At 37.5% G+C, this 55,514-nt stretch overlaps 2 protein-coding genes and 1 pseudogene across 6 annotated transcripts; 2 read left to right on the forward strand and 1 right to left on the reverse strand.

The window, feature by feature from the left end:
- The first annotated feature begins 19,515 nt into the window (after positions 1–19,515).
- On the forward strand, positions 19,516–22,431 carry LOC148690432 (28 kDa ribonucleoprotein, chloroplastic-like; annotated as a pseudogene). Its single transcript, XR_015956116.1, has 6 exons — positions 19,516–19,561; positions 19,774–20,096; positions 20,229–20,299; positions 21,062–21,112; positions 21,220–21,280; positions 21,704–22,431. The product of XR_015956116.1 is annotated as a 28 kDa ribonucleoprotein, chloroplastic-like (transcript).
- A 3,522-nt stretch (positions 22,432–25,953) lies between these two features.
- On the forward strand, positions 25,954–27,143 carry LOC137731486 (blue copper protein-like). Its single transcript, XM_068473677.2, has 2 exons — positions 25,954–26,186; positions 26,561–27,143. The coding sequence occupies exons 1-2, from the start codon at positions 26,027–26,029 to the stop codon at positions 26,944–26,946; spliced, it is 546 nt and encodes a 181-aa protein (XP_068329778.1). The 5' UTR covers positions 25,954–26,026; the 3' UTR covers positions 26,947–27,143.
- A 14,181-nt stretch (positions 27,144–41,324) lies between these two features.
- On the reverse strand, positions 41,325–54,897 carry LOC137707499 (isoamylase 3, chloroplastic). 4 transcript variants are annotated; one of them, XM_068446388.2, is made up of 24 exons: positions 54,437–54,897; positions 54,021–54,075; positions 53,853–53,921; positions 53,437–53,594; positions 52,418–52,511; positions 51,968–52,204; positions 51,542–51,646; positions 50,657–50,761; positions 50,084–50,218; positions 49,863–49,949; positions 49,323–49,380; positions 48,860–48,923; positions 48,016–48,115; positions 47,673–47,773; positions 45,827–45,878; positions 45,218–45,280; positions 44,366–44,455; positions 44,200–44,272; positions 43,497–43,576; positions 43,030–43,134; positions 42,817–42,915; positions 42,654–42,715; positions 42,051–42,159; positions 41,325–41,836 (listed from the first exon to the last, which is right to left on the reverse strand). In XM_068446388.2, exons 1-24 carry the CDS (start codon positions 54,553–54,555, stop codon positions 41,726–41,728), a joined length of 2,331 nt encoding a protein of 776 aa, XP_068302489.2. In that variant the 5' UTR covers positions 54,556–54,897; the 3' UTR covers positions 41,325–41,725. The 4 variants fall into 4 exon arrangements, with proteins under 4 accessions (XP_068302489.2, XP_068302481.2, XP_088543109.1 ...); XM_068446380.2 differs by having other exon boundaries at positions 49,863–50,018; positions 54,437–54,857; XM_088686983.1 differs by having other exon boundaries at positions 52,418–52,505; positions 54,437–54,704.
- Positions 54,898–55,514: the final 617 nt, after the last annotated feature.

Below are 55,514 nucleotides of genomic sequence, written 5' to 3' on the forward strand. Positions count from 1 at the left end.
CTCAGATAATTTAAACATGCTGATTCCTTAGACAAGCTTCTGAAAAGTAGACTTGGGCAATGACTTGGTGAAGAGATCAGCCAGATTGTCCTAGGAACGGATTTGCTTGACGTCCATGTTCTGATACTACTGTTGTTGGTGTGAGTAAAAGAACTTTGGCGCTATGTGCTTAATGTTGTCTCCCTTGATGTATCATTTCTTTAACTACTCAATACATGTTGCATTGTCTTCAACGATTGTCATAGGAAAGTCAACGACAGATGTAAGACCACTAGGGCTTTGAATATGTTCCATGACTTCTCTCAGCCAAAAGCACTCACACGATGCTTCATGCAGAGCGAGAATCTCAGCATGGTTCAACAAAGTCGCAACTAGCGTTTTCTTGGTAGATCTCCAAGATATAACGGTGTCTCTAACAGTAAAGACATAACCCGTTTGAGAACGTGCCCTATGTGGGTCAAACAGATATCTAGCATTTGTGTAACCAATAAGGTGGGAATCATTTCGAGTACCATAAGGGGCAGTAACACTCGAAGATTCGCGGGTATAGAACAATCCCAAATCCGTTGTACATTTGAGGTAGCGGAAAATGTCTTTAACACCATTCCAGTGTCTGTGTGTGGGCGCATTGTTGTATCTAGCCAAAAGATTAACAATGAATGAGATGTCGGGTCTAGTGCATTGAGCCAAGTACAATAAAGCCCCAATTGCACTTAAGTACGAAACTTCGGGTTCCAAAATATCTTCCTCATCCTCTTTTGGACACAAGGGATCTCGTTTAACATTTAGAGTCCGAACGACCATAGGTATACATGAAGGCTTCGCTTTATCCTCATTAAAAAGTCGCAACACCTCTTGGGTGTAATTTGATTGATGTATTAGGATCCCATCCGAACAATGCTCAATCTCCAAGCCTAGGCAATATAGAGTTTTCCCAAGATCTTTCATTTTAAATCCAATTTCAAGTGCGTAGCAATTTCTTCAAGCTATGCGGGAATTCTGATGAAGTTCATGTCATCGACATAAACTGCAACGATTGCAAATCCGAAATGTGACTTCTTTATGAACACGCATGGGCATAATTCGTTGTTCACATAACCCTGACTTGTCAAATAAATATTCACTCAGACGGTTATACCACATTCACCTAGATTGTGTCAATCCGTAGAGTGACCTCCTCAACCTAATTAAGATACATTCTCATATCTTCTAGGATTTACACAATCATATTCCTATTCTAAATATGACTGCAACACTCCCCCTTGAGTGTGTAAATACTCAACAAACCATCGCATCAAATCTTCAGCAGAGAAGGTAGAATAGTTGATGAAGTCATCGGCACAACGGGTAAACGCGAGTCTCAAATTTAAGAAAGTATGCATTTGTAGTAAAACTCACAAAACCTTGCTATGGTAAAACCAAAAGTATGAGAAAAACCCATAGACTAAGGAGAAAAGTGAGAAGCATGCATAATGCCTAAAACAAACGTCAAATAGAACGAAAGTAGTGAACTCAACGGAGTATGATCATCCCAGGATGGGTGCCTCATTAAAACCTCGTTAGGTAGCAAAAACCCAGTGGGAAAAATACTCCTAATCGTAGGAAAAAAAAAGTACATTAAGATCAAGTGAGTATGCTTCTAAATACTCCCCCTAAGTTAGACATAACTTCTAAATAAAAGAACTACAATCGATTCAACTCAGATAATTTAAGCATACCAATTCCTTGGACGAGCTTCTGAAAAATAGACTTGGGCAATGACTTGGTGAAGAGATCGGCTAGGTTGTCCTGGGAACAGATTTACTTGACTTCAATGTTTTGATGCTGTTGTTGTTGGTGTGAGTAAAAGAACTTTGGCACTATGTGCTTGGTGCAATCTCCCTTGATGTACCCCTTCTTTAACTGCTTGATACATGTTACATTGTCTTCAAAGATTGTCGTACGAAAGTCAACGTCAGCTGTAAGACCACTAGTGCTTCGAATATGTTTCATGACTTCTCTCAACCAAAAGAACTTACACGATGCTTCATACAGGGCTAGAATCTCAGTATGGTTCGACGAAGTCGCAACTAGCGTTTGCTTGATAGATCTCCAAGATATAGCAGTGTCTTCAACAGTAAGGACATAACCTGTTTAAGAACGTGCCCTATGTGGGTCAGACAGATATCTAGCATTTGCATAACCAATAAGGTGGGAATCATTTCGAGTACCATAGGGGGCGATAATACTCGAAGATTCGCGAGTATAGAACAATCCCCAATCCCAAATCCGTTGTACCTTTGAGGCAGCGGAAAATGTCTTTAACACCATTCCAGTGTCTGCATGTGGGCGCATTGCTGTATCTAGCCAAAAGATTAACAGCGAATGAGATGTCAGGTCTATTGCATTGAGCCAAGTACAATAAAGCCCTAATTGCACTTAGATAAGGAACTTCAGGTTCCAAAATCTTTTCCTCATCTTCCTTTGGACAGAAGGGATCTCGTTTAGCATTTAGAGTCCGAACGACCATACGTGTACTCGAAGGCTTCGTTTTACCCTCATTAAAACATTGCAACACCTCCTGGGTGTAATTTGATGGACGGACTAGGATCCCATTTTAACAATGCTCGATCTCCAGGCCGAGGCAATATTGAGTTTTCCCAAGATCTTTCATTTCAAATCTGATTTCAAGTGCGTAACAATTTCTTCAAGCTCTGCGGGAGTTCCGATGAGGTTCATGTCATCGACATAAACTACAACAATTGCAAATCCAGAATGTGACTTCTTTATGAACATGCATGGGCATAATTCATTGTTCACATAACCCTGACTTGTCAAATATTCACTCAGACGGTTATACCACATCCGCCCAGATTGTTTCAATCCGTAGAATGACCTCCTCAACCTAATTGAGAAAGTTTTCCGTGATCTAGAACTATTTGAACCATTCACTAGAAGTCTTTCTGGAACTTTTATATATATCGCCGTATCTAGATCCTCTTAAAGATAAACGGTTACCACGTCCATAAGCTGCATATTCAGTTTTTCAGAAACTACCAAACTGATAAGGTAGCGGAACGTTATAACGTCCATTACGGGATAATATGTTTCCTCATAATCAATCTCAGGGCGTTGAGAGAAGCCTTACACTATCAGGCGTGTTTTGTATTGCACTATTTCATTCTTCTCATCACGCTTCCTCACGAAAACCCACTTGTAGCCAACAAGATTTACATGTGGATGAGTATGAACTATGGGCCCAAACACCTTACGTTTCGCAAGCGAATCGAGTTCGACCTGGATTGCCTGTTTCCAGTTTGACTAATCGATTTTAAGTCGACATTCATCGACGAAATGTGGTTCAATGTCATCGCTAAGCATTATATCAGTAGCTACTAAGTAATCAAATGCATCTTCGACGATCATCTCATTTCGATTCCAAACCTCATCCAATACCATGTAGTGGACTGAAATCCAACGATTCTTAAGAAGCCGTCATGTTTCGTCTGAAGCATCACCGTAATCTAAAATAACTTCATGCGTTGGAACAGATGAATGAGCGATGGTCGGATTCAAACTAGGGTCACTAGTTAGTGTTGTTTTCCTCTTTCGGGGTTGTGAATCCTTTGAACCAAGGGTTTTGCCACACTTCAGGGTCGAAGCAAATGATTGGCTAGTTGCCAATGTACCTTGCCGTGTTGAAGGTGCAGCTTTCCCACCTTCGGGGACAGTCCAGCCTTCCCAGGCGGGTTGTTGATGTAAGTGAGGTACATATATCCTTGCAGGTGCGTTTGCAGCGGGTATATGTGATCTTGTCACCTTTGCTAGATCATTAAAAGCATCATACATGTTTTAAGCAATGCTCTGAAGATCTATAATTCGTAGCAACCTCAGTTTCAGATTGGGCAGTACGGGGATCTAAATGTGACATAATGGGAGCATACCATGATAATTCGCGACGTTCTACTGGAACGTTAGCATACTTATCTCGCCCTAACGATGGGAAGACCGTCTCATCAAAGTGACAATCCGCAAAACGTGCAGTAAAAAGATCTCCTATCAAGGGTTTTAAATAGCGAACAATTGATGGCGTACCATAACCAATATAGATTCCCATTTTTCTCTGAAAACTCATTTTGGTACGTAATGGCGTTATTGGCACATAAATGGCACACCCAAACACCCATAAATACGAGATGTCAGGCTCATATCCAGTGACCAACTGTAACGGTGAATGTGGTTGAGTAGCAGTGGGCCTTAGGAGAACCAGCATGGCTACGTGCAATATTGCATAGCCCCAGACATATATCGGCAGTTTAGTTCGCATAACCAAAGTTCGAGCTATCAATTGATGGCGCTTTATGAAAGCTTCTGCCAGGGCGTTTTAGGTGTGAACATGGGGTACATAATGTTCCACATCAATCCCTACTGACATGCAATAATCGTCAAAAGACTATGATGTCAACTCTCCAGCGTTGTTGAGTTGAATCAACTTAATCGAATAATCAGGGTGATGAGCCCTTAGCTTAATAACTTGTTCTAAAAGTTTAGCAAACGCAGCATTGCGTGTGGACAACAGGCAAACATGTGACCATCATGTCGATGCATCAACCAACACCATAAAGTATCTAAATGGTCCGCAGTTTGATTGGATAGGTCCACAAATGTCCCCTTGAATCCTCTGAAGAAACTTAGGGGGTTCGTGAATAATCTTTGTATGTAAGGGTTAGGTATTTAACTTCCCTATAGAACACGTTTTGTATGGTGGGAATCCAACGTAACGAGGTAACTGATGCCTATGTGATGATTTAAGGATACGGCGTATCGTATCATGTCATGTCCAAGATGTCCCAAACGATCATGCCAAAGTAGTAGAGTGCTCTGGAACTCAGTTATAGGGCCAGCCGTACTGTGGGCTTCTATGCCACAAATGGTTGCGATGTACAACCCATTCGACAAACATTCAAACTTCTCATGAATACGCTTCTGGGCATATTCGTAAAAAGTGATACAAAGAAATTCAGAACCATTATCTTCAAGGGTTTCAATATGATATTGATTATCTCGAATATCTCTAAAACTCAGCAACGTTCTTCTGGAACGTGGAGAATAGAGTGCCTCCTTAATGGTTAAGATAGTACCATTGGACAACATGATACGGGCCTTTCCATATCCTTCAATCAGGTTGGATGGGCCTGAGAGAGTTGTCAAATGAGCTTTCCTGGGTATTAAGTTGGTAAAATAGTGTCGTTCATGCAGATGGTGTGCATGGTTGCACTATCTGCCAGACAACTAACTTCCTGACTAGACATACCTATAAATAAATTGATTAAATTGATCACATGCATAAATATAATTCCATTCATTCAATTAAGCAATTTGAGAAAATAATATCCATCACATAACAATCCATAATTCAAAACAAACCAAATCCAAACAAATTATTCCAAAGACTTAGAAAAATTGTTCAAAATTAAACCATAAACCTATAAAAATAGGGGAGAGGGGCCGATCACTCCTAGTGGGTTCGACCACTAGGGGTAAACACCCTAAAAACAAGTCTAATTTATTCATCCGTAGGAGCTGACGCCTCCTGAAAATCCGTTATCTCCATTGATGTAGTCGCATCTTCCGGATGTTCCACATGTGCAAAGTTAGACTCACGATAGAAATGATACTTTGCAATAGCCTCGGGGAAAGCTTCGCATACGCATGACCAATGATCCTTTGATCCGCAGCAATAGCACATATCCATTTCAGTGGAAGCTGACTGAACGGGAGATTTTCCTTTGTTCTTGAAGTTTGGGGCCTTATGGGCAAGTGGTGGACGCTGCCAGGTCAGATTTCCTCCCTTAGGTGTGGCACTCTATTGACCTTGGGCCCGTGGTTGGGCTTGGCACCCATTGCCACAACCATGACGATTCTTTCGTTGTTTATAGTTGCTAGAATTGGTCGCATACGCTTCAGGCGCAACGTTCGAGCCAGTCGGTCAAGCTTGATGATTCTTCATCAAAAGCTAGTTATGTTTCTTAGCTAGAAGTAAAATAGAGATTAAATCTAAAAACTTGATGAATTTCTACGCCCTATATTGTTGTTGCATGACAATATTGGTGGCATGGAAAGTCGAATAGGTCTTTCTCCATGAGATCTGATTCGATTAGTTCCACTTTGCAGAATTTCAATAGTGAACGGATTCTACAAACTTCAGAGTTATACTCATTCACGGACTAAAAGTCCTAGAAGCGAAGATGTTGTTAGTCTTGTCTTGCTTCAGGCAAGTATATGTTTTTTTGGTGATCAAAACGGTCAGCCAGAGCAAGCTAGAAGGTGTATGGGTCCTCCTCAATGAGGTACCCGGTCTGCAGTGTATCATGGATGTGTCTTCGAATGAAGATCGTTGCAGTAGCTTTTTGAGCTTCATTAACGGGTTTAACGTCATTTGGTTCCTCGATGGTGGCTTTAATTCCCTTTGTAGTGAGATGGAGCTTCATGTCTTAAACCTACTTCATATAGTTTCTTCTGGAGACTTCTAAAGCAGTGAAATCGAGTTTGTTCAAGTTCAAGATGTCCCTAAAACAGAGGTAAAAAACGTGATTAGTCATATGGTAAGCCATAAACATATATTGTAGAACATATAGGTTCTATATATATGTATTGGTTTAATTTATGCATAAAAACTACAGGTTTCATATGGTATTTTTTTAATGAAAACTTCAGGTTTCAAAGGCAATAAATTTGAAACTACATGTTCAAATTAGTTTTTATGAACAATTAGTTCATAATGAGAGGTTCCTATAAGAAACATAGAATGCAATGGACTAATTTAAATGTAGTGGGTTTGAGTTTCTTCGGGAACTCAAGTGTGAAAGCTTTGTTACTACGAAAGTATGTCAACGGTTCAAAGTATAAAAATAAATTATTGAATCATTAATGTCTAAAAGTGATATTCAGGTCAATAATTTTGAATTCATTATCAGATTAATAGACTGCATGTCACTTTTAATTAATTCAATAGATTGAGACCAAACGAGGTTGATCGTAGAAGCAAAAATAATAATAATATTCGGGTTAAAATTATTTAAAATGCTAAAATAATAGCATTAGGTCAAAAAATATATAGCCCAAGAAAAATTGGGTTGGGTGTCATGAGTAAAGAGCATGGCCCTAAAATTATTTGGGCCTCGGGAGTGGGTTGCAAGCCATAGGCCGGGGTGTGAAATAAAAACCAGCAGCCCAAGCTGTTGGTTTGGGCCTCAAGGGGCGCAGGGGACTTGGGCCCATCACGGGCTGGCCTGGTTGTGGTGTGGGAAGCCCAGCCACATGGGTTGGCTGAAGGGCTGCGGGCCGAGGCAATAATAAGGCCCAGCAGGCATAAATGCTTGCTGGCAGTCTGGCCAAGACAGCTTGGTGAGCTCGGGGCTTCAGGCCCTGTCGCGATTGATCCCAAGGCGAGGCTTGGTTGCTGCAGCGGTTAGCTGGGCTTCAGACCAGCGATTGTGCCGACTGTGGTGCCGCACCATGTTCAAGTTTCCTTTTTTTATTTTCGAAATTTCTTAGGGTTTTACAAACCCTAGATTTGCTTCTAATTTATGAATATACTTTGACTCACAAATCCACATAACAATTTAATTGCGTAATGCATGAAAAAAAAAAGTATATATATATTGTGACAAATATATAAACATATACAATATATATATATATATATATATATATATATATATATATATATATATATCGTAAGGAAAATATAAACATATAGGGGTTCATGCATCATGGGGAATATTTTCATGCTTCGTGGACGTTTCAAATATCTTACTTTATTTTAAGCGTACCTGATTAGCAGAAAACAATTATAAGCCTTTGAAATTTATAGAAGATAGCCTCCTTCTATGATCCATCAATTCCTCAACTTATGGCAAGAGCGTGTTGATAACATGTTGTAGGCCTATTTGATCGAACTAATCTAGAGGATCAAAGAAAGAGAGGGCTAGCGGCAATTAGAGAGAGGAGATAGTGATTTAATTGTGAGGTATGTTTGTATCACCCTATTGTGCCTTTATTTATAGTAGTAGGATAGGTAAAAACCTTTCCCTTTATGATTACAACTCTTAATAGGTAATCAACTCCTAATAAGAATATAAGATACATTCTCATATCTTCTAGGATTTACACAATCACATTCCTATTCTAAATATGATTGCAACAGATATTCATTAAACAACTTAGAATACATACAAACCGAGAATAGTGTGCATACTGGGCCTCGATAAAAACCTTGCTGGGGATTGTAACCTGAAATAAGAAAAAGAGTGTCCCGCATAACGATAGACCTATCCTCAAATGACCAATATAAACGGAAATTACAATCCCTCCTCAAATAAAATATCCTGAATCAAATCCAAAGGCTCCTCGAACCACAAAAACTCTTGAGAACTACTAAGACCCATTCGAGCAAGTTGATGCGCTCTTGAGTTACCTTACCTTTGGACATGGCCGAACTCCGAATGCGGCAAACCCATGAGAAAGAATCTCAAATCATTTATAATAGAACCCCATAAAGAGTAGCCATCCTCTTTACCCTTAATAGTAACCATCACCACACCAGAATCTCCTTCAAAATTAATCTTCACATTTTCAAGATAGTATCTCTTAATCATCAATACCACACAGTGAGGTGTAAGCAGCTCCGCTTGGAGAGCAAATGTTGGTCTCTCAATGGGACCTGCAATGGCTACCAGAAACTCTTCCCGATGATCTCGAAGAACTACTCCATAACCCCCCTCCCAGGAAAACCATTTTGAATCCATACCCTATCAAAATTACATTTGATCTACCCTCTTCAGGTTTACTCCATTTCTGAACCTCTTTGGTAGCCTTCATTGCCACAGACTTATGCTATATGTGAAACTTGTGCATCCATCCCTCGGTTCTCAAAACAATCTCTTGTGGTGCCAACCGAGAACCATTCCATAACACATTGTTCCTATGCTTCCATATTGCCCATACCAACATTAGACATAACTCAAACCCCACCTTAGGAAGTTGCAGCACACTATTAGATATCTATTGCACAAGAGGTAATCGGTCCCCAGTATCCACCCTCAGTCCTAAACTTCGAAACCACACCGCCCTCACCAAACTACAATCTCTAAGCACATGCTCTGTTGATTCAACTTGCACACCACATACCACGCACACCTTTTCACCTATTACTCGCCTTTTGCTAAGATTCACACGTGTGCGCAAAGAATCCAGACACGCTAACCAAGCAAAGATATTTACCTTCCCCGAGACACTTGCATTCCATAGTTTCTTCCAAAATTTATCCCCAACACCGTTAGAAAAAGGGAAAAAGCTAGCTACACCATTCCTGTTACTTTCAATTATACCCCAAGCCACTTGGTAAACACTCTAGACTGTGAACTTGCTGCTTTATTCATAATGCCATATTCGTTGGTCTTCGACATCCCGTACGCTAAGCGGAATACTTTGAATTAACTCCATTTCCTCAGAGGGAAATAGATCAATCAACAACTGAACATTCCAATGCTTCATCTCATTCTAGAAGAGACCCTCCACCATGGCCTCTAAGTCCCAATGCATTGGTGGTGGGATCAAAATCTCAAAATAAGACTGTTTCGACACCCAATTGTCTTGCCATATACGAATCTTCTTCCCATTACCCAATTGCCAACGATGCCCTTTGTGAAGCACCTACCATGAACTATTGGTAGTCAACCATGCTTCCATGAACTCAGTCATAGGAAAATATCAAGCTTTGAAAACATAAAAATGGAGAGACTCAGGTTGCTGAAGAAAGCGCTATGCTTGTTTTGCCAACAAAGCTAGATTAAACACATAAAGATCTCTAAATTTGAGGACCCCCTCATTCTTTGGCTTACACAAACATCTCAAATTAAGCCAATGTATTTTCCTTTTACTCGGATCACCACTCCACTAGAATTTTGCTATCATCATGTTCAACTACTCACACAAACATTTAGGGAGGAGGAAGCATTGCATTGAGTACATAGGTAGGGCTTGGGCCATCGTTTTCACTAATAATTCACATCCCACACTGCTCAGTAGGCCTTCCCGCCAACTTTGTAATTTTTTCCACAGTCTATCTTTCACATATGCAATGCCAAAAGGGACCCACCCATTCATATGGCAGTACGAGCCTGTCCCCTGGCTCTGATACCATGTAGAATTTTTCAGGTGGATGGGTTGAGGGGCCACTCCAACAACACCGATACTATCCCCACTTTACCACCTGCTCAATCCTCAGGTGTGAGGTTTTATCACAAAAGGCATCGGTGTTAGTTGGAGTGGAGTAATTCTATTTAAACTCATATTCTCTTCTCCCTCTGTCTGATGTGGGACAAATGGAATTCTAACAATTTTCGAAGTTCAAATCTTGAGCTTGAAATGTGGAGAAGATCGTAGCAAAAGTCAAACTCATATTAATTCCAAATCAAGGCTGATGGATGCAATCAAGGCAAAGAAGATTGTAACGAGTTTGAATGAAATTAGAATAGATAAATAAGACCATCTCGATCATTTGTTAGATCATCTCCAATGGAGAGGGTTAGAGGTCCAAGACCAAAGGAATTGCTTGATTTACTCAAAAACTCATCTTCAATCGAAGGTTGGGTTATAATTCTTTGGAGTACACTAGGCCATTATTTTGTTAAAAAGGCATCAGGGTGGTCAAATGTAGCTCATTCTTAGCCCTTTTCAGAGCCTTGCATTTCAGTTAGAATAATTGATTCAAATTTAACGGGTATATTTGAAAACAACCAAACGTAATTTAATTAAATTAACCATTAAATTTAAAGTATAAACTAAAAACTAATAAATTGTAGAGGATTGGAGATGACATATAAGTATGACTTGACTCTGCTCATTTAAAAATAATTTTTTTGCAAAGCTATAGTTTTGGACGGGGATATATTATTCCCTTCATTTATTTAATTATTAATATTTTATTTTAAGCTCAAGATCAATTGGCCATGTGAGTTCTACTTATTTGAACCAAGAGCTGCTGTTGACGTGGGCTTTGTTATTAATTTACGGATGAGGGAAGTTACTTTACAAATTCTATTTCTAGTTTGTGTGGTTTTGAGTACAACAAGGTGAATTAGGCATTCTTGACTTTTGATCAGACTGGAAATAGTTATGAGTACTCTAGTTTTATAATTGTTCAATCCATGGATTTCAGATTGATGATTAATTTTCATTCACCAGTTGAATTTCAATTTTGATATTTGGTTCTTTGTGTTGGACCCTAGCCTAGGATTTTGATATTGAAATTACTTGCACATGTATTTATTTCTGACCATGAATTGGATTCTATAGATGCTTTAAGAATGAGAATCATGAACTTATATTTTAATCCGACCATAGACGAATATTGGTTTGTGTGGCTTCCTTGTAAATTAGCTATTTGTTTGACGTGACTAAGTTGATGAGTAGTTAATTTGTTTCTCACTGTGCTTAATTGGATTTCTGCTTGTTGTGTATACCAACCTATGGATATATAGACGGTAGAAATAGCTGGGTTTAAGCCTAACCATGGTAAAACCCACATCTCTTTGGGAAATTATTAACATGTGTACCTAACCACGTACATATGTACATAAGTTATTTTTGTTAATATCTGATAATTCATGAATTGACAATTGGATATTAGGGTACGACAATTAGTGGTGGAATCAAAGCCTTAATGCTTTCTTACATTTGTTTTCAACCATATTTCTACTTAATCATTGTGTAGGTTTAATTTTTCTTCGATACAAATCCAATCTTTATTTTAGTTTGTTAAGTAATAGTTAAAGACTCAATTGGTAATTCAACCCCGGTGGATTCAATGTAGTAATTACAAATTTATACCATAACTGATTCGTGCACTTATGATTAAATTTAGTTTGAATTAATCCTTTTACTAGGTTGGTTTAAATGCACATCACCAACCATATTTTTGCATTATATCACTCGCTTTCCATTCTACACTAGGTAAAATTTATCTTTTTAATTATTTTTTGTTATTCGCTTTAATTTCATGTTTGCCCTGCACTTCAATTCACTCATTTAAAGTCTATATCAATATTTTAATTTTGTAATTTCGATTTATTTTCCACCTCGCACTTCAAACTTTAATTTAGATTATTATAGTTTACATTTGAGTTCATTTAAAATCAATCCCCACAACCAGTTTGCTTGGATTGATATGATTCATCGTACACACTCAGGTTACCTACCACACCCCGATAACCAAATCCACTACACATTCATCATATCTATCACATGCGAGTATCTCAACCCTACCGATTTCTCGCCCATCACAAAAACATACAAATTCACACATCATGTAACAAGACCCATCAAAGTCCTTGCACTTAAGGCATATAGATCCATGACCGAGACGCATTCCTTCCTCAGTATGCACAATGGTTTTGAAAGAAGTCAAACAAAGTGCCAATTACATTTTACTTGATTGGCCTCCAAGCTGCGAGTTAGCATGCCCTCAACACAAACTTGAAGGACCAAGAGATTTCGAAAATCCTCAGCTTTGCAGTCAAGATCAATTTTGAGACTAACATCTATTGGCATGCCCCTTCAGACCGGACACACTATTGTTATATGTCGAAAGACATAAAATTTGGCTTTCATGAATGCTTAAGGAATTTAATGTTAAAGTTAAGGTGGGTTCGGTTCATTCGGTTTGGTTGTTTGGCAAAACCGAAAACCAAATGGAAATTAATTTTCGGTTCATTTCTATTTTGTTTTTTTTTTTTTTTGGATTTATTTACAATTTCGTTTGGTTCAGATATTTGTTAGCAAATTTGAAAATTGGTTTTAAAAAATAAAATATGAGAAATCATAGCAAGGAGGATGAGAGAAGTATATGCTGTAAACTTCGCAGTGGTTCTCCAAGTTCGTTAAAATACCGTCGCACAAGAGTTTTATGATCAAGTAGCTATCCAAGCAAATGAGGCAGGACAAGCGCATCCCTCACTTGATCTGTGCGAAAGCTGACAACACAATCAAGTACAATGCAAAACGTAAGCACTAATGTTGCGCCAAACTCGGACTCTGAGGTGCTTTGGTATTTAGATGTGAGCCTTTATGAAATTAAATAAAAAGGTTTATTGCCATAGATCAAAAGGTTTAATAATTTTGGGTTTAAGCACAGAGCCTTATAAGAAAACTTGTAAAATGACGTTGTTCTAGATAATTTGGTTCAGCTTTTAAATCACTAAAATTGAAACTGAAGTACTTTAGTTCGGTTCAGTTCAATTTTCTAATTCAGTTCTGCTTTTTTTTTTAATTCTTTTTTATTCAACTTTAATTCAATTTATTTCAATTTTTTATTTTTTGACCTAGTTCAAGTAAAAAAAAAGTAATAATTACATTTTATTTAAATTACGAAAAATAATCCAAACTTCTAAATCACGCTGCTATAGCCAATTTTATTCCAAATCTCCTTCATTGCTAGTTTCCCACTTAACACCTAGTGATGTTAGGGAGACCAAATTTGACACTCCTACCCCGATATTCCCAAATACCAAGATAGGCACGTGCTGGCCTACACCCGAGGGTGACGAAGCCATTTTAATATGTATGTAAGTGATAACATTAAACGAAAGTAAGTAAAATATGCATACAACTAATCAAGAATAACGTGAAAGAACTATTATAAAAATGACACACCCCGATCCGGAATGCCCATTTGGACTCCGAATCGAGCTGTTTGGCCGACACCTGGAAGGTGACGAAGCCATAAAGTGTAGTGTAGTGGAAAATGTGAATAAATTTAAATCTAAAAGTGCCTAAAATATAAGAGTGTGATGTGAGCGGGAATGAACCCATTTCACCTTTGTTTTTCACCCCTCCAGGTTTTAATAGCTGAGTTTTCTTATCAATAAGGATTTGTGGCAAATTTTGGTATTGGAGATGACCTTTGATGGTATGATTCTTAATCCACTTTATTGAACTTTACTTACGCACGACAATGTCTAAGTTGCCTATTGCAACCTGTACGACAGTGTCGGAGTTTCCTAAGAGTCGTACTGGTTGCATAGGCAACTCTGACTCGTGTGTTATCATAGATTGATGAGCATCAGTTCAGTCGTATAGGTCGCATTAGGCAATTCCGACTTGTGTGCTAGTATAGATTGTTTAAGCACCTGATTTTACTTATATTACTGTTGAGATTTTGTGCTTTTGGGATGTGATGCCTTATTTACGTTTTGCAGGCTACGGTAAGTATTTTCATACTATATGTAATATGTATATTTTGGAAACAATACATGTTTTATGACGAGGGGTTATAACGTTTTCAAAGGTTTTTATTAAAACTTTATTTTCAGGCCCACTTTCCCTTGTTTTTCGCCCCTTCAGGTTTTAGCTGCTGAACTTTTGTATAGACGAGAATTCTTAGTAAATCTCAGTATAAGTGCCTACCTTTGAGGGTATAATCCTTATCCTATCTTATTGTATTTTACTTATTCTCTACCATCACGTGTGAAATGGGTTCATTCTCGCTGACCAGTGCACTATTGTATTTAGGCACTTTAGGTTTAAATTTATTCACATTTTCCACATCACTACACTTTATGGCTTCATCACCTTTTAGGTGTCGGCTTACATAGCTCGATTCGGAGTCTAAGTGGACATTCTGGGTCAGGGTGTGTCAAAAAAGGTATGAATAAAGGAATGGGTCCTACATTAAGAAGACTCGAATATACTTATGTGTGGAGTGCCCTGACGCCAAAATCGTACATCTTGTTCTAAATCCTGAAGGGGACGCAAAATAAAGCATGAATGGACGGGATTGCCACTAATAAATGCACCTTAGGCACATTAAATAACCAATTAATGAAACTCTACTAAGATGATTAAGTTTGGGAAAACATACGTCGGATTTGGATTTGGGGCGTCGAAAAACCTACGGATGGACCTCGAGTTCCCTCACGCGCCGCCCCGGCCTGGGAGGCCATAAGCCAACGCAATTGCCTAGTTGAGTCGTTGAAAAAATCACCTTCGTGGAAGGCGACGAAGCACAGTACCTCCAGTAGAAACACGTGTACTCCATCCACCGGGCACTGCAACACCACTTGCAACCCCACAAATATGCCATTTTCTCGCATTCTCCACGAAACCTGCATATGTTGTAGGTGGAAGGCCAACTTCCAAAGCTCATTCTGAGCTCGATACAACACCAAATTGAGTAATTCAAGGTCCTATGTAAAGCTAGAAATATAGAAGAGATATATACCATTTCAAGGCTCGATCGAGGCCGAAAATGGCCAGAAAAGTGACTGGAAAGTGGCCAAATGGCCACAGTTTTGGATTTCCAGAAAATGCACAGTGCTTCCCATCGGGTTTTCCCTGTGTCCACATGTGGTCAGCACCTAAAACTAGCCTAATCCAACACTAAAACATTATCTAAAAGGTTATATGGGGTTTACCTTCACCGTAGATGGTAGAATTCACCAGAAAACACAAGCACAGTGGTAGTGCCACAGTACAGGGAGAGAAGGAGATGGATGTCTGCCGTTGCTGCAATATAGTGGTGGTCAGTTCTGGCTCAACGGGAAGGGTGGTGAATCCACCTTTTGTGATGTCTGCAGATTACAGAGAACAAGAGAGATATGAGGGAAAAGATGGATGAGAGCTAAGGGAGAGTGATAGATAGGGTTCATGGGAAAGAGAGAAAAAGAGGGAAAAAGAAAGAGAGGGCCAGGAGACCAAAAAGCAAGGGTGGCCCCCACTGGCTCACCAAACAAGGCAAGAAAAGATGAAATGGGAAAATATCTCGCGGAACGTAAAATTATCGAAATGCCTTTATAGTTCCGAATTTTGTAAAATTTTCATTCTAGCTCCAAACTCAATTCCACCCACATGTTGTAGTGACGAATACTACAAGGATACACTAAGGAAAAGAGTCTTACACAACACAACAAGACAGTCAACAAAATTCAACATTTTTCACCTCAAAGGGCATTTTCGTAAATTCATGTTTTAAAATTATAAAAATCATAATATTTGGGGACAGGTTGTTACAAAATTTTTAAACCAAATTATGTAAATCAAATAATGTGGTTGTTAATGATTGAATTATTAATGAAGTGTCAATTAACGTTTCTATTACACATTATTTAATTTTTAAATTTAATTTAAAAATTTAGGTCCTGTTTGGTATTTTATTTGAAAATTTTTATCATTTTTCAAAACATTTTTTAAGAACATTACTTGAAAACAATTTTCTTTAAGACTAAAAAACTTGATTGGTTTTCGATTTAAAATTTTTAAATCTTACGACTTAAACTAGACAAAAAGATCTAAAGAGAGAGGGTCGCATGAGAGGGAGAAAAAGGAGAAAAGAGAAAAGAAAGTAAGAGATGATTGAAGGAAAGAGAAAGAAGATAGAGGATCAGACGAGATAGAGAGGAAAATGAGTAAGAGAAAGAACTGAGAGAATGAAGATAGAGGATTGGAGAGAGATGAAAAAAAAAATTAAAAAAAAAAAGAGGAGAGAGAAAGAAGAAAAGGAAGATAGATTTGGAGTGAGAGGGGGAGGAGGAAGAGAAAAGAAATGAGTGAGTTTAAATTTAAAAACTCACTTTTTATGTTTTTAGAGAATATATTATATTTTTGAGTTAGTTTTAAATTCAGTTTTTTAAAATAATCATACTAAACAAAATTTTAAAGCTTAAAACTAGAAAATTATTTTTGAACTTAAAAAGTTGAATTCAAGTAGCCAGGCTATCTCCAAATGAGATGTCAAAAATACTACATAGACATACAACGGTAACAATTGACGTGCCGTTTACTCCAACTGAGATGTCAAAGATGACATAGAGAAGAAGGCTATGCTAACATAGACAAAAAGATGTCAAATTTGAAGCTGCCTTCAAATTTGATTTTTATTATTTCCAAAAGCATTGCACTTGCCTTACCTTATATGTTAGCATATTTAAGTATTATTTTATTATTTTAAACAAACAACAACCCAACTTTTATTATTTTTATTTAAAAAAAAACATAAGTAAAGCAATAAATTTTGGCATACGATAGAAGGAAAATATTAACAGCATATCAAATTACCAACTCAGCCATCAAATTTAAACTTGGTGTTTAGAATCTGACGTTTCATTTGGAGAGGCTGACACCCTACTTGAAACTTCATACTCCCGCCCCCTACTTGAAACCTCAGACTTCACAGACAACAAAGCTTAACAGCAATGGCTTTACTTCGTCATCTCTCTTTCTCCTTAGTATTATAAGGACGCAAGTAGGGATAACAGGCACAACCAAAAACTTTGAAAAACAGATAATGAGGAGGTTTGTGAAATATTTTTTCATAAGGAGACATATGGTGTAAAAGACGAGTGGGCAAACGGTTAATGATATAATTAGCAGTATGAAAAGCTTCGGCCCAATACGAAGTAGGTAAACCAGATTGGGCTAAAAGAGTAAGCCCAGTCTCGACTAAATGACGATGTTTACGCTCGGCTAATCCGTTTTGTTCAGGGTGATGGGGACATGTAAGACGATGTAAAATACCATGGTCATGTAAAAACGTACTAAGGGCCTTATTAACAAATTCCCCACCACCATTGGTTTGAAAAGCTTTAATCTTAAGAGTGAACATATTTTCAACCAAATTTTTAAAAGTAACAAATGTAGGAAAAACGTCAGATTTTGCACGTAATGGATAAAGCCAAGTATAACGAGAAAAATCATCCACAAACACCACATAATATTTAAAGCCAGAAACAGATAAAGAGGGTGAAGTCCAAACATCGGAATGAATTAACTCTAAAGGAGAAGAAGACACAGATGTAGACAAAGAAAAGGGTAATTTATGACTTTTTCCGAGGGGACAAAATTGACAAAATTTATTTTGAAACGAGCCTTGAATGGGCAATTTATTTGCAGAAATTAAATGTTTTAAAATTGAAAACGAAGGATGACCTAATCTACTATGCCATAAGGCATCAGTTACACGATCACCTAAGAAAGCAAAAACACCATGGGTTTGATGAGAGGGGCGATTAGAACACGGGTAGAGTCCATTGTTACTCCGGCCTTGTAAAAGGATCCTCCCCGTCCGTGAATCCTGCACACGATAAAAATGGGGATGTAAAGTAAAGAAGCAGTTATTATCATCCGAAAAACGGTTCAAAGAAATCACATTAGTTGAGGCTTGGGGACAATAGAGGGTGTTAGGCAAACGAAAAGAAGCATATTTAGTTTGAAGATACGAGTCACCAATTTTTGAGATGTTCAAACCTGGACCACCATTCACACCACGAATTTGATCGGTGCCATGATACTCACGAGGATTTTGGACGTGGTTGACATCATTGGTTATGTGAGAATTTGCGCCGGAGTCAAAAAGCCATTGCTGGACAGAGGGTGCAGCGGCGGAAACACGGGAAGATGGTGCAGCTGTGTAGGCTTGAAGACGAGAGGAGGGAACCCGACCTTCGTAGGACATATTGAGACGATTGAAGCAATCAATAGCCGAGTGCCCAAAGCGTTGACAAATCTGACATTGAATACGCCCAGAGGAGGAAAAAACAGGCAAGGATCCATGAGAGGTGCTGGAGCCAGGTGCTGGACCAAGAAGTCCATTGTAGGAAGAAGATGACCCGCGGGAAGGGGCTGCAGAGGTGGTAGAACCGGAGTCATGAGCAGCCAAATTTGGGCGTGAGAAATTACCAGCACCACCACGGGAGAAGCTTCCACCACGTCCACCACGAAAAGAATTACCACGGCCACGGAAGCCACTGCGACCGCCACGGACAGCAGCAAAAGCAGAGGTGCCGCTATCAGAGGGAAGAGAAAAGGCGTTGTAACGTTGCTCGGCACTCAGTAATAAGGCTTCCAATGAATTGTAGGTGATGGGAGTGTCACGAGCCTGTGCGGAAGCAACAGTGGTCTCATATTGTGGACCTACTTTACTCATAATAATGGCAACTAAGTCAGATTCAGAGACGGGGGCGCCAGAAAGAGCAAGGTTGTCGGCGATGGCGTTGACGTTGTCGAGATAGTCAGCAATAGAAAGATTACCACGAGCAGTATTCATCAATTCTGTACGCATTTGGATAATACGATTTTGAGATGTAGAAGCATACCGTTCTTGAAGAGACGACCAGGCAGAAGCCGAATCAATTTTGTTGACGATTGTAGCAAGAACCTTGGGAGTAAGGGAACTCGTAATCCAAGAAAGGATCATCTGATCAGTCTGTATCCATTCAGCATATAATGGATTGACCTTGTCAGTGAGTTTACCATGGTCATCCAGAAGAAACGCAGATGGGCAGTGATTTTCACCAGTAACATAAGATAGTAAGTTGCGGCTGCGCAGCAAGGGAAGGAACTGAGCACGCCAGAGAGGGTAGTTGTTGCGGTCGAGCTTGATGGTGAGAAAATTCATGACAGAGGGAGCAGCAGTAGCAGACGAAGAAGACGCCATAACTGTAGAAGACGCAGAGAAAAAAAAAAAAAAAAATTTATAGTATGAACCTTTGTCGTGAGACGCTGGCTCTTGATACCATGAAAGATAGTAATTCTGTGTTCTCAACTCAAATTATAGAGTGAGCATTCGTGCATTCATATTTATAGGATTACAAGTCATACATATGTAGAACTAGGATTACAAGTAGTTGAATCAGGATAAAACATGGTCTGCAGCAAGTGGTGAGGATTCCGTGTTGGATTGGGAGTTCGTGTTAGACTGGGAGTCTATTTGTGCAACAGATATAGACTGAGTTGGAGTCGGTTTATCATCCAAAACCCACAACGCCTCTCCAAGCACACTCCGACCACTCCTTCTCTCTCCACCTCTCTTTCCTCCCTCTCTCTCTCTCTCCCAAAACCACTCTCGTTCCTCCCCCTTCAGGGCCAAAAAGCTCGGGAATTTCGTCCTTCAATTCTCCGCCCCCGCTCAAGACCAAGCTCTCGAAGAAACCCCAGTCCTCGAGCCGGAGCCCCTAGATTTCTCGGACACAAGACTGCTTGCCTAGAATGTTCCTTGGCATTGCACCCCGGAAGACATCCGTACTGTGTTCGAGAAGTACGGCACCGTTGTCGACGTTGAGGTTGTAATTTTTCTCCATTTTTCTCTGGTTTGAAGGAGAATTATTTTTGTTGGGTATTAATAATTTTTTATTTTATTTGATGGGTTTATTGTTTTTGTCTTTTTATTTTGTTTTTTTTTGTGGTGGTGTAAGCTTGCCATGTATGACAAGACCAGGAACATGGGTTTGGCGGTCGTACGGCTCTGGATAATCTCGAATCGTCTGTAAGCATATCGGGTTCTGTTATCTTATGTGAATGCTTGTGTTGTTGTACGTTTAATTTTATGCTTGGTCTGGTCAGTGAGAAAGACTGGGAAAGACTACTAGTTGGGAAAGTGAAATAAAATTTGGGAATTTTATGGTTTTTCGCTGTATGAGAGGTAGCGTTCTACTTTTCTACTTGAATACTGTTTTGTGTTTGTTTTGTTCGTATTGGAAATTCGTTGCTGTCTAAAAATATAAGAAGAGAATTTTAGTTCTTTGTTTCATGTATATTTGTGTGCACTTTTCCTGTTCCTGTGCTTTGGAGCTGAATTTATTGCTGAAATTCACTAGTATCCCTTCGACTTTAAGTTTAACCTATGTTCCGTATTAGGCCCCTTATCTGGGAATGCAATTATTCATCTGATTGGAGGTGGCACATGAGTACTAGTTTAAGGGCCTAATTTGTTACCTTATTCCTAGAAGGGAGGTCTACTGTTTCATCTCTTCATTTGTAGATGATAAAAGTCATGCATTCAGTCACCGAGAGAGCATAAATGACAATCTCTTAGAGGCGTCCGACACCTCTAGAAACCAGTTAACTCCATCATCATCGTCATCAGTTCATGCCAAGACATCTATACGCCCTCATCCTTTCTCATGGTGTCATTATTTAGCATCATACCCTATCACACACTTACTTCTTTACCTTCTTCCACCTCTTCCATTGGTTTGTGATCTCTTACCTTTGTTGAACATACCTTCAATTTGTGTTCAACCTGCAGAGCCACTCCAACATCAAATAACAAGGGATTGAGCTGGAACTATGGTATACTGTACTTCTACTGTGCCCATTTTAGTTTTTACTAGTTGTGGAGGTTGTGAAGGTTTCCTCATCCACTGGGTTTGTTCCTCTTCTTGTACCGAAACTTTTTGGTTGTAGGAGAGTCACAAAGTGGCAAATTTTGAAAACAGGAGAAGGCAAGAGAGGATTTAACATGAAGGTTTAAGGAGATGAGAAGAGATATATGTTTGAATGGAGTGATAGGGTGGTGAAGACTAGAAGATGTTTTAGGGAAAGGGAGAGGGAAGAAGTCAATGGAGGTAGCGCTGCCACCGTTTTCTCAATATTTGAGAATGAGATCATAATTTCTATTCCCTTGAATAAGTTTTCCATATGCCACTGAGTGAGTACTCCCTTCAGTAATGTTAAAAGGACCAAACATACAGAGTATAGTTTAAAGGGTTAAGTGTCTCATTTTGAAGTTCAAGAATCAATGTAACAATTGGGTTAACTAGTAATTTTTTCCAAGTTGGTACGTTGGCTTTTTCCTGTGTATTTTGAGCCACTAAATGTATGATGCTTATGCGGCTTCCTTCCCATATTGTCTGGTAAATGATTTCGCTTATTTTGGAATGCCTTAAAGGAAATGGAGGGTCGTGTCATAAAGATGGCTTATGCCAGGCCGAAAAAGACGAAGATTCCTCCCCCTTGTTCGCAACCCAAGCCAATAACTTTCAATTTGTATGTGGAAAATTTGCCGTATGAAGCAAGGTCTAAAGATCTCAAGGAGCTCTTCGATTCAGAGGATTATAATGTTGTTAGAGCGGAAATTGTATTCCAAAATAACCCGCGAAGGTCCACGGGATATGGATTTGTGGGCTTCAAAACCAAGACCGAGGCTGAGGCAGCTCTTTCTGCTTCCCACGGGAAGGTAATTTTCCCCTTGGAAACTTCTTTTCCTGCAGCTGCTTATGGGAAGACGAATTTGTGTGGCACGCGGTAAACAATTTGTTAAAGTACCAAAAACAGAAAGTTCAGAGTTGGGTGATAAATGTACTGAATTGAATTCTAGTGTCGAGGAAGCAAACACAGTTGTCAAATGTCAACGATACAAACTGAATTTGGCTGGCACGGTGAAATTTCTGAATTTGGCTCGCTGAGATTTTCACCGTCTTTGGGTGGATTCCGTCGCTCTAGTACTTGTCCAATGTTGCTGGAAGGCTAGAGGCTGCTTATGTACGCAAGCTACAAGTTTGGATAGATTGAGCTATCTTTACTATAAAACGTTTTAGTGTCTTGATATGTATCTTGTCACCTAATAGTCCAAAACTTTAGGTTAAACATTCATTTTTGAGATCTTTATTTCTTATACATGTGACATATAGTCTTCATTTTAAAGAAATAAATGGTAACCTAATCAAGTTTCTATTGTTTTCGTTTTTCAAATTTATGACACAAGAAACTACAAACTTGACACTGTCGACATTGGAAAAGAAGTATCACTCGACTCATGCCGATGAACGCCCAAAAGAACCACTAACCTATAAAAAGAAACTTTGTAATCTTTCCCTACATTATTAGAGTGAATAATGTGTCTTCAATTGAAAAGAAAAACACAACCAGAAAAGGGACTGAATGCTTTTGACGTTGAGATTTTACCAAAGGATTAGGCACATGCATTATGGCATTGGAGATTTTTCTGGATTTGTTTTGGAACTTGTCCACTTCTAGTCTATTTCTTACAGCATGCTGAAAGTGTAAATAGATATTCTCATGGAGTGGATACATCTCTATCTATTGTGAATAATGTAATTTTATTTATGATATAAATTTGATAATGAAAACCGTTCAATTTCTTAATTTTTATTTGAAGATTACTCCTACAAAAAAATCACTTGAAATGAAGATCGTTTGGTTATTCAATGTATGAAATAAATTCATAGTGTAGGCACCAAGTAAGATTTTTATGATAAACCATTTATTTATTGGACATATTTGGATGATCAAGCGATCTACAATTGAATGTGTTTTTAAAAAAATGATGATTAAGAAACTAAACAATTCTGATTATGAATTATTACCGTGTAAATACATTATTCATAAAAGAGTTGATATGTGCAACTATCCCTAGGGGACTGCATATACTATCTTTTTCTAATTAACTAGTTGCGGTTTAAAGTACGACTCTAGAAACAATAAAAAGGCTTCGCCAATATTACAAGTGCACCAATTCTCAATAACTCCGAAGAAAATTTAAAGTTTTTGCACTGCAAGTTTGAGATAAATCCCAAGACTCAATCTTTCATCGACATCGAGTATAAGATTTAAAAGTAAAACTACGAATACGTAGAACCACTAATCACCAAAACTCGTACGTAGGTAAGCTCAAATGTCTTTTGTGGCTTGGAACAATGTATTCATAAATTTTTTTCCTTCCAATTACATTATGTTGACAGAATCGAATAGTTGATCTATCTTAATCCTAATTCTTTGCGTTTTTCTCTCTCAAAACTTGATTAGTATCATAATTCTGTTCCCTAAGCAATTGAGCGTACTAGCCAGATTTCCTTTCAATGTAGTTGGTGGAACCAAATGACCTCAAACAACCATTACCAAAACCAAAAGGGGTGTGTTATTCACACACCTCATTTTACTTCTTACACACCCCTTGATAATTTCAGTCTGTTGATTTTCTTCAATTCATCCGATCCGACGGCCGAAAATTTAAAAAATATGTAAGAAGTAAAATAAGGTGTGTAGATATCACATCTCAACCAAGATAACCAAACCCCAAATTTTTCCATCTGAAAAAGTTTGGTACGTGGTGAGATGGACCCAGATGTTTTATTTGGGTCATGACTCATCTCATGCATGAAGAGAAAATATATATGCCCATGATGGATGATGGCTTCTAGTAACTTGTTAGGTGAACCGTTTTGCTCAGAGAATGTGACTTCCCATCTCCGACAGATCAAACCCACTTTGACCTATGTTTGTAGTTGGACAAGAATAATAATATTAACCAGAACTAAATTTAATATTATTAAGGTTTACTTTCTATTCATGCTAATTAACAATTAACCCACTTTGACAAAAAAATTTCTTTATATTTGAACTAGGGTTAATTGCAAATTTGATCCCTGAACTTCATGGGATTTTCTAGCTTCGATTCTAAACTTATTTCCATCTTACTTTTGTCCTTGAAGGTTTGTAATTTTGTCCATTGAAGACAATCTGTAAGAACTTTGATTCATCTCAATGAAATTTGTCTTATTGCACTAAGTTAATTATACAATCTCAAATCTCTCGAAGTCGAGAATTTTGTATGTGTCCTTGCCAATCAAAGGTTCGGCTCTCCCTTGCCTTTTAGCGTTCTAGGTCATGAAAGTGAAATCATCTCCACCTTGTTTCATTTTAGTGTTATGTCAATGCTCAACGAATAAAGCTCACATTTCTATTAGGAAAATGTTATTGGCTCTTAAAACGTCATTATGCACTCATTTTTAATGTTATGTTTCTCCTATATTTCTTTGTTGAATGCAAGCTGACTAATTTGGAGTAACAACAAGTTTCCATATATGTATGTAATACAACCTCACGTTCAGTTAACCTTTATTATGCTTTGGAAAAATGAAATAACCCTTATTATGCTTAGTGTGTAATACAATTTTTTTTGGAAAAATTAGTATCCGGTCCCTAGTTATTAATGTTCATTGACTAAAACCTTATTAGTTTTTCAGATTTTGATCAAAGTCCCTAACATTAATGTAATAATGAATTTATATGTCAGTTACATAATTTTTTTAAATAAAAATTAATAATTGATTTAGAATTTTAATACTCACACCTTTATTAAACTCCTAACTAATTTTCAATTCAAAACATTTCCAAAATAAATAAATAAAATAGAATAAGTTTGTACCCATTAGCTTTTTTAAAAAATGTTTTCTAATTTTTTCAAATTTTTAATCTTAAAATGTACTCATTCTTAAATATACCAATTTGTTATATGTAAAATGTACCCTTTTTTTTTTTTTTTGTATAAAATCTATTCAATTTTTTTCTAATCCATTTTTCAACTTATATGGGTACATTCTTTCTTCTTTGATTTGAGAATGTATCCATGTCAAGTTTAATCAAAGAAATTTACTAATGTTATTAAGCCTAATATCTTTTATTTATTTATTTATATGGGTACATAGAAATAAATTATCACATTAATTTCAGGGACTTTGATCAAAAATTGAAAACCAACAAGGTTTCAATAAAAAAAATATTCATAACTAGAGACCGCATCCAAAGTCTCCCCTTTGTTTTTTTCTCCAATAAGACTACAAAATTTCAAATGTGGATAATCTTTCAAATATTTTGTGTCTAAATATGCTTATCTTTGGAGATTGGATTCTATTTGGCATTAATCATAACTCTTATGACCTTAACATGTTAATCCTTTCTTAATTCGCAATCCATCATCAAAGAGATGATGAAAGGTCTACCAACAAAGCCATATAATAAATTAAAAGTATACCACCCCTTCGATCACATTTCTTTTAATTTAATTAGTCCACTTTGGTGCTTAGAATTGGGTTTGAAAAAAAAAAAAAAAAAAAAAAAAGAAAGATAGAAGTTAGAACATTATTTATCATAACAAACCTAGATGATGATAGCCTTATTACTCATCACATTTATTTCTTTTTTTTTTTTTCTTTCTGAAAGTTAGGAGATTAACAATACAAAAAGAAATAAAAAGAAAAACATTAGGTATGAAGTCTAACTAAAGTCATCCTGCAATGAGTTCCTAGACAGAACATGCTGCATTTCAATTAAGTGGACCAAACCCTACTTACTCCAGCCCCCTTCATGCCATTATATAAGTGAGTTCCACTCTATAGAATTATCATCACAAAGGGCCTCTCTCTCTCTCTCTCCCTCTCTCTCTGGTCGTAGCTGGGCTAGCTCATAAAAAATGGCCAGAATTGGGGGTTTAGCCCTAGTTGTTGCCATGGTCATGCTGCCAAGCTGCTTAGCCACTGTCTACACCGTTGGAGACTCCTCTGGGTGGGCTAGTGGTGTGGATTATACCACTTGGACTAGTGGCAAGACCTTTAAAGTTGGTGACAGCCTAGGTAAAAATCTTATTCCCCTTTAATTATACTATCATGCACATGCTTCAAAATAAATGTTTATGTTATCAGATTGTAAGATAAATTCTTGTTTTGATGTGTCATTTGAAAGTTATATATAGATTATCCATCTAGACCATTTATTAGAGGAGCTCTTGTTTAATGAGTACAGTTTGAGAATTACGTAGAAGATTTCAATCTAGATTGTTGATCAGAATTTTTTTTTTTTTTTGTTAAAGTGTGGTTTGAGAATTATGTAGGTGTGAAAATTATGGTCTAATAACACATCAGGTATCTAGTGAAAACAAAAGCACCCCCACTTTGGTTATGTTTTAGCTAATTGTGTATATTTTTCCTAAATTTTTGTTACCTGGTAGTTTTCAACTATGGAAGTGGGCACACAGTGGATGAAGTGACTGCTAGTGACTACAAAACATGCACTTTGGGAAATTCAATTACGAGTGATAGCAGCGGAGCCACCACCATCACCCTCAAGACTGCCGGGACTCATAACTACATTTGCGCTACGATTGGGCATTGTGGTATGGGGATGAAGCTTTCTGTGACTGTAGGGTCAGGATCAACCGCAGCACCATCCAGTAATTCAGCATCCGGTGGTTCCGGCGGTAACTCTACAGTTACAACCCCTGCAAGTACCACATCCTCAACAACTGGTGTTGGGATTAGCCACTCTAGCTCTCTTGTTGTGGCTTTGTGGAGTGTCATTAGTTTGGTTGGTTTTTGTATGTTCCTTCTTTCTTAAGTTTGGCAGGTTGGTGAGATGATATCACTCTAAGTGCCAGGATAGAGGCAGTGCTATTTTATTTCTTCTTGTTTAATTTTAAGTACTCTGAGTTTCTTATGTTATGATTTAGTCCAATTTTATAACTTTTTAGGGTCCATGATACATTTATGTAGTATAATTGAGGGTTCATATATATTATGCACTTTGCTTTTGAAGGGCCATGATTCCCTAACCCATCTCACTCAACAACCGTTTTAATGTATAATGCAAGTAAACATTCCAAACGTAAGCGATAATGAATCTTATTCCGATTTTATTTTGGTAGTTAATTGAAATTCGCTATTAAAAATATTAAAAATATGAAAATTTAAAAAAGAAAAATAACCTTGGAGTAATTCAACAAACTTCATTTACCGAAAGAAAATTATTAATAATTACATGAGTGAATAAAAAGTTCCAATTGAAAACTTTTGAATTCTTTGAAATATGATGTTGTAAAGAGAAAATGAAAGAAAAATGACGGAGGCAATGAGCTGGACCACCATTGGAAACAAGGCCGAATTGGTCGGAGCCCAATTGTGACACACAAGCTGAACTGAAGCCCAATGGATGCACAAACTAATAAACCAAATTATGAAATGAAAGTAGACTAATAAAATTCAAGTCAAAGTAAGAAATGAAAGTATGTACAAAGGAATTTTATATTTTTGGAAAATTAGAAGGGATAAGTTATATGTGTTAATATCCTACATTTTCTATTAGAATTGTAACATGCAAACCACAATCTCAGACATCTCATCACTTAACTAATTAAAATTACCAAATGAATGTTTATATGCATGTTTCGAATTGTAATTTATCTGTAAAGAAGAACGTCTTCCTATTGATAAGCAGTTGTCTGTCCTCCACTTGATATTAAAACAAGTTCATTAAATACATTTAAGGCTGCAAATTGGAACACCACAAGCTTGGGCTTATTCCACAAGCTCATTTCCATATGAATAATACTTTCCTCCTCCGCTAAGAACGAAAGTCTTTCTTCCCGGCCTAACGTGACATTGTTTTATCGTACAAACGTCATAGTCAAAATCAATCATTTTTTTTATCATCACCTAAATATATATGACATTTGAAAATAATTATTTAATTCAAAAACAGTTTATTCATCGGTGTATGTCAAACAAATTGACAGTACGGTTGTAATAATAAGTAGCATCCTTACAATTGAATTGTTAATTAATTTATTAATTTAGATGGATGATTAAACAATCCTCATCAAATTGAATGAATTATCCAGAGATGGTTTTTTTGTTTCAAACAATGACATATTTTTATGGGAGAGAATAAATTAGTATAAACATTCATAAGACTTGAACCTAAAATCTCTTACTTACAAATGTAGAGTATTACCTCCAAACCAAAATACTAACTGAGTTCAAGAGGTGATATTTAAATTATAATAACGAGATAATAATTTCAATTATGACGTTTATATAGTAAAATAACAATATTAACAGTTTTGGACTTGTTCCACATGTCTTATTATCTCACTCAATGTCATTTTTCACCCATAAAATATAACATAATGTAAAATGCTATCAAAATACAAATTTCATGCACTTGTTTAACTTTCGTACCGAGTAAGACCAACGCTACATTGTGAGAGGAACGTACACTACTAAGGTTTTTCTCCTAAACTAGGGGAATATAATTGCACATTTTTAAGCAACATGAACCGTTATCAAATCACATTACAGAGTTTCGTGTTTATGGTCACAATTATTTATATTATAAATCACTTTGTAAAGATCATTTTTGCAAAAAATAAACTAAAAGTTAGATCATTTACTCAATCTATTGTAGCAATTTCATTGATTTGTTTTTATAGAATGATTTGTGATATGAACACACAGATTCGATCATAAACAAAAAATTCTTTGAATCAGCTACAAATAATTTTAAGTAAAAACTCTTATTCATCTTTTGAGTAACCTGTTCAAATTTATAAAGGGGAGTTTTAACGAAAAGTCTACGGTATTGTTTACTTTAACGAAAAATCATATTTTTACACTAAAAAACCAATCCTAGTACTATTCACTTTACCTTTTATTTTGTCCTTATCATTAAAACTCAAAATTTTCAAACATTTTTCATTAGTTTTTTTTTATAAAATCCAAAGGCCTAACAAATTTAATAATACTAAACCAGCATAACCTAGCTACTCTATTCTCAAAGCTAATGGGTTGCTTTCTGCATGTCAGTTTGTCGCAAACCACGTGGCTTTCGAGACCGTTGCTCTACTTTTTCTTCACCAAACGACAAAAACCAAAACAATTCAAGAAAATTAAGAAGGGGAATCCTTTCCATCTAATCCACTTAATATGAAATTTGGACTATTAAAATTTGATCTAACGGTTACAGTTATTATCACTTTTAAAATGACATTCTGTTTGTAGCAGTTGAATCAAATTTTAACAATCCATATCCCAAATTAGATGGAAAGAGATCTAAAGATGATTTTTTCGTTTAATAAGTAAATGATAAACGAACGCTTTTAAAATCTTTACCCACATTGTTTAATTATTCAAACGAAGCAATCTATTATACTTCTCAGAGTAATATTCGGAAGACAAACTTTGTAAATAAAATTTACAAATTAAATAATATATCACCAATTGAAAATGAGCATATTTACAATGCTTAAGTAATAATCTAATCATAACCCTCCATATCATTTAGTTATAAAATTTTATCTTCAAATATTGTCTTCTTAGCATTACTCAATTCTCATCCTCTAGAGTTATCCAATGAGTTAAAGAGTCCAATTTTCTCTTTTATACCAAAAAAAAAAAAAAAAAAAAAGACCCTTTAAAAAATGAGATTGTTCATAAATTATTTGTCAACTTATATTTTTAGCATATTATTTTATAATATAAGCATAATAATTAATGTAAATACTGTATAAAAGTCTCTTGGCATTTTTCATGCTTAAATCAAAGATATTAAACTCAACGAATTAGATATAATTAATGATATATATCATTAGATCATAACAAAAGAATTTCCATAGTCATCATCATCAGCAGCGGGAATGATCAAGTAATAATAATAATTATAATTAATAATTAAGGCCGATGGATTAAACCATCAGCCGCAGAACCCCCGTCCGATCAAATCAACACCGTCCAAATAATATCTCCATCACCAATAATAACCCACTCTATAACAACTATAAAACCAAAAATAGTAGTTAAACTCTACCCGCTAATATACGAAACTCAAGATCCGCCCGCCGAATCTCTCTTTCGGTGACCCAACAGCGGAAAAAGGCCTCGTCCGCAAAGCACATCTAGGCCAAGATCGACGCCGCAATGACGACGGCGGCCACGGATCCGGCAGCGAAGCCTCTGTTCACGGCGGCTCCAGATGGGGCGGGAGCCTCAGCAGAAGTAGTCGACTCGGAGGGAGCAACCGAGGTGTCGGAGGTGGATGGGCTGGAGGCGGGTGGGGAGGGTGGAGAGTCGGATGATGTAGAGCTGGATGGGGAGGAGGATGGGGAGGAGGACTCGGATGATGTAGAGCTGGATGGGGAGGAGGATGGGGAGGAGGAGGACGAGGAGGACGAGGAGGTGGACGTGGTGGGGGCGGAGGATGGAGAGGAGGATGCATCCGACGACTTGGGAGCCTTAGAGGAGGCGGACGGGGTAGCTGCTTGGGTGGCGGATGGGGTCGCTGCTGGGGTGGCGGATGGTGTTTTGGCAGAGGCTGCTGGGGTTGATGATGGTGGTTGAGTGGAGGATGGGGGAGGAGTGGAGGATGGTGATTGGGAGGGAGAGGATGAGGGGGATTGAGCCTTATCCTCGGCGAAGGCGGAGGTGGCAAGGAGAGCCACTGTCACCATCAACAACGCGAATGAAGAGCTTGCCATTGTGAGTTCTATATGGGAGAGAGAAAACACAGGCAGGTAGAGAGAGAGTGGGAGAGAGAGAGGGAGCAGGAGGGTTTGTAATTTGGACAAGGATAGGGTTGAGAGGGAAAGACAGAAGGGAGGAGTATATATAGTGGCGTTTGCGTTTAGTTGGTTGACGGTGAATGCGCCACCGTAAACGTGCATGGAAAGACCAGGCTTTTGCAAAAATTATGGGTCAGGTGAAATCCCAGCCGTCCACATTGGTAGTCCTACAAACGCGTTTGTTTTTTTCTGGTAAAATTCTTAATTCGAATTTCTTTTATTAGCCGAAAATTTATGTGCAATAATGATCGACGTGTTCTTATATTTTGCTTCAATTTTCTAGTTTTTTTGTTTTATCAAAAATAGAATTTCATTTTTTTAACCTCTGAATTAATTTCGTAATTGTGTTCTGTAGGAGCATTATCCGTGCTATTTATGGTAAATATTTCCCACTTTCAAGAGGGTATATGAAAAACACGAATCTTGTTCTATATTTAGGATACTGTTATTTACATGTTTAATTTTACTTCTTACACATTTTTGTTAATTTTTTTTATTATTTATCTTCTTTAATTCATTTGATCCGACGATCGAAAACTAAGAGGGATGTGTGAGAAATAAAAATGAATGTGTGAATTGACACACCCCGACCGAGATCAGGGCATGCTAGCCGTCACGTGGAAGTGACGTAACCATGTGCACAGTGCGGAAGCTAATAAAATAAATAATAAAAGTACGAATAAATAAAAACCAGCTATACACAAAGTAAGAACATACATGTGCAAGCGTAAGTGTGAAAACAAAGTTCAGAGCACGAAGACCTAATGCAGTTCGGGAGAAACAATACTACATAACCACACACAAAGGTGGTCCTACACTGATGATAATCTGTCAGATATGTCGGGGAAATCCTCTGGGGAGCCACCAAAAGTGCTAGCCAACTAGAACCTGGAGGAGCGCAAAACAGAAAGCGTGAGTGGGCAAAAACAAAGCTTTTCAAAAACCATTTCATAAACAAGGTTCTAACCCCTCGCCGTAAAACCTGTATACTTCTCAGAAAATATAATATACATATATGTAAATCATGCTCGGAAATATGCCATGTCAAATGCCTCTAAATAAAATGCAAGTGCTCAGGAAATGTCAAATCAATGCCATGTAATATGTCAGCCGGAGTCACCTAACGTGACATGTACGGCTGAATCTAGAGCTCAAATCTCCAACTCACTAACTATACCTGCACACGAGTCGGAACCACCTAGAGTGGTCTGTACGACAGGACTGGGTGTATAATAAGTACGCTCAAGTGCTACGATCACGTGAAGGCTGGGCGAATAATCGCAGGTCACCTACGAGTCGAAACCACCTAAAGTGGTATGTACGACAGGACTGTGCACCTAACTTAGATCCAAGATGAGCGTGTGGTGCGGGAGGTGAACATCACGTGAAGGACTGTGCCCAACTCTGGACGGGAGCACCAACACCGGGGGTGCAGGTTATGAGCTCTCTATGCATCTCAAATCACTACTGAACATAAGCAATAATATACTCACCTGGCACTTACCTGTGCGCCCGCAGCACCAACATACAAACATATATATGCTACTAATAATACATAAACAAACGGCAAACATAATGCATGGCATATAAATGTATAAACATTTCCATTCACTTTCTGGGAAAAACGTAAGTATATAGGTATATACGGAAAACCAAAAGTCCGCTCACTGACATGTAGAAGGGTCGTAACCCCCTTGCCTCGAGTGACCGCGCTCGTCCTCGGGATAGGTCTCACCTATATGCGAAACAACTATAAAAACGTTAATTTTAAAACACATAACCAACATCACGAAATAACTTCTCATACAATGCTCAAATGGGGTGTATGAATACACCAACGTGATCTACTCAACCTCAGGAACATCCCCATATTTTTAGAAAAATTTTCCGACGCCGCACGCGCCGGCCAAGGCACGGCCACACGCGCAGGCACATGCCTGGCACACTGACGGCGTCAATTAACGCCGTTAGATCTAACCAAATTTCACAAAATTGGTACCAAAATGAAGCTTACAACAAGAGGAACAAATCCATACCACTTTCAAGCACTAAAACCCACGGAATCTCGCCAGGAAAACACCACCAACTCCGGCCAAGCTTGTAACTCACGATCCCGACGTCCAAAACCTTCAAACGAACCACCCCGAGCCACCTAAGGACCTCACCAAGCTTCCTACAAGCTTGAAATTCTCAAAAATACAAGAATTAACGTGTGCATGAACAGTGACCAAATCGGGGTATCCCGAGTTCGACGTGAAAACGAAGGTATCCTTACCTGAAATGGGTATGGTTGAACTCCCAAAGGCCTCACGAGCACGAATATGTAATTTGCTTCCACGATCTGTGAAGGTTTCAAAGGTTTTGGTTGTCGTCCGTACAAAAAGAATAGGAATGGGGGAGAGAGAGAGCTCGAGACAGGGCAGGGAGAGAGGGTGAGTGAGTGTGGTGTGTGTGTGGTCCAAAACCAGCCAAGCAACACCCAAAAACAACCACACAACGAAACAACCATGATAGGGGCAAAATCGTCATTTCACCCCTACGGTTCAAAAATCCGGAACAGGCTATCACAGAATAGTACTACCCTATATTTATACCGTATAGTATTTTTTCATAGTGAACAAAAGGAAAATAAAGATTTTAAAATATGAATAAACTAGGGTTAATCACTCACAATCCACGGTGGATAGAATTTGCTCTGTAGGTCTAAGTTTAGGCTCAACCTCTTCATACAATCAATTACTTTACTTAATTATAAGTTCGTGCTAAATTGTCGTATGAAATTAAATGTTAGAACTTTGAATTTAAGGTCAAAATTAGAGGTCGGGGCCCAAGGTCTAAGTCCGACATCTAGGGTAGAGGTCAGATTACTTGGCAAACTTACGATATGTTGAAAAACTTAATCATCATATGACTCTCTTAAAGAATCGATTGGATTGAAATCATTAACCCTACTTTATTCGCATTTTAAATCTTTTTTTCCTTTAAAAACATATTACACTCATTGGCATTGCAAAATTGTCTTTGGTTGAGCTTACTCCATTTTTATCCAATACAACAATGAGTTAGTCATAATAATTAGGTTATGAACCTCAAGTTATGTGATTCAAACTTAAGATCTTTTACTTATAAATACATATATATGTTGACCCTAAAAATTACAAAGCCTCCATGGCGCGTAGGCTGAGTAACTAATAAGCTAACTACGTCCTTCGGTTAAATGCGGGGCATGCCAACTCGTCGGCCGAGCTCGGCCGAGGAGTAAAATTTGTTGATGTTGCATTGAGCGCGTTGCTAACTTCTTTATCTTGCGACTGCGGCCAAGGAAGGAACAAATCTTAGCCTTTGGATTCTCGAGCCTGAAGACAAGGCTGGTAGTTCTGCGAAGTTCACAAATCGTCGGCCCCAGATTCGGTCACAGTGATTATCTTCGTGAGAGTATAAGCACGTCGAATCGACACCAGACTATACGGACACAAGTATTCAAAGGTAATGTATGTCTTAATGGTGAATGTGGTTCGGCCGTCAGAATGCCGAACTCTGAAACTCACTTGTGAGTATCCAATCATAAAATCACTCAGCGTTCAATGCGTCGAATGTCGTAACTCGTAACACCTTACCTCGCCGAGAAGGCTAATAAGATGACCTCTGCCAATAAGGATTCGGAAACCCTTCTCGACCGAGACTTAGATAGGTAACCAGTCGGCCTCGATGCAGTGCTGTTTATCCAAACTGAAGATGCTCCTCGGTCGACTAATTCTACGGCAACAGTGTTAGTTTATCCAAACTAAAGGTGTTCGCCAGTTGCCTTCACAGTGCTGTTTATCCAAACTGAAGATGTGTCAGCGGAAAAAAGAAAATAAAAAAATCTCAAGATGTTTGAGAAGTTTTGCGCAGGGCAATTGTGTGTTGAATTGGAGGTCCTTCAATTGTTGCATGATGTCTTGTATTTATAACACCAAATCCTCCTTGAGATCAAGTCAAAATTATATTTGGATTGGGACTTCTTGTTCTATTCCGACTCTACTTCGACCAATCCTACCCCTATTAGGACTTTGAACTCACCCTTTTTTTGAGGCTATATTCATTGTTGGTCTAGAATCCAAACTGCACTAGGACTCCTTCGACCCTTTTTGTTTATCAGCATTACTCCTTCTTACGATAGAACTTGACCATCCTTGTTGAACGGTTTGGGATCACCAAGCAACCCATAGTATATTTGAAATAGCTTTGGGCCGAGCATAAATCTACACTCGGCCCAACAATATTACTTTGGGCCCAAACAATATGTTATTAGACTGTAATATGCTAGTGGCAATCGATATCATTTTAGATTCTTCATAACAGAGAACATGAGAGAAAGAAAAATCATTATGCATGACACATGGCTAATATGAAAATCACTAAGGCCAACTGAATGATAATTAAGATACTTATATCTAGCATCTTGTATCAAATAATTGTATTCCTCAGTTGTACTTTCTTCCTTATCGATCCCTCAACCAGTGGCGAAGTCAGGGATTGTCGGCGGAGCGAGGGGGGTTTAAAAGAGTGCGAGGTTACAAAAAATAGAGACAACTAAATTATTTTTAGATGGTAGACAATATTAATGTCATTCATAATTTATCAATACAAACAAGTTACAATTGTTGCCTCGATGCTTCATGTCGCATAACAAACTCATTATCAGTAAAAGTAAACACATCTCTCTCAAATTAAACAACCAACAATCAATAATCATATATATTAAACAAAAATTCAGCTAGCTAATCAAACAACAATTTAACTAATCAATAATCAATCCAATTTTTTAGATTGTCAATTAGGGATTTAAATTTGAAATATTAGAGTTTTACCTCAAAAATTACGGTGGCCAGATGTGAGCCTTGGCTGATAACTAGTGGTTAGGGCAAAGGTGGGTTGCAATGAAGTGTGCTGGTAGACTGGCAGTGGCTGTGGTTTGTGGACCTAGTTGGCTGCTGTTTCCAAGTTTCAAATGGCTACTTGCTTTTGTCGAGTACCAATTTTCTATTCACGTGGGTGTGTATTGCCACCATCATCATGTTTTGGAGCAGTGGGCAAAGTTCGAGCAACTTCGATGAGATTGACCATACTTGTTCCGCAAGATACAAGAACCTGATAGAACATGGAATCAACCAAGTTTCATATATTCTTGGAGTTCTTTCAATTTAGGAATTGGTGTGCGGCACAAATAATCACACTCCGAAGAGGATGCAATAAATACCCCTAGATATCATGTGGGATTCTCTTGACTTAATAAATGATTCTATCCTAAAAAGGTCTCCCTCTCAACTGGTATAAATACATCATTCTAGGGCTCATCTCTGGTAACGCAATCATCGCATTCTAATTTTCTTGCCCACTGCTTGAGTCTTATACTTGCTTACTAACTTGACCATCGGAAAGCCTTTGGTCGACACACCCTTGGTCTTAGGCTTGCTCACAGTTGTTTGATATTTCACAGGTTATTCGGATTTATGCATCTCCATCACCTCGCCAGTGCGCGAATTTAGTTCCAATAGTAACATTTCAGGCTTCGTGCACACATGATATGATGGCCCATCATGATTATTATCTTAATGGTATGACCTACACTATCGCACACTTGAATCCAAACGTCTCCACTACTTCACATTGGTAACAGAACTGGATTGACGCATGTAAAAGAATTCCGAACAGTAAGATATTCTGATTTACTTCGAAAGTCATGGTCCTTGGGTAACTATCCATCGTCAAGTGGAATGCCCTTTCAAAAGCATAGTTAGTGGCATTTGTGGACCTTGAACTTTACTGTGCTGAGTAAGGTAAATTGGAATACCAGTACCTCAGAAGTCCAATCATGGATGCAACGACTCCAATCGGACTAAGCTGCCTAAGGACCAACAATGCCACCACACCTTATTGGCTCTGGAATGGTTGGCGAGGCCGGTAGATTTGTAGCAAGCAATGTTTTAAAAAAACTCGCCTCAGGACGCGCCTAGGCGGCATTGGAGGCTGGGCGGCTAGGTTTTAGCCTCTGTTTTGTGGGGTTGGGCATAGGGCGGCGTTAGGGTGAGCCTAGGGCTTTTTTTCCCTTCAAAATCCATGTTTGTTTCTAAAATGCAGGAGACTTCTAGTTTCAAAGAAGAAGAAAAAGAGAGTTTCTCTCTCCAAATCCTACGTGATAAAGTCTAACTCTAATTCTTTTCTATTTTTTTTTTTTAAAAATTGTTGTCCATTCAGATTCCACCACCTAGCATTTTTGATTTGCAAAGTTTTATTTCTCTTCCAATTCTCTATAACTACTCCACTCAGCCTTTATTTTCCCTTAACTTGTAACATCCCACATCGCTCAGGGGAGTGATCCTTAAATGTATATTCCTATCCTTACCTAGCACGAGGCCTTTTAGGAGCTCACTTGCTTCGGGTTCCGTAGGAACTCCGAAGTTAAGCGAGAGTGGGGCTAGAGCAATCCCATGATAGGTGACCCACTGGGAAGTTGCTCGTGAGTTCCCAAAAACAAAACCGTGAGGGAATGGTAAGCCCAAAGCGGACAATATCGTGCTACGGTGGTGGAGCGGGCCCGGGAAGTGATCCGCCCCGGGTCGGGATGTGACAAACTGACACACCCCGACCTAGATCAGGGTATGCTGGCCGTCACGTGGAAGTGACGTAACCATGTGCACAGTGCGGAAGCTAATAAAATAATAATGGAAAATAGTACGAATAAATAAAAAACTAGTTTTACATAAAGTAATAACAACAAGTGCAAGCGTAGTGCGACACTAAGTTCAGAGCATAAGGCCTAAAGCAGTCCAAGAGAAAATGACGCAACAAAAGTACACCCGAAGGTGGTCCTACGCTGGTGATCGTCTGTCAAATGTGCCGGGAAAATCCTCAAGGAAACCACCAAACGTGCTAGCCAACTAGAACCTGGAGGGGCGCAAAACAAAAGCGTGAGTGGGCAAAAAAAAGCTTTTCGAAAAACCATTTAATAGATAAGTTCTAACCCCTCGCCGTAAAACCTATATACTTCCCAGAAAATAGATATGTAGATATATATACCAATGCTCAAGAATATGCCATGCCAAAACCTCAAAATGAAATGCAAGTGCTCAGATAATATCGCATCAATATCATATAAACTGTCAGCCGGAGTCACCTAACGTGACCTGTACGGCTGAATCTAGAGCTCAAATCTCAATCTCACTAACTAGACCTGCACACGAGTCGGAACCACCTAAAGTGGTCTGTACGACAGACCTGGGTGTAATATATATACGCTCAAGTGCTACGATCACGTGAAGGCTGTGCGAATAGTCGCGGGTCACCTACGAGTCGGAACCACCTAAAGTGGTCTGTACGACAGGACTGTGCACCTAACTTGGATCCAAGCTAAGCATGTGGTGCGGGAGGTGAACATCACGTGAAGGACTGTGCCCAACTCTGGGCGGGAGCACTAACACCGGGGGTGCAGGTTATGAGCTCTCTATGCATCTCAAACACTACTGAATGTAAACATGAATTACACTTACCTAGCACTTACCTGTGCATCCGCAGCACCAATACATACACATATATAAATGCAACTAACCATGCATAACAAACGGCAATATAATATATGGCATAAAACTAATAAACGTTTAAATCAATTTCTGGGAAAATATAAGTATATAGGTATATACGGAAACCAAAAGCCCACTCACTGGTATGTGGAAGGGTCGTAACCCCCCCTGCCTCGAATGACCACGCTCGTCCTCGGGATAGGATTCACCTATATGCAAAACAACTACAAAAACGTTAATTTTAAAGCACATAACCAAACTCAAGAAATAACTTCTCATACAAAGCTCAAATGGGGTGTATGAATACACCAACGTGATCTACTCAACCTCAGAAACATCCCCATATTTTTAAAATAATTTTTCACCGTCGCACGCGCCCCCACGCGCCGGTCACGCGCAGGCACGTGCCTGGCACGCTGACGGCGTCAGTTGACGTCGTCAGGAATATTCCGTTATCCCTAACGGTAACCGTCAATGGCGTTAGGAATATTCCGTCGTATTCTCCGGCGAGTCTTCAGCGCCGGAAAATCAGGAAAACTTTAAATCACGATATCTTCTTCGTTTGTCAACCAAATTTCAAAAAATTGGTACCAAAATGAAGCTTACAACGAGAGGAACAAAATCATACTACTTTCAAGTGCTAAAATCCACAAAATCTCACCTGGAAAATCACCCCAACTCCGGCCAACCTCGAAACTCGTGATCCAGACGTCCAAAACTTTCAAACGAACCACCCCGAGCCTCCTAAGGACCTCACCAAGCTTCCTACAAGCTTGAAATTCCCAAAAACATGAGAAATTAGTGTGCATGAACAGTACCCAAAATCGGGTATCCCGAGTTCGACGTGAAAACGAAGGTATCCTTACCTGAAATGGGTATGGTTGGACTCCTACAAGCCTCACGAGCATGGATATGTACTTGGTTTCTTCGATCTGTGATGATTTGGTGTGTTTGTGTGTGTGTCCGTACAAAATGGGTGGAAGTGAGAGGGAAAGGGAGCTCGAGACAGGTGCAGGGATAGGGAGAAAGGGTGAGGGGAATGTGTGGTCCACCATCAGCCAACAACCAACCAAAAATAATCACAAAACGTAAAGAAATCGCACTAGGGGCAAAATCGTCTTTTCACGCGTACGTTTTTAAAATTTTCGGAACGGGCTGTTACATAACTTCCCTATAATAATTGCTCCACTATTTCCTTTTAAATTCCCTATAATTGCTCCACTCAGTCTTTATTTCATTTTAAATTCCCTTATAATTGTGACATTCATCCTTTATTTTCCTTGAAATTCCCTATAATTGTGGTAACTCACTCTTATTTCTCTTGAAGTTCTCTATAATTACTTACAATAAAATAAATAATTCATAACATTTTAAGACATTTTGACATGGTTTCTAAGTACAACTAGACTTAGTAATAAAGAAGATGATATAATCTTTGATTTAGTTATAATTATATCTGTTTACAAAGTATTTTATATATATATGTGTGTGTGTGTGTGTGTGTGTGTGTGTGTGTGTGTGTTAAAATTTTAGATACCGTGAGGCGAGGTGGGGCTATCCGTGAGATGCCTCGCCTACGCCTTCGCCTTTTAATACATTGGTAGCAAGACACATAAACCTAATACGTTTGGGGATTAGATTGGTTTTCTATATTCTTGGAGATTCCTACGATTTAGGGATTAACATGTGCCACAAGTAATCACATTCTTAAAAGGAAGTAAGATCGTATGCTAGATATCCTCTAGGATTCTCTTGGTTGAATGCGGATTTTATATTCTAAAAACACTCTCTCCCAACTAGTATAAATACCCAACTTAGGACTCGTCAATAACATTTTCATCACATACTTTGCTCTCTAGCCACTGTTTAAGTTCGAATACTTTATACTAACTTGGCCATAGGAGACCCTGTGGCCGATACGATACTGGTACCTTAGGTTAACTACAATTGTTTGTTCTTGTATGTAGGTGAGCATTCACAAACAATTTCTTCATTCACGATGGTGCATAAATTTGATTCCAATAGTACTTCAGAAGGAGTCATTATTCCTTACAAACAAATCACAATCTGACATGTACATAAAATAAAAACTTTAATAGTTACTGTATATGTTATTCAGACATAAATTTACGGTTAGAGAGGGACGACTCCATCTAGATGTAGGTTGCAAACATTAAGGACTTGGGTAGAACGTACTGACTGCCACTATAGCATCCCAAACCGTTAAAAGGTCCAAAATAACTTTGTATTAGCGATTGATTCAAAAAGCCACAATGACGATAAGTCTGTTTCATAAAAGTTTGTCTCGCAAACAGTTGGTAATACTAAACACAGTTGGAAATTCGTTGGTCGCTTGTATAATTGTAAAAGTGGATGTAGACTGCAGAGAGTTGGAAATTCCCAAAACATGTCCACTTTTATATTTCATAAATGTTTATACCAACAATCTCTTCACTGTTCTTGATAAAGATGGATTGTCTAAATGTCTGCTACTGACCATGCTTTTATTCCAATCATGTGGCAAGACACATGCAACATGTTCACGAAATGCGTACAGTGACTGTTACGTCTACATTTACCATTTCAACTTCACCAAAGAACATGTCAATAGTGCAAAGTTATGCTTGCATATCTCCTCAAGAGACTATCTTTGTTGAGCTGCCGCGTCAGACGTCTTCCACGAGGGTGGAAACCCGGATTCAATGGGACAGCTTCTGTACGCAGCAGCTTGATTTTCTCCTTTTTCCTCAGGCATTGTCGTTCATAAGATGAAATAACAGTAACAATAGAACCTGAATTGTATCATTGGATGACCGTACAACTTAACAAAAAGGTCGAACAATAAATCGATCTTTCAATTCAATTACTTTGATAACATACACGAATTCAATCCGAAAAGTTTTGGATATCGATTAAGTTACAAGTGTTTCATTTCTCCGTATGTAAGTTCACTATAAACCTCGTTTATTTCTAGTAATTACATGCCCTCATAGCTCCCAGCATATACATGGTTGAGGCTGCTTGTACCACTTATTGGTGATCTGAACTACTCTGTACTTACTTTATTGGCCCCCGTCACATGAACATGCATCTCTAGGGCTCAAGGACTTTAAATATGAAAATAGAAATTCTAAATCGCAAGAACCCGAATGCTTCACCCAGCTTCCAGATAATCCAGCTTATTTGGAAAACTCACCCGCAGGCAGCTTCTGATGTTATCTCATCACTTTGCTTGAAGAAGAATAGAGGAGAAGGGGGCCATGTTATAATTGCCTTCAATGCCCGGGACGCCATCAGGCACAATGTCATTGGGAGACTCCAGATTCGTGTCAACCTGCAATCCAACAGGACTTCTATTCAGTTGAGTTTAGAAATTGGATGATTGGATGATAATGGCACATGAGGGATGATAATCAAAAGCAAAACTAACGGAAGTGGCAATCTATGACTAAGATTTTCTAAGGTCTATATATAGTAAAAATGCAGGTTTTTTTTATGAACACCGTCTAGAAAACAAAGGATTATGCAGAAGTGGGAATAAAACCAACCACACGAAACCATCTCCTCTTTTCTGGTGGTGCCGGTATTGGAACTGTAATAAAACAGTCATGAGCATTGAATGCCAAATAGATGTCGCCTTCACTACTGTCATGAAACCTGCAAAACAAAAGTTTCAGTATACATGTTTCTGATGCATTTAACAGTCTTGAACTTTGACCCTGAAGGTTAAAGTTTCTATAAAGAGAAATAAAAATTGAACAAGAAAAAACAGAAAACGGAAAATGCTATACAGCAAGCCATAGAAACAAGTCCAAGATCGTGCTGTTAGCAGAGAGGAAAAAATAAGGGAAAAATCAGATGCTTTTCTAGGTGGTAAGTATCCAACTTAACAGCACATGCTCAAAAGTACAAAACCGCATTAAGGACCAACAGCCATCAAATGTAAGGACACCTTGAAGCAAGACACGATCACTTAAGAAAATTACTCATCCACTTTGTTTTCTAACTCAATAAGCAAGATCGTGATTCCAAGGCCGAATCGCACAATGAAAATACCATGCCACTCCCCTCATGCAATATCTTGAAAGAAAAATCAAACTTACGGTACCAACTATCTGTACTTTACAAAGAAGATAGGCATAAGTCCTTACGTAAATGCAAGGAATTTGCTCTCATAGTTGTCCCAGTTGTCTTCATGCCATGTCACATCATGCTACACAAATAATTGTTCAATGAGTCTTCAAGGAAGTAATCGTTAAGTTAAAATTAAAGCATGAATGCATAAGAAATAAAACAAAAAGAAAAGGAGAGTACCTTCTCAAGAAAAGTTTCACGACCAAATACACGATGTGCTCGTCTAAACTTTATTGCCTCCTTGAAAAACCTGAAGTGATTGTTGTTCCGTGCCTCCAACTGCCATGCCACAAAGATTATTTCATGCCAGTCATAGATTAAAGTTGAACAAAAGCCAAACAAAACAATTTACTAGTTTCCAAAAGAAAAAAAAAAAAAAACAAAGCAATTTACCTGTCCCCACTGGAAATGGTTAAGAGCAGTATCATGTCCATAACTGTTGTTATTTCCATGTCGAGTATGCCCATATTCATCTCCCATCAGCATCATTGGGGTTCCCTGGTCAGGTGCATTCAGAAGCTTACATCAGCACTAAATGCGCTCAAGTTAAAATATTGCAAATTAAGTATTTTAAAGATATAAATGCTGCTAGACCCGAAAACAAATTGTCTAGCAAGAGTACATGATCATACCAGAGGTTTAAGTCTATTTACTGCCAATCAACAGGCAGAAAAAAGGCTCCTGGTAGGACCCCATTACAAGGGGCATAATAATTTTCAATGCTTCTGGATTCGGAAAATAAAAAGTAAAATCTGAATTTTGAGACCATGTATCTGAACTTAACAAGTTTAAAATAGTTCAAATGGACAAGATAGCGCATGCATAAATGACACGTGAAGTTAGATTTTGAATAAATTTACCTGGGATATCATTAATGCCAAATGAAAATTTTTCATTTGGCGGGAGCGTATAGCTTTAATAGCAGAATCATCAGTTTCTCCTGTCAAATAAATGGAAAAATTGAAATTTCAACACATGCAAATAGAAACACAAACACAGGTATACACAAACTAAAGCCGCAGGGACAAATTATAATATAATTTTTCAATTAAGCAGTACCCATTTATACACAACAATTGCACTAGAGGACTACCATGTCCCATTTGCACGAGTAAGTTTGTCTCCTCTTACAGAATATATGTGCAATACTCGAAATTGCACCTATACCATACTTATTTACTTTGTCGTTTTACATAACATGGAAATGGAAAGTTCACTACTTAATACTATCATTGTAATTACAATGACGAAAACTTAAACTACCTAGGCATTTAGGAAGTTAGTGAAGATGACAAATAATACCAAATCTGATGCCTCGATAGACCAAAGACAAAAGAGATAGGACATGAACTTTTATTTTTCAGATGTAGTATTGGTACTAATAACCACCCCCTCCCAGGCCTTCCCGATACACTGACTAATACAATGCTAGCTTGAAATTGAAAATGATGGATCCATTTTGATACCCTGTGGCCTTGACTACAAATGTTCTGTCCTGCCAATACTCTAAAGCTGGAATAATAACAAAATATATCAAGGAGCAAGCGCCAAAGTTAGCCCTACCTTCATGACCACAATTCCAGCTCAAATTATCATTACTTCCATCATTTCCTCCTTCTCCATTAGCATCGTTGTGCTACAAAATCAACAATGAAGGGACATAGTGGATGATGTAGCCTCAAATGAACAAAAATAAATAAATAAAATGATGTATTAAATGTTGAAGTACCTTGAAATTGTATGAAACAAGATCATATAGAGTGAACCCATCATGGGCAATAATAAAATTAACACTGTGATAGGGTTTGCGCTTATTCACCTGTGGAATAAGTGAAAATAATGAGAAAATGTAACGAGAACTTGCATTAAATCCAAACAAATTCACAGATTTTGAACAAGAGCGAGTAAAATAATACAAATCCAGATTAAGATGTTGCTAAGTTGACCATACAACAACAACAACAACAAACCCTTATCCTAAAACAAAAGAAATAATAATTGTAGTTTAAGGTTGTGAAATCAGATACTCTACATCTTTCTATTATTCCAGATGATAGAATAAAAACCATAAACTTAAAAATGAGTTATGGGGTATTGTAGAAACGAGAAAGGAAAAAAAAAACACATTCAATCATTTTAAGCATGAGCATGAGGGTACTTTGGTTGCATCACAATAAAAAGTTTCAGTAAGCAGGGTAATGAGACCAGTTGCAATCAAGATAGTTTGTGGAGAAAAAGATCATTTCCAGAACAGAAAGATGTGTGGCTGCCTTGATATGAAATATAAGGCATTCCGTTCTTTTGATTGTAATGGGGTATCTCGGTGTCCCAACATCACCCGAGACAATAAATCTTGGGGATAAGTTTTCGATCCCAATAATGAACCCATCTCCATGTTCAATTTCATTGAATTTTAAGCTGGGGGCAAATCATCCCCGTTGAAATTCAAAACACAGAATAGACAGCTTAACAAGTTTGCATGGCAAACATCAAGAATACCAAATTGATGGTTACGAAGAAAAGGAAATGATAGTAAACGGCAAACAGTAGTTAATCCAATAGTATTGATGAAAATACTTACTTTGTAAAGGTCAGCAGACCCAGAAACACGAGTTGCAAAACTTCCCTTCATACCAGAGTCGCCCTGTATAAAGGAAATTCAATGAAAAAAATCTAAAAATATAAATAAATATGTACATGTTTTGCGTATGTGTGTGTGGCTCTATGTAATTTACAATCCAAATGTTGCTTTAGCTTCCCTAAACATCACAATAAAATACAAGAAAGTGGTGCTAAGATGCTACAAATAATGACAACGATAAAAAGTTAAAATAATGCCAAGAAAAAGAGGGAGAGAAACATAAATGCAATACTAAAGAGAAAGGATCATGGAAGTCAAAAGAAATAATGACTAACAGCATTGTATACTAAAAATTTATTCCATTGCATCAGTTTATGGAAAAGCTTCAGAAAGCATCCACCGATATAAATAGAGGAACCCGTTCAATCTTATTCAAACCACTCCTTATCAAATTCAGCCTCTTTTGGATTCAATTGAGAGGAAATCCCTTTGATTTATAATCCATACACATACTTCAATATCTTATATCAGTTCTTGTACTTTGCACTAAAGTTAACAACGCGGATAAGTTATAGACTATCTAAGGCAAGTGTCATTTCATGGGAATACCTTTATAAATCTCCTTAGGTCATCACGATATTTCCCATTCCATTCAGCCCACCTGCATTAAAGGGATCTCATAAGTAACAGAGGAGAGCCATCCAAACTTTCACAGGCATAGAAAGATCTTTACAAACAAATTGGTGCATAACTAAAGTTGATAATATCAGGTGCCTTATACTACTAGATACTTCATGGAACAGGCTTGCCATTTACCAGGATTTATAACATTGATGATGGGAAAAAATAAGCTATAACTTCTTCAAAGGAAAAGGTATAAGGCCGAGTGCGCTTCAAAAGGGCAGAGGTAACATCAGAATCTCACAAATTAACATACTTTGTGACTCTCATTGATAAAGCTATAATTTTCAATCATCCATTTTTAGTATATCCCCGCAAAGAAACTTTGTCTGCAAAGCACTGATATTGGTCCATAGGTCTGGAATGTTAAAATTAATCTCTTGTATTGATTATGTCATTGTAACTAGGAATAGGATAAATGAAAGCTCCAACAAATTAATCCCTTCATAATGAGATGTATTGGATGGTTGCAAAGTCCTTCGTCCTAGACTCCTAGTGGATGCTTGCTTTAGCTACAAAAAAGTGTGTGTAACATGTATTGGTGGAAAAGTGTTAAAGAAAACATCAAACACCAAAAGGGAGTGCACTGAAAATGTAACCAAGTTGGGACTCACTCTAGTGAGAGCATAACCTCTGAAAAACCGTGAGGGCTAAAAGAGAAAAAGAGTGCCCACCATGTGAAAGAAACAAATTAGGACTTCCCAAGAAGAAGCCAACCTCAGAGTTCTTATATTGTGAGGGAGAGAACAATACGCCTCTACCAATATTGAAATACAAAAAAAAAAAAAAAAAAAAAAAAAAGGAAAGGAGAAGCCAAGTGCCCCCTTGCCAAAAATAATTTTTTTTCTTCTTCTCTTCCTTGTCAAGGTTCCAACTAGAAAGCCACATTTAAAATCATCTTTTTGCTTTTCATTGTTTCTTTCATGTGGCTGCAATACCACACTAGTTAATAATAATCTAAAATGCATACAGCCGATCCCTGACATATCAGGTTTATGATAATGTTCGACATCTCTTGGATACAGTAGATAGTAGATACAACTTGGCTAACAAAGAACAACCCCTTCAAAGTCCAAGATTAAACCTTTTGGTGCAAGTCTATGTACGAGGGCTTGTTTATCCAGAGAGGAAACTTTGTGATAGTCTAGGAGTTGGTCGATAAAAGAAACAAATAAGCAAGTTAAACAACCAATCTGGTAGTACGCGTATCCAGTTTTTCTAAGAGTCTTAAGCTCTTTGATGTCTGTTACTAAAAGTACAGGTTTCAGACACGTACTCCTCTGCCAGCATTACAATGAATCTGTAATTTCCTATCAACCAGCCAGTAAAACCACATGTTTAATTGATGCATCAGTAATTGGTTATTTCCTAAACTTCAATTCAAAATTATCATGTTTTTAAGTTTAACTTTTATGCATATTTCTGATATTTCCACCAACATCAAATTTGCATCCTTAACCAAACAATAGAAACACCTCATGCACAACTCCTAACAATACAGACCAAGAAGCGGTCCTTAAATACAATGTGAAGCACGACAAGGAAAAAAAACATAATCCAAAAACAAAAGACTCAGCTATTGATGGAGACAATGAATTGTTACATTTTCCCAGCAAGTCAGCTTTATTCACAAAGAAATAGAAATAAAATTAGAGGGTGTAACACAGTCTCCTCTTTTTTCTTTGAGAATAAAGTACTTTTATTTGTAGAAATCTCAGGTTAACAGCATCTCCAACATAACTATGATGAGGTGTACATTTGTAACATGAATTACCTGTCCCAATTTGGAAATCTTCCAACAAGATAAAGGCCTCCACAATCCCAAGGTTCGGAAATGATTTTACATCTTGATAGGATAGCATCTTTTGCAATAGCCTGCTCCAACAAACAAGGGTAAGTCAATCCTCATACAACTAAGTTTCTAGAACTTCACTCAATAACTAGAAGGCAAATCTACATAGAAAAGCACATATAATTATGCCCATAGCAATGGCCACAAACTTGTAACTATAAAAGTAACAACACATATTTTTAGGAATTCGTAATAACAAAGATATTGATTTAAAACTGGATATATGAAGAGAACTTCCATACGGGTGTATTTGCAGATAACTTACCCTAATAACTGGTGGTGCGTCAAGAGGAGTTCCATCTGTTCCCCGACAAAGAACACTGGCAAGGTCAAATCTAAACCCATCTACATGATATTCAACAACCCTGAAAATGTTTAAAAACGATAAAGTATGAAGCTTGATATGAGCTACCTATTCAGTATATAAATCAATGAATAAAGACCATTTATGAAACAATGGATATTATATTAGTCAATTATGTAGACAATTTCAAACTCTTATATTGGAAATTCTAAGTTAGGGCTGCATGCTCTAATACTAACATGACATCAGAACGGGCGAGTTATATTGTCCGGCCCAATTTGGTCACACATACCCAACATCACCCAATTTAATACATCTACACGTTTGGTTGAGTCTAGCCACGCAGGCCGGGGCTTAATGAGAATATAAAATCCCAAATCAGGAATTCTAAGTCTTGCACCACAATATACAAACTCTTGGGCTTATTGCCAATTGGTTTTGGATTGGCTGACTTAAGTTCAACAATATTAAATTAAATTATGGGTCATTTTCGGCTAAATATTAATTCTTTTCCTGAATCATGGGAGAAGGTATAATTCCATGAAACTACTAAGGAAAGGTATTAGGGAGTTGGAAGGGACTAAAGCCATAGACTTTTATGTCATATATGACATTTGAATAAGTTTATAAGTGTTACATGATAAAAGACATCACAAATACAATTAGGACATTTTTAATCAGATGAATAGAAATGACAGCAGATTGAAGGTGGCTACACAATAGGTTAAAGAACATATACGTTGCAATCCTTTGTTCTTAAAAAACAAAAGAAGATAAATTAGTACTCTATGAATTCTGACCTTACCAATGTCTTAAGCTGTCAAGAATGAGCTCCATGACAACAGGATGGTTACAGTTTAACGTGTTCCCTGAAAACCAACAGAATACAAAATCTTAGAACTTCACATGTTAACAATAATAGTTTTAACCTTTATTCAAGCACAAAGTCAAATCCTGTTTTGCATCCAAAATCCAGCAGTACAGTCCACAAATTTCGTCACTTTCAAAGTTTGCTTCGGTTTAGTGAAATACATATACTTGCCCTTCGTTGACATATCCATTCCATATATATATAAGATATCACATCCATACTATAAAACATTCCATACATTTTGACTTGATAAAAAGGCACCGTCAGAATATCCATCAATTGCTGATGAGACAGATAATTAATAAAAGAGAGTAGAAAGTTCATTTAATATAAATCTCTACAGCAGCAAGAGACAATTTACGGGTAAGGAGACAGTTAGAAAAGACACTTGAATTACCACAGCCAGAGTAGTTCAGTAATTCGCCATTGTTGTTCACGTCCAGCATGTAGTAAACCTGTAGGCGTAGGATGCATCATTTATAAAGAATATCTGATATAATGAATACAATAACTTATTTTAAAATAGATGTCCAGTTTTTTAAAGTTGTACATCCTGCCACAGCCAGAAATTTATTCGACAAGAGAACCATGTAGGTTAACTCCGAATTCGAAAATGTAGGTACACTCCAAAATTCAGAACCCTAAACAGTTGTAGCCTATCCTTATTAGCAAAATTCTAGCTTAGATTAGATGCACGATATTTATAAAGGCTAAAAAGAATCAGTTCACTCTTATATAGTTGACTAAATTCCAGTCTTTTAGACCTAGGAGGTGCAAGGAAATTTTTTCTCTATTTGATGGCAGTAAAATATAGTTGATCTCAGCCATAATTCCAACTGTTTGGGGATTAAAATTTAAAACATATGGTTTGGGGATTAAAACATATGGTCAGTTCATGAAATAATGTAACTTAAATAGTGTAACAGAAGTGTGACACCTTATTATCTATGCCACGAAATGAAGTTGTATAGGGGTTTGCATCATCAGCTTCATTAGTATGATTGTAGACAACATCCAAAATGACCTGTCCAAAAGGATAAAGTTTTGCATTGTCAGCTTCATTACTAAGATTGTAGACAACATCCAAAATGACCTGTCCAAAAGGATAAAGTTTCACTACTGCAATAACAGGAAAATTGCAGAAAAGACATAATTTACCTCTATCCCAGCACCATGCAAGGCTTTAACCATTTGTTTAAATTCCTGAGAAGCTTTAATGGGTCCTCCACCATCACTTGCATAGCGGCTCATAGGAGCAAAGAAATTTATTGTCGAGTAGCCCCAGGTATTTATCTTCAAAGCACAAGAAGCCATATACACACATTGGTAAACAAATTAGATCGCTTGCCACGCTGACAGTTAATGCTTACAGGCTTTAAAATTCAGAAAAAGAAAAATACAGGACAATTATTCAATGTTCAATTTATTGGAGTTCCTTATGTACAAACAACAACCAAACATTATCCCACTAAGTGCAGTCGGCTGATTGGAGTTCATCATGTAAATCACAAAAAATAATCAAAATATCATCTTGTTGAAACATCTTGGATATCAAGCTATAAGTTCAGAACCACCCAGGGTATCCTACTTATCAGTCACTAGCATCTATTTGTGACAATGATAACATCCAGATTTTCATCTCCAACTATGAAGAGAAGTTAAAAGGAAAGCTACAACAATGTATATATTATAAACTTCAGTAAACAAATGAAGAGAAGTAGATTTAAATACCATGTGATCTCTAGGATTTCGTCGCCTCTGAAACTCAAACTCATCAAATTCGAAGACAGGCAGCAATTCCACTGCATTGATACCAAGCTCTTGAAGGTGTGGAATCTAAATATAAAATGGAGAGGAAATATCAGAGAAGTCCATCAACAGTTGAAATTGAAATATGAACCATCCATAGCATCTTCCAGAAAACAATGAAAGAGCTATCATTCTACTTAATGAATGATAAAAGGATAAGTCTAAGCACTTAAGGCAGTATATGTTGTCATTATTCATGATCTGTCTTTAACTTGCCACACTTTACTGCATGTAAGAAAGCACTAGATGTATTCACATTGCAAATCAATTCTTTAAGAAAATTAGAACTGAGGGCCCCTTGGACAATTTCTTCTGAGGGCATAAAGGTTCACTAGTCTTGTCTCCTGGAAATCGTGCCCGGCAAGAACAACTTGGCAAAAAATTTAACTTTTATTAGACATACTTATGGCCAATTGGGCATCACTTCAAACAAATATAGAGCTCAAACAAAAAATCAAAGTTATTTTATTAAAAGTGAGGCAGCAGATAAAAACCTGAGATACCGTCTTTTCAAAAGAAAACAGAAAAAAAAAAAAAAAAAAAAAAATTCCAAGATTTAAGATATCATTATACATGTCTCCATAGGTATCTCCTTACCATAACTTAGTTATAGTTTTCTGGTCAACGTTATCTACGGAAGCATGGCTTGGAAATAAAAGGAAATAATCGAAATTTCAAAAAACAAAGCAAAATGTTATTGAATCAAGGTAAAGAAGGATATAGGGTGCATTCAGATATTGTACTTTGTATAAAGAGATGTTATTATATGGATAGATTGTCATTCGTCTTGTTATAACCAATTAATACCTTCTCGATCATACCAAGGTAGCTACCACGAATATCTGGATCCAAACCACTGGATTCATCAGCTGTATATGCACGAACATTCATCTCATATATAACAAGATCCTTCTGAAAAAACAGCAGAATACATACAGGTTATGATGTGATGCGATGTATTTAAGTCTACATTTAACTCAGAAACAAGATGGAGCATCAAATGATTAATTGCGTAAAAAAAGAAAATAATTCAAAATTTGAAAATTAAATCATATCAACTATGAGCATATAAATAATACAGATATCAATAAAAATGTATTCAGTTATGATTTTCTCATAAACCATAAGATGTGATGTTGAGGGGAGAAAGAGAGAGGAACTATCAAACTTCCATCTGATTGAACAAATGTATCAAGACAACAATTTATCATGTTCTCTGCATAACTTATTTACCTCAGGTATATTTGGGAGCTTGTAGTTTTCTCCCCAGTCAAAAGGCAAGCTATCAAAATCATAAGTTCCGAGAAATTTAGATAACTTTTTCGTGGTGTCTCCAAACATCCGACGGCCTTCAACTAGCTTTGCATAAGGATCTACAAGCACAATGCTGCTATCAAATCGATGTCCCTGATGCCAACCTCGTGGCCCATCCATACGATAACCATAAAGAACATTGCTCCGGGGCAAATCCTGGGAAGAAATGATTTCATTATCATGAGTCGTAGTTCATGAAAACTACACAAAGAGATATATTCTCATAGGAGAGTGACAGAGACAGAGATAGAGACAGAGGAAGACAGAGAAAGAGAGTAGTGAGTGTTCAAGCAAAGAACTAATGCCATCATTAAATCAAGGACAGCTCAAAGACAGGTAGTGCTGTGAGTAACCTATATCAAATATTACCTTGATGCACATGTGCCAAATGTCACCAGTCTTGTTAACATTAGGATCCAAAGGCAGCTCCATCATTCCACCATCCAGCCCTCCAAGCCTTTCCCTGACAAAAATTATATTTATCAAAAGTTGGTCTACAGAAGATGTCCATCTAGTAACAGCAATTAATAAATTGAATTTTAAACCAACAGGCATAAATCAAAGAAACTCTTTAGAAAGACAGACATTTTTATAGGAAACATAACTTTTACTAAAAGAGAAAGAATATATATCTCCAAAAAGGCTGCAGACAACTTCCATGATCCATCTATATCAACACTACAGTCTGTCCTTAAAAAAAAATTAACTTCCATTCAGATCAAAGTCCCTCTAATCAAAGTTACATTCAGAAGATGTTTAAAATCTACTTTTTTCAGTTTCCTACACACAAAAAAATGATCTAATCAGTTTCAAACAAAGGGAAACTTCCACCACCTTATCAAATAGCCTATCATTTCTTTCAAACAAAACACCCACATTGCTGCTGAGCCCGAACAGCACAAAACAATAATTACCCTTGTGCTAGCCCCAAGACTCAAGTACACTGCCACCCAGGAATGAAAATATCTAGACCAAACCCCGACCACTTCAAAATTATGCATAAACCTAAACCAAAATCGCATGGTGAATGGAGTCAATGGACAATGGGAAAAAGAATGATGAATGCTCTCTGCTGCTCTTTTATGCAAAACACACAATGTGGAGATACACAAAGGCCCCAGTCCAGACCACAAGTTTCAGCAACTGAGAGAGAGAGAAGAATGAACCAAAGATATGTATTCTCAAAGGAAACTAAAGAAACCTGTATCTACAACCAGAGAGAACAACCCCCAGATTGATTTCCAAACTTACATTTTTAGATTGTCAATCTGTAACAAAACAGGCCTGGTATATGGCAAGATTTTTACCCATAAATACAGATGTTCATATATACATGAGTGTACACAATTGGATATTAGGCAATGAACAAAATGAAAATACGATGTTACCTCTCTGGAAGTGATAAGCAAAGTGTGACAGCAGTTGCATGCTGTGAAAAGATAGCAAAATTTATCCCACTGTCAACTTCTGATACACCCAGCGGAAAAGCTTGACCTGGGAAAATTTTCCATGATAAGCTGGATTCTGACAGTTGGGGGGCTTCTTCCTATAATCACAAACAGTGAACACATGAAAATGTCGAACATTCCCATTCCGCCATTGGTAAGAAGTTGATTAGGGAAAAAAGTCATCAATCAGTTTATGGCTCTCAAGCATAGATGAATCACTACTGTTTTAGTATTGTATTTATGCATAGATGAATCACTACTGTTTTAGTATTGTATTTATGAATATTGCATAATTTGGAAGTTTCAGCCAACGGATGTAGGAGGCAAAAGATATGATCCTACGTGAAAAGAAGTACCTCAAGCACGTGTTCTTGAGCACGCTGACCGTAAGCATTAGCTGTGCTATGCTTGGCACCATCCCGGGTCTAACCTATGCCAAAAGTCCATCCATATAATTACCAACAATGCAAAACCAAACCAAATACAAAGGCTGATTTCCCTGCATCATAGAAAGATAAACATGCCTTTCTGACAATTCCTTGCTGATTGCTACCCGATGCTTGTTTATTCCACTTCAATCTAATAAACCATCAATGCCGAAATCAACAATAACTCGATTTCATCACAACTCAAAATAGTACCATAACATGAAATTAGTCATTCCAACAAAGAAGACAGCACTTTTCACCATGTATCATACTACTAAAATGCTGGAAGATGCACTGCTACAAATGCATTTTTGGTACAATTTTGTACGATACTCTTTAAACTTGAAAGTTGAAAAGTATTCATTTTTATGAATTTAAAACAAAACCCACCAAAGTTTAAACACTAAAATGGACCCAAGTGCGCAAAAAATGAAAATTCAAACCACAATACTGAAAATTCAATCTGTCATATAAAAAAAAATCAAGAAAACAGAGAAATACAAAAGAATTACCCCATTTCAAGAACAGGAGAAGCTAGTGTGCAAGAAGCGCCAGGGTGAGATGAAAGGGGAGATGCAAAGAGAGGGAACTTGGCGACATTTGAATCGTACAAATGTGGGGTTCGAAGCATCCTTGATCTTTTCGTTGGATTGCAAAGTGTACGATAAAAGTTCTAAGAGAGTATATTAAGAGCCAAAAGGGGATCGAATTTTCCGAGAAAGATGATGAATCTGAGAAAGCTAGGACCAAAAGGAGGGCACCATTTTAGTGACGTTTGGATTGAGCCAGCTGAAGCTACATCACGTGGAAGGGAAGTCGAAAAGTGGAAGAAGAGTGAGAGTGAAGAGAGAGAGGCTGTGAGGAAAGAGAGGGAGAGGATCAAATCAAGTACCAAGAGCGGCATGGAAGCGGGATGCATTTTCATGTCTGCCACGTGAAAGGATACGAGAGAGTTGGGTCAAGTTTGATGTTACAGGCGACAGGTGTTCGATAACGGTTCTTTTAACATGATTTTTATTTCTTTTGATTTTGGACCGACTTATTTGTGATGTTTTCATTTTTATTGGAGACTTATTTGTGATACCACAAGTTTGGTGACAGATTTTGGTTTTTTTTTTATACATTTTCAGTCAGTATTCTAAATTATATTGATAAAATTATTTTTATCAACTAAAAGAGTATAAAAAAATAATTTTATCTTCTACTATAAAACAAAATTATGAGCAGTAAAGTAAATTTACAAAAACTAAATTTTACAATTTTTTTTTCAAAGCCTCACCCAAGGGCGATTCTAATCTCCTCTAATTTTGCCACTTAATATTATGGTCTAGTGTTATTCATCTTCACTTGTGAGAGGTCATAGGTTCGATTCTCGAATTTGAATCACGTTATTGTTAGTCCATTATGAGGCTAAGCTCATTCTCCTCCCCCGTAGTGGTCAATAATATCAATTGTTCATAAAAACATCCTTTAATTTTGAAAAATAAAATACATTAAAAAAACAAAACGAAACCAAAAAAACTTCTCTCTCTAATCCACATCCTTTTTTCTCCCTTTCTCCCTTTCTCCTTTCTATTTTAAAATAAAAAT

This window comes from Pyrus communis, chromosome 15, assembly GCF_041283825.1.
Source record: "Pyrus communis isolate YQ-2024b chromosome 15, ASM4128382v1, whole genome shotgun sequence".
In the NCBI taxonomy this organism is placed as follows: Eukaryota; Viridiplantae; Streptophyta; class Magnoliopsida; order Rosales; family Rosaceae; genus Pyrus; species Pyrus communis.

Excerpts from the sequence above, each read along its gene's own strand:
- LOC137731486 (XM_068473677.2), top strand. The coding sequence starts at position 26,027 with ATGGCCAGAATTGGGGGTTTAGCCCTAGTTGTTGCCATGGTCATGCTG. Across the intron at positions 26,187-26,560 it reads TAAAGTTGGTGACAGCCTAG|TTTTCAACTATGGAAGTGGG; the intron begins GTAAAAATCTTA and ends GTTACCTGGTAG.
- LOC137707499 (XM_068446380.2), bottom strand. The coding sequence starts at position 54,555 with ATGCTTCGAACCCCACATTTGTACGATTCAAATGTCGCCAAGTTCCCT. Across the intron at positions 52,512-53,436 it reads TGCTTATCACTTCCAGAGAG|GGAAAGGCTTGGAGGGCTGG; the intron begins GTAACATCGTAT and ends AATTTTTGTCAG. Across the intron at positions 42,160-42,653 it reads AGCAAATTCCTTGCATTTAC|GTTTCATGACAGTAGTGAAG; the intron begins GTAAGGACTTAT and ends TTTGTTTTGCAG.